Below are 72,089 nucleotides of genomic sequence, written 5' to 3'. Positions count from 1 at the left end.
TAAATGTGTGTTTTGAGTACCTTAGTCAAAAATCAAGTGGACGTAGCTATATGGATTCTTATTTGGGTCATCTTTTCTGTTCCATTGTTCTTCATGTATACTTTTGTGGTAGTATCAGGCTGTTTTTATTGCTATGTCTCTGTCATATAGTTTGAAGTCTGGTATTGTGACACCACCAGTGTTGCTCTTTTTGCTCAGTATTGTCTTCACTATTCATTGGTTTTTTGCTTCCAAGAAAACGTTAGGGGTGTTTTTTCAATCTATGATGAATGTCATTGGAATTTTGATGGGATTTGCATTGAACATGTACATTGCTTTTGGTAGTATAGCCATTTTCACAATATTGATTCTGCCGATCCATTAACTTGGGAGATCTTTCCATTTCCTGTAGTCTTCTTCCATTTCTTTCTTCAATGGTTTATAGTTTTCATTGTGGAGTTCTTTCACTTTTTTTGTTAAGTTTTTCCTAGATATTTTGTTTCTTTGGATGCTATTGTAAATGGAATTGTTTTCCTATATTCTTTGATAGTCTATTCATTGTTCGTATATAGAAAGGGTACTGATTTTTGTAAACTGATTTTGCATCCTGCTCTTTTCCTGAAGGTATTTATGATGTGTAGACGTTTTTTTGTGATGGAGTTCTCCTGGACTTTTAGTTAGGTATAGGTCATGTCATCTGCAAATAGGGATAGTTTCATTTCATCCTTTCCTATTTTAATGGGGAAGAAAAAACAGCCACTTCAACAATGTTGCAGGGAAAACTGGCTATATGCAGGCAGAAAACCGAAACTAGATCTATCATCTTAAACAAGTATCAAGTCAAAGTGGATTAAGGACCTTAATAGAAGACATGAAACTTTGAAGTTACTGAAGGAAAGGGATAGGCATACACTTGAACTAATAGGCATAAGCAATGACTTCCTAAATAGAAATCAATTGGCTCAACAACTAAAAGAAAGGTTTGATATATGGGATTACATGAAACTAAAAATTTTCTGCACAATGAAAAAAATGGTCACCAGATTGAAGAGGCAGCCCACAGAATGGGAGAAAAATCTTTGCTAGCTATTTATCTGACAAGGGATTAATAACCAGAATATACAGGGAACTCAAAAAACTAAACCTCCAAAAAAAAATAAATGACCCAATGAAGAAATGGGCAAATGAACTGAACAGAGCCTTTTCAAAGGAAGAAGTCCAAGTGATCAAAAAACACATGAAGTAATGCCCAACATCCCTGGCCATAAAGGGAAATGTAAATCAAAACCAGATTTAAGATTTCACTTCACGCCTATTTGATGACTGTCATCAAGAACACAAGCAACTAACGTTGGGGAGGACATGCAGAAAATGGAACCCTCATACACTGTTGGTGGGAATGTAAATTAGTACAATCACTACAGAAAACAGTATGGAGGCTCCTCAAAAAACTAAAAATAGGACTCCTGTAGGATAAGACAATACCATTCCTGGAGATATACCCAAAGGAATGTAAGTCAGGATAATAAAGACAGTTGTACACCAATGTTTATTGCAACACTGTTCATAATAGCCAAACTATGGAAATAACTCAGATACCCTACAACTGATAAATGGATTAAGAAAACGTGGTTCATAGATTCTAATACTTAACAGGGGTTTGAAGAACACTTAATCATGAATGAAAGAAAGACTGAATCAAGTAATGAATAACTAACATGTTTTAAAACATTTGGTACCATCCTTGACATAATTATGAGCTTATAAGAGAGATATTGGTAAAATATATACGTTGTATTAAATTTTATTACTTTTAGCCCTATTGTTGTCCAAGAAATTACATTTGAATTTTAAGAATCTTATCATTTTATTTATTATTTATTCATTTTTATTATGTCATTATAAATGGATTAGTATTTCTAACATAAGGGTTTATGGCACTTTTATAAATGATAATATTCACGAGTATGAAAATTTTTTTTCAAAAATCATAAATTCAATGGAAATAATTTAACCTTGCTAATGAATCCTGCCTTTTGTAACTATACTTTTCTCTGACATCTCTAATAAATTTTTAAAGTGTAAAAAAAGAAAATGTGACATACATATACAATAGGGTATTATTAAGCAATAAGATAAAAATGAACCCATGTGATTTGAAGATAAATGGATGAACTTGGAGGCCATCATGTTAAGTGAAGTAAGCCAGGCTGAGACAAAGGCCAAATGCTTTCTCTCATATGTGGGATATAGACACAATACAAATACAAGCAATATTATGAAAAATAGGTTAAGCTTAGTGGAGATCACTAATGGAAGAGAGGGGTTAAAAAAAGGTGAATACGGTTGATATTCTTTCTGCACAAGAATGACTATAGAATTCTTAAACCTATTGAAATCACCAATAAGAAGGGCACTAAGGTAGAAAGAAGAAAAATAGAGGGATGACCCAATTCAAGTTATAATACATATACACATGGAAATGCCACAGTGAAACTCTATGTATATCTTAAGCAAACAAAATGTACACACATGTGAATAAATGAATAATAGAAAAATGCCTTTTTTCAAAAACAGAGAACTGTAAGGTAAAATAAGTTCAGTTTCAGGTTGGTACCAGTGGGAGGTGGGTGGATATAATCAAAATGTGTAGGGGAGTGAATGTGTGGAATATTATGTACTCATGATATAAAAAGGAAAAATGAGACCTGTTGAAATTACTCCAGGAATGGGATAAGGGTAGATAAAAGAGAATGATGGAAGAGGTGAAATCAATTATGATATATGGTAAGAACTTTTGTAAATGTCACAATGTACCCTCAGTATAACAATAATATCATAAATAAATGAATAAAATGAATATATGGTAGAGTTTAGAATCATCTTATATTTTAATAGTGCATGAATCACTTTCAGTTTTACTATGAAAGTTAAAATTGGATTAAAGTAATTATAGCTAAAAGAATCTGTCACTAAAAATATATATGCAAAATTTAATATATATATATATATATATATATATATATATATATATATATAAAACCTGAATTATTGTGGGAAGGAGAAATAAAATGTTTGAGTTTTTTATGTGATTATATGTAGTAACTAACAGCTTAATGTAGTATACTATGCAATATTTTATGTAAGCCCCATGGAAACCAATAAAAAAGTTGCAGAAAAACAAAAGATAAAAAGAAAGGAACTAAAACAGATCATCCCAAAATGCTGTCAAATAACAATAAAAATACAGCAAGTAAGAGACAAAAGAAAAACAAATTAAATATGAAATATTTACCAAAATGACCATAGTAAATTATTAACTATCAAGAATTATTTTAGGACTTGATAACCATTGTTGACATCTTATCTTTTATTGTAGTAGTGAGCAAAGGCATGGGTCTACACATTCTATAAGTCACCATTACATATGCTGTTAGGTTTTGTTTTTTTTTTGTGTGTGTGCTGGGGTTTGAACTCATGGCCTTATACTTTCTAGGCAGGCATTCTTACAGCATAAGCCACATCACCAGCCCTTGTAAATGCCACAATATACTCCCCCCCACACAGCACAAAAAATAAAAAAAATTAAAAATAAAACAAAATCAGAAAAAGAATTATTTTAAAAGAAAATATGTTAAATTCTTCAATTAAAAGATCTGTAGTGGCTGAATAAAGTAAAAAGGCAATACTGCTAGTAATAAATAAAAAACAAACTAGGGTCGGGTTAGTGCTGGTGACTAAGTGGTGGAGAACTTGCTTAGGAAGAACAAGGTTCTGACTTCAAGACACCAGTAGCATTCCTGTAAAAAAATTATAATCCAGTGGGTCTACAAAAATAAAAATCTTTTATCAAAGAAAATGAATAATAAATAAGATTTTAAAAAACCTATAAAAAGCAATAAAATTGTTGTAGATCATGGGAATTACTATCAATGTATGTATAAGGAAATCCAACAATTCAGTAATAAAACACTGCAATAATCTAATGATAAATAAAGAATCCAAATATATATTTTGCCAAAGAGGATGCAAATGGCTTATGAAAATTGTATATGAAATGCCTTAAAAAAAGATATTCAACAAAGCCAGCTGTTAGAGAAATGAAAATCAAACTCACAATAATATACCACTTTAAACTCTTTAGGACGGGCATTAACAAAGAAACAAGAGACAGGAAACTTTAGCAATGATGTGATGAAAATGGAGTACTTGGACATGGTTGGTGGGAAAGTAAGTGGGTACAAACACTTGAAGCTACTTTTTGTTCTGTTTTGATGTTACTGCTATCCAATACTGTTTTTTTCCCTGTCATTCCTCTCATAATTTTTGTTTTATTTTTAAGTTCTAGATTTTTCCATTTTCATTTTATTTGTCAAAAATCAGTCCACTCCTAACATGTCACTAAAATAACTTACTGTGTCTAATATATTTAAGGACTTTGAGATATATCAGAAACCCTATATATTATGTCATATGGCCTTTGGCCAGACAATAAATAAGGTCACTCACAAATCATTTTAAATGATATTCCATAAATATAGTCTTACAAAAGGTCACCACCTACCACATTATATGAAATTTCATATTTAATAATAAATTCTTTTTGACATCAAATTCTTTTCACTGATAACTATTCTTTATTAAAATATAAATGCTTGATCATGAATAAGATGATAACAGAGTGACATCAAAATCAATTTTATTATTACTGAAGGGTACCTATAAAAGGGTTGTGTGACAAAAAGGTTAATGATAAATTTTACATGTATTTTGCTATAAAAATAAAAAGTAATTCATCCAGAATTTAATCATATTTCCTAACAGATTTGACATATGATGAGACAGAGCATCATGGTGAAGCAGAACATCATGACGCAAGGGTGTCATTGTCCAGAACTTACCTCATGGTGGTGAAAAGGAAGGAGAGAGAGAGAGAGAGAACACTGGAGGTAAGGTAAATTTTTCCAAGGCAAGCCACCAATGACCTGTTTCCTGCAAGTAGTTCCAATACCTACTTTCCAATACTTCCTAATAATGTCATCACATTCACAATCCATGATAAGATATTAATCTATTGATTAAGTCAGAATCCTCAGGATTCAATCACTTTCCAAAGAACTCATCACCTGACAATGAAGCCTTTTAACACATAAGCCTTTTGGAGGGCACATCCATATGTAAGCCATAACAGCATGCATTCGAGAAAACCATAGCTTTAATATTAGTAATAGTATTATCAGTGTTTCTATTTTAAGAAGTTAATAAATACATAGGGAACTCTTTTTCGAATACTCTTCAGAGTCTTAGTATCAGGTCTAGAATTGACTCAAATTAATTTTACATGCATTTGCATGTTACTAAAATTAATTGTCCAAACCTCTTTTAACAGGTTATCAAATCAATTTATCAAATCTTACATTTTCCTTCTCAATATTAAGTTATATATAAAAGGTGGTTTGCATTTCAACCTTAAATATGCACTAATTAGGAATGTGACAATGTAGCTTTAATTTTTACATATATGGTATCAACCTTTTGCATACAGTGATATCTTAGTCTGCCAAATGTCTAATCTTGCTGTAAGGTAATGGGCCAAAAGAATATACTGTGCTTTCAATCACTAGGTTTATTAGTTCCTGTAAATAACTGCTGACATATGTGTCATGGTTGGCAGATTGACCCTGCATGTGGGAATTTTATTATGGATCACCCTTTTCCCATTAAGATTAGTATGAGTCTTAGTTCCTCCACTCTTCTCTTTGAAGAAAATGAACATTCTTTTTGCATTAACAAGAATATGACATCTTTAAGGATCAATATAGAAATTCAACTCACCTCATAAAAATGTCATGAATACTTTCATTTTTATTACAGAAATAAATCATAATATTTATTCTTAAAAATATTATAAGTTCAGTCACATTAACTACTTTTACATCTCTGTATAATTACTTCCAATGTCAACCTACAAGACTTTTTCATTTTCTTAAACTATTTACCCATTGAACTACAGTTTATTATTCATTTCTCCACCCCACTCTGGGAAAGAACATTCTTTCTATCTCTATGAATTTGACTACTCTACATTTCTCACAGAAGTGGAGTTATAGTCTACTTATCCTTTTGTACTTGGTTTATTTCTTTTAGAATAATGTCTTCAAACTTCATCAAAATAGTATGTGCTATAATTTCCTTTTAAGAACGAATAACAGTTCATTCTATATGTATGATATTTTTGTTAATCCATTCATCCTCCAAAGGGCATATGGATTGCTTTCACTTTATGAATACTTTAAATGATACTTCTATGAACATGAGTGTACAAATATCCATTCAAATCCCTGCTTTTAACACTTTTTGAGTAAATATTCAAGAACCCTGCCAAACTGTTCTCCATAGTAGTTGTGAAATTTTACAATCTCATTGACAATGTATAAATGTTCTAATTCAAAACATAGCCTTTTATTTAAAGACATTTTTATGAATACATATAAAATGGTTAAGTACATGACTTGATCCCATATCCCCTCTAACATTCTGTTTGGGCTATTTATCCTACAAACATAAATTTAGATTTTAATAGTGTACCTAAACAAGTAAATGTTAGCAATCCCTTTACCAATAATATTGAACAAATTCAGCCTAGTCATTTGTAACTTATATGACTCTGTGTTCTACTGACTTATGTTATCTCACTTGTGCCTTAGTTCCACTTTTGTTCAGCCACTAATTTTTTTTCTTCTTCTGATTAATAGAAGATTGAGAACCTCAATGCCTGAATACTGACCATTTATTGACCTGGTCTATCTTATTGTCAGCTAGAATCAATCCTTGTAACACATACTGTGCTGTTTTCTCTCACTTCAACATTGTTTAGAACATACAACTGGATAATAAGAATGACCTTGTTTTCCTTTATGGAACAAGTAATCAAATTATCCTTAAATAAATGGCTTTGACAGGATCCAGCATTGTTACATTGTTTCAACTCTCCTCAGATGTCTTTAATGAAATCTGATCAAGAATATTTCTTGATATGCTTGCAGAAGGGAAAGAATATTCCTCTAGCCATGTCCTTCCTTCTGCCTGGGAAGTTTATCTGTAGACTTAAGTGTTTGAGAACCATCATTATCTGGAGGAAAATGCTGTGGGAACACCAAACCTTAACATATTCTATTCCACAATTCTCCTTTATTCACTTGACAGTAGATGGAAATCATTCCCATCTCTTATCATTCTGATATCATAAAGGAGCATTGCTTGATTAAGGTGGAAACCAATAGGAAGAAAAAGTTAATTCAAAATATTGACATCTTTGTCCAAAATGTATGATTCTAGCTAGCAAAAAACTTGTTTAAAACAGTTATTGTCTTGGAATCTAATTTATTTGAAACCTAGTTTTACTCCACTATGTTTGATCCTAATAAAACTTCCCTTCCTTTTGTGGTTGTGACTTAGCCTGCTCGTTCTTCATCTTACTGAACTACAACATGTCCCACAGTTGCTGATCATGATAAAATCTAATATTAACACTGAAATGATGTAAATAAATTCTCCTCTTTCAATGTGCTTTCTTTAAACTAGCCAATCTACAACCCCTACATGAAATCATAAAGGATAACACTAATGAATCATTTAACGTATGGTTTCACAGTTCATATTTATCTGTGTATCTCTCTGTTTCCCATACTCACTGGTTGAGCCCCTTCTTGTCTCTGGACTTCCTATTACTCTTCCCTAAGTGTCATAAATTTATTCTATTTCATGCATTTTGGTTTTACATTCTCATTGTGTTACACCTGATCTACCCCACTCAGATCTAACTTTCCTCATTTTCAGAGCTCGCCTTGATAGTGGCTGTCTCAGATTGATATGGCCACTCTAAAGAGACAAGCCTAATATCAAAATATGTAGAAAGCTTATCAATAGAAATCACAACACAAATGAAGAGTTAACAAAATTTTGTAGGTCAAGTTATTTCTAATTTTTTCTTTCAACACAAGTTCTCATATATAATTTAAAGTTATTTTAATAATAGCTCAGAATAAAATTTTTTGACATTTAAGAAAAAATCTGATCAAAGACATATTGCTATAAGAAAATTTCTACTCATATATATGAACTTATTTATATCAATGAGATTTCAGAATAGAATTCATACTTAACTTCTTCTCATTCTAGCAACTAGAAATATTCATTCACAATCCAAGAACTAATTGAAATTAAGTCTATGCAACTTAATAAGATATGTATTTCCAATAGAAGTTTATTTTAATATTTAATATTATATATAAAAATGTCCACAATATATACATTGATCTAATAAACTGTTTTCTACAGCCGATAGCATTGATGATTTAATAAAAAATAAAATCCTTTAAACTTCAAAGGTTTATTATTACAGGAAAATATTTTAAAATTCAACTAATACAAATATCCTAGTTACAGAGAATACTATAAGGTCATCTATGAAAGACTGAAACATAAAATATTTTAGAACAAAATTTTGTGGTGGAAGTGAAATGGAAATGAAAGTTCAATAAAAAAGTTGAAAAATGTGAAAGACTCTTATATTTAACTTATTAAGACTAACTTATTCACATATTTTGAAATGGATATAGCTGGCCTTTACATTACATATAACAATTTTTTATAAATTAGTGTAACATTTTCTTTTACAATGTAATATTTATGATATACTCACAGTTATGGTTTTTGCAACTGTTTAAGGTAACCTCAAATATTTTGTCTCTATTTAGAAATATATAAGGGGGACAAAGTGTGCAAAACATTTGAAAGTCACTGATCTTGTCAAACTTTCAAGATTGGGCATAAAGTTTTTGAAAACATTGAAATTCATATCACAAATGCTTTTCAATCTCAGGTCTACTTTTATCTTTCCTGAGCATACAAACATATTTGATTCTGCCCCAAGAACCCCCACCCCCGTGTCTTAAAGTTATATCACTATAACTTCATTAACACTATAGTAAGTTGGGTGCAAACAGAGCCTACCTGCCAGGGATGCTGTGCATACCTACACAGAATATATTCTGATCAGATGTAAGGTTTCATTTATAAGACTACAATGTGAATAGCACTGCTCTTTGAGTTTTACAATCTGGCAATCTTACCTTATGAAAAGAGAATGAAACAAATAAACAAAAGCTTATATCCAAAAAAAAAAAAAACTCTCAAGCTGAGTTGCTGATCCTTTCCAATGCATTTCTTTAGAGTATAAGTTATACTTTCCCTTGTGACCTAAGAGTGGATACTACTAACTCATGTACTATCTATTAGTAATACCTAATGAATCATTGTGAACCACTGAGGAGGTAATTTCCTTATAATTCTGTAGTTCTACTCTTCATTTTGGGAGGTCTTTCCTTTCCCTTCAAATTTCATTATTGCTGATTAAGTCTCTCAAATTTTCAAGCCAATTGACTCAATTTCTCTTTGAATTATATTTTTGCATAGCAGCTTCTAATGGGAGGAAACACATGAAGAACAAAATTTGACAGAAACTTGACTATTTATGAGTAAGCATGTCCAGCTACAAGAACTAAACCAGGATGAGTTAACGTGATCCTTCCAACAGAGTAATAGTAGCAACAGTTATAATGCCTAAAGAAATTGGGGAGATACTGAAAATGCTTAAAGCTGAATAGAATATTATCAGTTTGCTCTACTACAGGCATTCTCAAAAAATGAAATTTTTAACCCCAAGGGGTTAAAAACTAGTTCTTGTTAGGTGAAAAAATAATCATATACATTACAATGACTTGCAGTCCCTCAGAGGCCCATGGGGCTTAAAGAAATAAATTTGAGAAATTAAAAGAAGTGTAAAATATGATTTGGTTGTGAAACTTTACCTAATATCTTTATCTGTGTATAATTCATGGTATCCTAGAGTCAACAAGACTCTATGAGTCAATAAGACTCTAAGATAAATAAATTGATGTGTGCAACTTCTGAGTAGCATATTTAAAGAGAAGGAAGATTCCCTCTGTTTCTCATTGTCTCCTTCCCACTGGCTAGTATATAAGCATGAAGCATGACACTAAAGCAGAACTCTTAAACCATGATATGTAAGCTGAATTTAAGGGTGGCAGAGTATCAAGGTAGTAGTGTTCCTGTAAAAATGGAAAAAAACTATTGTCTCTACACTGTTTACATTCAAATCATTATACAAATTTCCACATTGCTTTAAGTGGTGATTATTTTGGTATTTGTTATTATAGCAAACATTAATCTAAATACATAGTGATCTCTACATCAGAATGTGTTTTGCCACTACTTATTAAATATGCAGACTTGGAGAATATTTAATCTGCTTAAATTGTGGCATATTTTCTATGAACATGGAGATGGTAATTTTGCTTCACAGGAATATTTAGAGGACTAAAGAAGATAATCCATTTATGACAAATAACATGCTACTTTACACAGGAGTTAACAGATGTTCCTATTCTTCTTTACCTCTGACTGAATTCTCAAGTTAAAGCCCAGATATAGCATTTCTTTTTGTAGTTATTCTCTAGTGAATATATATAATCTAGCTTTGGACACCCGCTTCTACTGAAAAGTTCTGAAGGCCAGAAACTCATTTAGGACAATTTTATTTCTGCACTCCGAAAACTACCTATTTTCCCACAGTCCTATGCCTCTCCCTTTTGCTTACTACTGATATCATCCTTTATTTTCTGCCCTACCCATGTAGGTCAGACAGTTATCTTCTCATCTGGATATTTGTTAACTTTAGTACACAATATATATGTGTACGTATATATATGTTTGTGTACATATATGTATGTATATATACATGTACAAATATATCATATATATTTATCTATATACATATATGATTATGTATATATATTAGAATTGATTATACAAACCAACCATCAATTTTAATTTAAAATGACATTTGAATGAATTATAATCTCCTTCCGCAGTTTACTCACCAATAAACTAGGAAAATAAACCTAATAGTGGGGAACCAGCTTTTTGACACAATGAACATCAGGGCTTATAATAACATCAGATCTATTAATGCCTAATAGAAATAAGGGAATCCCATTACCCATGCAATAGTGAATTGTTTTTTGTCTTAACTTAGAAGAAAAAGTAGATTCTCATAGTAAAATTGAATATAATTAGAATTCTACAGGAATTGTACTCCCACTATTATGGTGGCTATTTTTTAAGCCTATCATAATTTTTCCATATGTACATATGTCATCTCCAAAAATTTTGGAAATCAGTTTTTAACAAAATCCTCCCAATTCATTTAAACAATTAATAGTGGTATTGATTCATTCTCTGAACATAATGCTCAATTGACAGATGTACACTATAATCAAGTAAACTTAACTTTAATTTATTTCTACAAATTAATTATAAGAAATAATAGCTACAGCAAGGTAGCAGGATATAAAATCAACATAGAAAATCATTAGCAATTCTATACACTAATAATGAATAAACTGAAAAAGAATATATGGAAACAATTCCACTTACAATAGCCTCAAAAAAAATCAAATACCTAGGTGTAAACCTAACAAAACAAGTGAATGACCTCTACAAGGAAAACTATGAACTTCTGAAGAAAGAGATTGAGGAAGACTATAGAAAGTAGAGATCTCCCATGCTCATGGATTGGTAGAATCAACATAGTAAAAATGTCTATACTCACAAAATTAATCTACATGTTTAATGCAATTCCCATCAAAATTCTAATGACATTCATTAAAGTGATTGAAAAATCTACCTTTAAATTTATATGGAAAAACAGGAGGCCATGAATAGCCAAGGCAATACTCAGTCAAAAGAACAATGCTGGAGGTATCATGATACCTGACTTCAAACTACATTAAAAAACAATAACAATAAAAACAGCATGGTACAGGCACAAAAACAGACATGAAGACCAGTGGAAAAGAATAGAGGACCCAAATATGAAGCCACACAACTATAACCAACTTGTCTTTGACAAAGGTGCTAAAAATATACAATGGAGAAATAGCAGCCTCTTCAACAAAAACTGCTGGGAAAACTGGTTAGCAGTCTGCAAAAAACTGAAACGAGATCCATGTATATCACCCTATACTAATATTAACTCAAAATGGATCAAGGATCTTAATATGAGACCACAAGCTCTCAAGTTGATACAGGACAGAGTAGAAAATACTCTGGGGTTAGCAGGTATAGGTAAGAACTTTCTCAACGAAACCCCAGCAGCACAGCAACTAAGAGATAGCATAGATAAATGGAACTTCATAAAACTAAAAAGCTTCTGCTCATCAAAAGAAATGGTCTCTAAACTGAAGAGAACACCCACAGAGTGGGAGAAAATATTTGCCAGCCACACATCAGACAAAGGACTGATAACCAGAATATATAGAGAATGTAAAAAACTAAATTCTCCCAAAACTAATGAACCAATAAAGAAATGGGCAAGTGAACTAAACAGAACTTTCCCAAAAGAAGAAATTGTAATGGCCAAAAACACATGAAAAGATGCTCACCATCTCTAGCAATAAAGGAAATGCAAATTAAAACCACACTAAGATTCCACCTCACCCCTGTTAGAATAGCCATCATTAGCAACACCAACAACAACAGGTGTTGGTGAAGATGTGGGGAAAAAGGAACCCTCTTACACTGCTGGTGGGAATGTAAACTAGTACAACCACTCTGGAAAAAAAATTGCAGGCTACTTAAAAAGCAAGACATTGATCTACCATTTGATCCAGCAATACCATTTTTGGGGATATACCCAAAAGACTGTGACACAGGTTACTCCAGAGGCACCTGCACAGTCATGTTTATTGCAGCACTATTCACAATAGCCAAGTTATGGAAACAGCCAAGATGCCCCACTACTGACAAATGGATCAAGAAAATGTGGTATCTATACACAATGGAATTTTATGCAGCCATGAACAAGAAGGAAATGTTATCATTCGCTGGTAAATGGATGGAATTGGAGAACATCATTCTGAGTGAGGTTAGCCTGGCCCAAAAGACCAAAAATCGTATGTTCTCCCTCATATGTGGACATTAGATCAAGGGCGAACACAACAAGGGGATTGAACTTTGATCACAAGATAAAAGTGAGTGCACACAAGGGAGATATGAGGATAGGTAAGACACCTAAAAAATTAGCTAGCATTTGTTGCCCTTAATGCAGAGAAACTAAAGCAGATACCTTAAAAGGAACTGAGGCCAATAGGAGAAGGGGAGCAGGAACTTGAGAAAAGATTAGATCAAAAAGAATTAACCTAGAAGGTAACACACATGCACAGGAAATTAATGTGAATCAACTCCCTGTATAGCTATCCTTGTCTCAACTAACAAAAACCCTTGTTCCTTCCTATTATTGCTAATACTCTCTCTTCAACAAAATTAGAGATAAGGACAAAATAGTTTCTGCTGGGTGTGGAGGGGGTGGGGGGAGAGGGAGGGGGTAGAGTGGGTGGTAAGGGAGGGGTGGGGGCAGGGGGGAGAAATGACCCAAGCATTGTTTGCACATATAAATAATAAAAAAATAAAAATTAAAAAAAAGAAAGAAATCTGTGCTTGTGATGCTCAGTACTATTTTCATACTTGTTTTAGTTCCACTAACAATACCATCTGCTGTATCAAATAGAACTGTGTGAATAATGAACTGTCTATTCTACTCATATCTCTTCAGAAAAACAGACCTTTTGGAAATAAAATTAATTCCTGCAAAATATAAGCCAGATAAGCAGAAAAATAATTAAGTAATATCAAAAGGTCCTCTGTAATTCATTATCAGTTATAGAGTCTTTTGAAGTGACATTAATTCTGTAGTTTTGAATCCATATAATGTAGAAAAAATGAAATACAAGTACATTCAAAGCGGTAAATGACAGTATCAAGATAAAATGCTGTGTCATGGATAACAGCCAACAAAAGAGTATGGAAAATTTCAAACAATATTATTAATTTTGAAACAGGAAAATTTTGATTCCAGAAGTTATGATCACCAGGCACCAGTGTTTCATACCTGTAATCCTAGCTACTCATGAGGCAGAGATCCTGAGGATAGCATTTGGCAGCCAACCTGGGCAAACAATTCATGATACTCTATCTCGAAAAAGTATACCCCCCAAAAAAATCAAGGTGGTGGAGTGGCTCAATGTGCATGCCCCGAGTTCAAACCACAGACTGAAAAAAAAAAAGACTTTATGATCTCTTTCAGGAGTAGCCATTTTAGTAGTAACAACAATCGAAAACACATGAAAACCATTCACAAGCACAACACAGTCAGCAATTCTGTTTTCTGACTTCTGTATATAACACACACACAGACACAAATGGTACTTTGAATGTAATAAAAAGGATTTCAGTATTGATTCTCATAATCCATAAAATTATTGACAATCAATTTTTCTCATTTTAATGAAAAATTATTGAAAAAGAATTATTGAATTGTGACAGCCACTATATGTGTGAGTAGTATAGGTGAAATTGTGTTTCCCTTAAAAGATGAATGCTGAAATTCTGACTCCTGGTGTGTCAGAATATTATTTTATTTCTTAATAGGGTCTTTTCCTTCGTAGTCAGATTAAAAAGAAATTATTTGGATAGAACCTAATCCAATGTGGCTGGTGTCCTTAGAAAAAAGATAAATTTGAACACAGAGAAAAGCATACCTGTGAAGAGAAGCAAAGAGAAGAGGGCCATCTATAAGCCAAAAAGAAATGTGTAAAACAAATTCATTTTTCACAGCTCTGCCTGGAAAGGAATTAATCTTGCAACCATCTTAATCTTGGATTTCTAGCCCCCAGAAATAGAAGACATTTTATAGTTCATTTCTGTTAAGACACTTAGTTTGCGGTTCTTTGTTATAACATCTCTCACAACTGAACTAGTAGAGTGGGAAAGGACAATTGTAATGTTTGTGTGAGCAAGTGGTAACATACACTAAACACATGATCTTTCAAGTTCAAAAGCTACTCTTTATCCCTATTCAATAAATTAGGTTATCAACCACAAAAAATTTTCCATAGAAAGTCATTATAACTTGTTCACCTATTGAGTCATCTAAACTTTCTTGAGATTCAATTGTTCTCCTTTTCTGATAATGAACTATAGAAGTGTGTTATCCTCTTTGTAAAATAAAAATTTCATTTATGTTTGTAGAAACATTTTAAATTTTAAATTTCAGTGTCACTAAGAATTAGTATGTCTTCCAAACTTATCTTTTTCAGCTCCATTACCCTATAGGAAATGTCATACTGGAAGTGAGATATCCCCCTGCCAAAAAAAATACTGGTCACCAGGATTGTAATGTATCTCCCAGTTCCAGTAGTCAAGTTCCACAGCTACATCTATGTATGCACAGTTTCTGGCTGTTGTTGCATCTTTTCTGTAAGTTGTAATACTGCTACAACAAAGAGGAGGAAGATGGAGAATTTCTGTCTCCCCAGTTTTGACCAAAACTGCAAACAAATTTACTTTTACATTTTTATACGTTATGTTGTTTCTCTTAATGTGGATAAGTGCTTAGACCCAAAGCCAGTCTTTATGGCTGGAGACTCCAGTAAGAGAAATTGGTGACGACAAAAGAACAGTTTCTGGCAGTGGTGTCACTTGGATGCAATACTCGCAGAGGTTTTGCTCATGGTTCACCAGCCCTGAATGAAAGAGGAAAAATGAAAATTGTCCCTACAGCTACAAAACCTGGATTTATTTTGAAAATTTTCTTTCCCTTGTAGCCATCATCAATGGTCCTTTGCCATTTGTCATAAAATGGGAAGATGAATGATTTGGAACATTATATTACATATACAAAAGTTTTGTTTTGTTTGACTGAAGGTATTCTCTCTCAATCTGATTTTCCTTAGCTGCATAGGTAACCTGTTCTTCAAAGTTACTTGCAGGATTGCTATTCAGCCAGTCCTGCAGGAATGGTGACATCAGTGCTCATACTGTTTTGGACTAAAGGAATGATGACAAAAACTTTTTGATTGTAAAGGTCTTTAGCATCTTTAAGTTTGTGTGTAGGTGATCTTTTTGTTAATTGGCTTGGCTTTGAGATTTTTATAAATGGGATTGTTTTCCTATTTGCATACCACTCTCAAACATAGCTAAAGGAATATAAGTCAACATACAATAGAGATAACTGTCCCCAACATTTTTAGCAGCACTATCCACAATAGCCATGCAGTGGAATCAGTCAAGGTGCCCAAAAAACAAAGAATGAAATTATATATTACCATATTATATTATTACATTATTTAATTATTATGTTATATATAATTATATATATATATATATATATATATATATATATAAAATAAAGGAGAATGAAATTATTCACTTTGCCAAAAATGGGTGGAACTGGAGAGTGAGATAAGCCAAGCTCAGAAAGATAAATATCATGTCTTCTCTCATAGGAAGACCCAGACATAAGATAATAGGAGTAATATATCAAGATGTCAAAGGGGAACTGTTGAAGATAATAATGGATAGGTGGCAAACGAGAGCATAATGGGCTGTGAACATGATAGAAGTACATTAGATTCATGCATGAAAATAGTATAATGAAACCCACTAAAACTATAGAATAAATGGAGTATAAGGAGCAGGAATAAGACGATTAATAAAGGGGGTAACTTTGATTAAAGTATAATATATGTATGTGTGGAAGTATAATGAAATTCTTTAATGTATGCTAATAAAATTTTGAAAAGTAAGTAAAATTTAAAAATGTACAAAAAGTCAAAAAAAAGGTTGTTGAAGTCATTGCTAATTAATTTGGTTCTAGGCTTATAAGGTTTTAAAATCCTAAGGTTTAGTCAGATAACTAAGTAGTCTCAGCTTATTTCAATTTGCATCAATATACTTTGGACTTCTGTCTAAAGATCTGGCAAATTTATATTATCATGTTGCTTTGTATTTTGACTACAACTTTAACACAAGTAGACCTCTGACAATTGGGTTATTTTAAATTTGTTAATAAGATAAAATAAGAATGTTTTCAGATTTCTTACTATGTATCTTGCCTATGTGACTAGTCAAAGCGGATATTTCAGTTTTCGATGTCTCAAATATAGCAATTGAGTAGTGGAGCTTTGGCAAAGAAGTGACTTAGGATATTGACTTAGTTGTCTAGTGTCTTAAATTTCATGGGTAATCTAAAAGTAACTGTTGAAAGCAAAGTGAATAAAAATGAAATATAACAAATGTTTATAAATGAATATGATAGAGCTAAATCAGTTGAGTCACTTGTAAATCAGTTAGAATTAAAATTTTTGCTAAGTATGAGTTCAAGTAGTCTTGACCACTTAAAATGTAAAATATTATTAATTCTTAACTATAATGTATTATACTCTATGAAATAAATGTGTTTCATCAATTGTTGATATACAAACACATGTTGATGCACCATCAAGAGATTTCTAATCTTTTGATAAGTTTGATAAGAACTATTTAGAGAGACAATAAGTATCCTGAAGTCAAGATTTTTACCTAAAGTACATTTTTATATAATTTAAGCTAATACTGTGGAGGAAATATGCTTTATACAATAAACTTTTATGATAAGTAAGTTTCATATTTGTTAATGAATTTAGAATATTCTAAAATTCTATATAATTATATAATTTTATTAAGTCTACTCTTGATATTTCAGTTATAAAATAGTTGCCATTTATTTTAGGTAGCAGTCAGTTTTAGCAAAACATCTACCTGTTTGCTGCAAAGGCCCATTAATGAAGACTATTTCTTTTTTTTTATTCATTTATTTACATGTGCATACATTGCTTGGCCCATTTCTCTCCCCTACCCCCAGCCCCCTCCCTCTTCCTCCCATCCTCCCAGCTTCCAGGCAGAACCTATACTGCCCTTATCTCTAATTTTCTTGAAGAGAAAACATAAGCAATAAGAAGAAAGACAAAGCTTTTTTGCTAGTTGAGATAAGTATAGCTATACAGAGAGATTCCTAGCATTGCTTTCATGTACAAATGTTTTACAACCCAGGTTGATTCATCTCTAATTGATCTTGTCACTAGTTCCTGATCCCCTTCTCATATTGACCTCTGTCACTTTAAGGTTTCTGTATTTGCTCCTCTGCAGTGGGGACATCAAATACTTTCATGGTTTAGGTTTCTAAACTATCCCCATACCTCCTGTGTGTGCTCTCCCCTTATCATGTGACCCAAGTCCAACAACATTGCTGTATTTGCCCTAGATCTAAAGTCCAACTATGAGGGTGAACATATGATTTTTGGTCTTCTGAGCCTGGCTAATCTCACTCAGAATGATGTTCTCCAGTTCCACCCATTTTCTTGTGAATGGTAAGATTTCATTCTTCTTCATGGCTGAGTAAAATTCCATTGTGTATAAATACCACATTTTCTTATTCTGTTCGGAAGACTATTTCAAGTAGGTTTGATAACTGAATCCTACCTAGCCTGTTAATAAAAATGTTTATTTCTGTGATCTGATACCAATAGTCTTAATAAAAGATAAAAAGACTTGCCTATTCCTCTACAGTAGGTGGGCTCCTTATATTATTCATTGTATAGATTATGTTCTTAAAATTCAGTCTCTTGTAAATCATTTTGTTTTTAAATGAAAACCTTACACTATTTGGAAAAAAAATTGGGCTCTTCACACCTCAGATATATTGTTTTTAATAAATGTGGAGTCCTTAAAACTATAAATAGTATTCGTTTGCCTGCAATATAAATATGAGTATATATAAGCATTAAATTCAAGAATTATTTAGAAATCTTCAAATAAGACTACACAACTAATTTTCATCATAAATGAATCATCAAAGTATTTAATCAAGCTTTGTTTAAGACATATTATCAGAACTCTTAAACTCAAGATATCTAATTTTATTTGGTTTTCATTTTCCTTCTCTCACATCAAAAATAGGTGGAAAGAAATATCAGATAACTTAAAGAAGTACTGCAAGCATATGTTTATAAACATGTTTATCATGTTTAGGATGTCAGCACTTTATTACAATATAAGAATTTGAGTTTATTATAAGTATAGATCAAAATGAGTTACAAAATTTCTGAACAACTATATGAGGTTTATAAAAAATAAATTATGTAAAAGAAAAGTCATATGTAATTAAGTTGACTATAACCATAAAGGTCATTTATATAGTTCTCTAGAATTAAAATTCAATGCATAGGCATAAAAACAGAATCCATCTTTACATTTAAAACAAAAAAGATTTCTTTAAATGTTGATCTGCTCTTAATGAAATTTATAAAAGAACTAGCTCTAATAAAAAATATGCATATCAAGATAATTTCTTATGTTTTCTGCTATTAGATTTTTGATCGCTGAGGCAAATAAAATCTTTAGAAAATTAAACTTCATTTAAACATCTTCTTCTTTGAAGTCTTTTGAATGAAGTTTGATTTATAATTTGGGTTAAATGAGCTATCCCTTTTAAATAATGATATATGACATCTTTTGATTCAAGTTTTATAACAATTTACAAGCCCAATTGTCCTAATATGACACTGTCTATTATGATTGTTATCTTACCACACTAAAAAATTTTGCCAAATTTGTGTTGCTCCAGCTACTAAGCTCTCTCTTTATATTGTATTAGTCATTTTATATAACATGAGCCATATCTTTGTAAGTAGGTAAGGAAAAATCTTGCTTTATTATCCTTATTTTAAAACAAATTAAAAATTAAGATTTTAGTGTAAGATATGTAAATGTAGGAGGTGCTTAAACTGCTTTTGCTAAAAAGCACTGACTCCTTACTTGGGTCCATAATTTAACTAAAAACAAAGCATCTCTGTCTCCATTTTGTACCTATTGTCCTTTGCTCTGAGCCATTCTCTACTGCAGCCACCTGAATAAAAGGAGAACAGGAATGTTTGATAACATCTTATGACAAGAAATTGAAACTACCTCTAAGGAACAGTGGAGACTTGCAGGGCAATCCACCCCTACAAATGAGGATAATTACCTATAATGATGAGGCTATAGCTTAGGGCAGGAGTGATCATCTCATGGAATCCAGATTACTCCCCTCAAGTGATGACAGTGATAACAACTTCTCTCGGACCCTTGGACTAAAACTAATGGTTTTATGGTTGACTACTAATGGTCAACCATAAGACACCTGTGACTGGAACTATTTAGCTAAGAAAAACTTTTGTCCCTTGCTCTAATTCTTTGTTTATTTAAAGCAAAAGTTCATGTCTGTACCCCAAAGATAGCTAAAAATGGGTTGAATGTTTACTTTGCCTCTTCCCATGGCCTGTCCCAGGCATCTCCTTTCTCTGCACTTTACCACGCCTCTTTATTTGGCTTATAAGGATGTGGCTTAACCAGGCATGTGGAATCCCAGGAATGTGGGCCTTGGATCTAAAACTCCAGTTTTATAAATACTATTTTAAAGAAGTTTTATCAATTGTACTATTTGTAAACAGATGAATGCTAAGTTGTGTTGCAAGTACATTTAACATTTGATAATTTATACATGTGAGTCCTTATTTGATAGATAAACAGCAATTCTTACAGTCTGTATTCAAAATCTTTGTAGTTCTTTGATATGTCACTAAGAAATTCTAAAAATGTATCTGTAAACAGAACAGTTTTTGATTTTCTGTCTGAATAAAGTTTCACGGAAATTAAATTATAGGAAATAATTAACTTGGTACTTCTGAGATGAACCCTAACATACTTTTATACTTATTTTTGCAGCTCATTAAATATAAAATATTGGGCTGTATTCTTAATGGTAATTTCTCCCCTAGTTTGCATAAAATAGAATGCTGACAGAATATTCTTGAATATAATTTCTGATAGAACTAAGTTTTTTTTTTTACAGTCAAATTGGTTTTAACTTGTAACTATTTCCTGTCAAAATTTGGTATGAGTACAACTTCTGTTTTAAATATACTAGACTCCAGGTAAACCTAGCCTAAGGTACATTTTTTCTAAGTCTTTTTTATTGCTCAAGTTTGCCTAAATAGACCTGGGGGCATGGCTCAAACAGTAGATAACCTGTCTAGCAAGCAGAAAGCCCTGAGATCAAACTCCTACCACCAAATGAATAAACAAACAAATAAATAAATAAACAGCTAAATGTTTTTGTGTTCTTACCACATTCCTATTACCCACTACATGGGATCAGACAGACCACAGGAAATTCCCATCCTACCACTAGGGAGCATGGAATGATTAATCAGCAAAGCCTTCAGGGAAAAGGTTATTTAGACTCAAAGAAAAAAAAATTATCAAGGTCTAAATGCCCTACGACAAAACAACTAGAACTAAAGGGATTAAAGAAGGCAGTTCTTCTACGTGTTACAAATCCTTCTACAAGGTGGAATTATATACTTCTGACCTTGGCTTCCACTTGTACACTGGTCTACAATTTGTAATGGTTTGTTTCTACTTTCAGGAAAAGCATCTGGATCATTTGTTGTACTTATATACTTTGAGTGCCTTTAATGGAATGTGTACCAATTCAGAATATACAGCAAAACAGATGAGTGTCCTAAATTCCTTAAGATTGAGGAATCAAAAAGAAAGATATGGGGAGGTGGGCGTTGTACTAGGAAATAGGAATTAGGATCTGTTTTCAACAACTATCTTTTCCAGCTCCAACTCTCCCACATACATACAGGAAATGTCATGCTGCAAGTGAAAATGGCCTGTCATCAAAAATTCTGGCCCCTAGCACCAGGAGAAAGATGTATCTCCCAGTTACAGCAATTGGAACCCATAACTAAATCTATATATGAACATTTTCTGGCTTTGATTTTATCTTTTCTCTAAGTTGTAACACTGCTGTGAGAAAGCAGGAAATGAATTATTTCCCGCTACCCAGGAGTGACCAAAATGGTAAATAAATTTCATTTTCCATATATATATGTGTGTGTGTGTGTTTGCATAAATATATATGTATGTAAGTATGTATATCATGTAGTTTTCTCTAAATGCAAGTAAGTCTTTAGGCCCAGATCCACAATTTACATCCAGGGTCTCCAGTTGCAAATAGACTTTGGTCAACTCTACCTTCCATAATTCTTTTTAACAGACCTTTTCACTTTTTAATATATATACAAATTGAACCCCATCCACATACATTATTATTGTTAAATTATCACTTCTCAAATTTTGTTTTGGTGTTTACAACATTTTAATTTTGAAGGAACACTTCTATTTGTGCTACTGGAATCTAATTTTTTGTACTACTCAATGCTCTACCAAAACCAGGAGATAGAAATTAATGGAAAGACATGGATTTGTTGAAGTCCATTCCTAAGTAAATACAGCCTATTTTCAACCTCTTTGAGTGGACTTAGGGTGCAACGTGCTTTTGTAGGTCACAAACATATTATATAGTGTGATAATGGGCAGGAAAACCTTACTCTAAATCAATCAATTTTTTCTCCATAATACCCTTTCCTTCTCTCCTTCAAATATAGATCCAAAGCATGCATATAAAATTCCTGGGGCCAGAATCTGCATTTTCCTAAAAGACAAACACATTACTTTTGTGCAAATCAGTTTATAGAAGCTGAAGCCAAAAGGTGTTACAGAGATCGCTCTTTACAATTTAGAATATCAGGTGAAAAGAAAGGGTCACTAAAACATTGGGAAATGATTAGGAGAGAAGAAAAAAGTAAAAGTTTTAACTGTTCTATTGCATTCATAGTTCCGTTTCTATTTTGCCCAGGCATAGAGGAAAAACAAGGAGTTATCCATTTGGCCATTTCCCTTGTTGAAAATAATTTGATAAGATTTCTACTTTTATTTTTGGCTTCCTTTTTCTCTCCTTTTTCTGCCAGGTGTCTCTCTGTACTTGCCTCATCTTCTCCTCATCCTTATTATAGTTTTCTTCTTTTTCTAATCAATGTTTCTTTCCTTCCACAGTTGTTATTACTGAATCAAGTATTTGCTTGTTTTCTGGTATTGGGACTAACAATTTCCACTGTGAATATTGTCTAAGGAAAATAAAGTTAGACATCAAAGAACTGGAAATATTCTATACTGACAGTTGAAAAAGAAAAGAGGCAAATGGGCATTTTAAAGGAAGAATGAAGAATCAGGGGCTCAAGTTAAACACTATAAAGGTTTTAAAAGTATAAATATTCTTAGGCCTGCTGTGCCTACTAACTGAAAATTATCAAAATTAGGATTCTACTATGTCTCATAGATTGGAAGACAGAGGTACTTTCTACCTGATTAATTAAATGTCAAAAGAGTGACTTTCAGGTCTTAAGATGGCTACTCCTGGGATGTGGATATGCTTTAAGTGGTAGAGTGCTTGATTAGCAAAACTGAGTCCCTGAGTTCAAAACTTAATACCATCAAAAACCAAAAACAATAACAGCACAAAAAACAAACAAAATACTCAAAAAAGATTCAGAGGGACTCTCCAGACTTCTATGAAATACATATTCTGTCTCAAAGGGATAGATGAAGGATTCCCAATTGTACATTCTTTTTAATAAATACTTTAGGGAAGTGGAATCAAGGGCCTATCATCAGGTGGTGGATACAATGAACAGTAAATTTTCTTGTAGCATTGAGCTTTCAAGGGCAGGCATTTTAGTTTTTATGTGTTTTCTAATTAGCAAATGATATTTTCATATATTTGTAATGTACAGCATGATGTTTCAAAACCTTGCATACAGTGTAAAATTGTTAAATCAAGGTAATCAATATATGTGTTGCTTCACAAACTTATTAGTTACTTGTAATGGAGAAAATTAAATCTACTCTAAGTAATTTTCAAGTGTACAATACGTTGTATTTTCTATAGTGACAATGTTATACAATTCATGTCTTTTAATAATGTCTTTTAATAGTGGGCTGAGATTATCCTAGGCATATGACCTTATGCTGCTAGAAGCCATGCTAGTGTCTGTGAATCTTTGGTGCAGAAGATTGGACTTGAGTACAAAATTTCTACACCTTCCACTCTGACAACTTTCACATGTTAGCAGCATGTGTTTAATAGCTGAAAATGACCATATCATGTATATATTGTTAGCATATGTTATAGTATTTTGAAGTACATGGTTACAAATGACTGAAAGGCAAGTATGCTGATACAGGCCTGGCTATAATCCCAGCATTTGGGAGGCTGATGCATGACGATCATCATTTGGAGTTCAGCCTGTACTACTACTAAGTTCGAGACCAACATGGGCTACATAGCAAGACCTTGTTTCAAAACAAAAGAAAGACTCTGATTCTGAAGTTGTACTTAATGAATGTCAATCTAGAGAAGACATATAGAAATTTAAACACTAGTTATATATTTTTGATGGAGGTATGGCTGAAGTAGTAGTACACTTGCCTGGGAAGTTCAAAACCCTGAGTTCAAACACAAGTACTGCCAAAAATAAAAATTAGCTACATGTTTAATTTTCATGATTCATCAAGGAAATGTAAAAGTAAATATATTTATTAATCACTTATTTTCTGATTGTGGGTCATTAAATATTTACTGAGTGCCTTATATCAGAAAGTATTAATCATTTTTAGCATATCACTTTACTTAATTCTAACAATGCAGTTAGACAATTTTTATGCTTTTACTTTACAATAAAATAAATGGATTCAAGGAAAGGTTACACAGTTTTTTGACATTATTCAACTAATAAGAAGCAGAGACTAGTTTGGCAGGGTTTAAAAAGCTGAGACTGAAGTTTAGGATGGTTTCTTTTGCTCCAATGTGAGTACCAAAATTACTAAAAATATAAAAATTGGTCTTCATCTCAAATTAAATGTAGTATTATACAAGTGATTCAAATTAAGGTAATATACCTTATTTTAATTAAGGTAATAGTATAAGTTTTCATGTTAATCTTTTTTTTTTTTTGGTGGTACTGGTGTTTAAACAGGGCCTCATTCTTGCTAAGTAGGCACTCTGAAACTTGAGCCATGCGCATTTCCTTTTTTAGCTTTAGTTATTTTTTGGATAGAGTTGCACATCTTGCTTGTAGCCATCCTCAGCCTGCAATTCTCCTATGTAAACGTCTTATGTAGATGGGATTACAGGTATGAACCACCACACAAGGCATATTTTTTGAAACAGGCAATTTTAAAATTTTTGACTGGGCTGAACTTGAAATATGATCCTCCCAATATTTTCACCATGAGTAGCTGGGAGTATGGGCATAAATTACCATACTCCATCCCTCATTTTAATTTTCAGTAACATTTGATATAGTTCATTATCTCATTCTTCATGAAAACAGGAACAAGTAAATTGTAGACAAGTATATGAAATACATACTTAGAGTTTACTAAGCTCCTTTTTTAGGTAGATAGATGTAACAGATGTAAAGACAATCCATTTCCCAGGGATTATACTTCTTTTACCCTTATTACTGACTTTTGTTATACTTTTCCTTACTTGTCTTTATAGTTATCCCAAATATATTTGAATTCCAAGTGTTATAGTTTTGGTTTTGCCTGTTAATGAACTTGATGTACATAGAAATAAATAGGACACATTGTTTTATGTTTTGATCTTTCATTTAATATTGTGTTGGCAAGATTTATCCATGTTTTTGTTCATAGCTTTAGTACATCCATTTTCACTATTTCATATTTTTTCAGTTCAGTTTACCAAAATTTAATATGCCATTATCAATAAATATTTATCTTATTTGCAGTTTTTGATAATTACAGGTATCATTTACACATCATTTTGAGACTATCATAAGCATATTCAAATCAAGAATTAACACTTTCTTGATGAGTTGAATATACCAGTGTTATCAATAGATACACTTTATTCCTAGAAATATCTTTTGTCTTAAAAATATCTGCTTGATATTAATACAGTTATGAAAACTTTCTTTTCACTAATATTTTCATGGAATTAAAATGTTACTTTAAAAAATTTAGTATCCCATGCTATAATTGTTTAATTATGCCTCACAATTTGTTGGTCCATTTTATTTAATTGATACTATATTTGAAAGTTAAGATCTTACATGTGATGGAAATTGTCTCTTCTGCAGCCTAAGCCGCAGCTGGTTTCACTCCTTGCAAACAAAACCCACCCACCGTTCCTTATCTCTCACCCCTCCTTCCTTCACCCACCCTAGACCTTGCTTCAGCAGCCAGTCTCATCCTTTGCTGATCAAGGCTTACTGTTCCTTTTCTCCTGCCACCTCCCTTTGCCTGAGACCTTGCTCCTGCAGCTGGTCCCTTCCTTTGTAAATCAAAGACCATCCTTTGTCCTTGCTTTCTCCCAAATGCTACCTAAGACAAGACCGGCCAAGAGAAGCTGCTGTGCCTTTTCTCTCGGCCAGCCACCCTGCTTATTAAACTTTGGACAAAAGATAACTCTCATGAGCCTCCTTTGTGTGCAGCGTGTTTTCTTAACATTTGGTGTGTTGGTCAGGAACAGGTGAGCTTCCGGCATTGATCTTGCTCTCCTAGTCTGTGATTCCAGATCCTCCCAAAATATACTGCACTCCCAAGCCTACTTTGGCCACAAGGCAGACATCCCCTGTATAGGGGTGCCGGGTTGAGGGTTTATATCAGCCTGTCAATGCTACGTAGCTGGGTGCTGCCTTCCTTAAGCCTGGATAAACTTACTGGGATCTGAGCTGCTTTGCTGGGACCCCTGTTCCTGGACTAATGCTGTCATTACCACTCTTGCTCACAGGGAACCTCCTCAAGGTCAGTGTGCTTCCTGTAACTCAGCTACTACCAGCTGATTTACTCACTCCTCCCTTGGTGAGTTCCCTTGCGCTGCCACGCCGTGAGTCATGGTTCTTTCTCTCTCTCAGTTGGTGGAAATCCTACTACTAGGTCCCTACTCACTCAGCTCAGGAACCGGGTTCCTGAGGTGTGGGCGATCTCTTGGTGAAGACGTTCCCTTGAGGTCTCTCCACTTCTCTATTTCATCCAGGAAAGGAATATCTTGGGGATGCCCACCTTATTCTTCCTTGGACTGAGTCTCACCATGGGCACTGGACCTTCCAAAATTCCCTCAGACACCCCTTTAGGCTGTCTGCTGGCCAACCTCGAGCCCCATGGCTCTTGCCTGATCTAAAGGCAAAAACCTCATTTTTCTTTGCAATCAGGTTTGGCCACAATACCAATTGGACAATGACTCCAAATGACCAATAGATGGCACACTTAACCCTAACATTCTCAGGGATCTGTATAACTTCTGTGAAAGCACTGGGAGATTACAGGAAATTCCCTATGTCCTAGCATTTTCTTATCTCCTCTCTAAACCTTCTCTCTGCACCTCTTGCTCCCCTGCCTAAGTCCTTCTGGCTACAAAAACCCCAATTACCCTCCCTGACCCTGATTCTCTCCCTTCCTTCAATCCTGCTAATGAGCCTCCACCTTATCAGAAATGAGCCTCCATTGCTCAGCAGCTGGCCCCCGCCACTTCCCTCACTGCTTCCCCCAACTCTCCTTTCACTCCTCCCTCCACTCCTCCTTCTACTCCCCCTTCCACTTGCCCTTCCGTCAACCCAAAGCCACAGGATCCCCTGAGTCCCCCACATACCCACTCTCATGACCTCCCCAGCCAGCTGGCTTCCCCCTACCCTCTCCAGGAGGTGGCTGGCACAGAGGGTATCCTGCGAGTTCATGTTCCCTTTTCTCTCACAGACCTATCTCAAATTGAAAAATGCCTCGGTTCCTACACCACTGACCCTGACTGTTATATTAAAGAATTCTTATATTAAAGAATTTGGCTCAATCTTATAGTCTCATCTGGCATGATATTTATACCATACTCTCCTCAACCCTCCTCCAGAAAGAGAGATGAAAGGTCTGGGATGCAGCTAAGACACATGCAGATGAGATTCACTGCACCACCCTTGCCCACCCCGTGGGAATGCTGGCAGTTCCAGAGGCAGAACTCCATTGGGACTATTAAACTAATGACCTAACTTCCAGGGACCAGATGGTCACCTGCCTAATGGCAGGGTTAAAGAGGGCTTGGCTGCCCAAAAGGTTGTTAATTTTGACAAACTCAGAGAAGTTCAACAAGAGGAAAAAGAAAACCCAGCCAGTTTCTCATTCCAACTTACAGAGGCATTATGACACCACACAAAGTTCGACCCTGAAACTAAGGATGGGAAAATTGTCCTTATGACCCACTTTATCTCCCAGTCAACCCCAGATATAAGAAAAAAACTTAAAAGGCTGGAAAATGGCCTTCAGACTCCACAGTCTGAAATTTTAAATGTGGCTTTTAAGGTTTATAATTACCATGAGGAACAGCAACAGTCTGATAAGGAGAGGAGAGATAAGACCAAATTGCAGATGTTGGCACAAGCCCTCCGACAAAATCCCCTGGCTCCCAACTCACAATGCCAGGGACAATCCCGAATGCCTCCTGGCCCATGGTTTTGGTGTGGCCTTGAGGGACACTGGGCCCGTGTCTGTCTTAATATATGTCACCCACCAAGAACATGTCCTTAGTGCAAACAGGAGGGCCACTGGGCAAGGGACTGTCCCTCCACTTCTCAAGGTGAGGGGGGTCTAGACCCCCTCAATGTTCCTCCTCCCTAACTGATTTTCTAGGACTGACAACTGTGGCAGAAGACTGACAAAGCACAGGACTCCCAGGCCAGATGACCATAATGGCACAGGAGCCCAGGATAATGGCCATAATTGATGGTAAGCATATCTCTCTCCTCCTAGATACTGGTGCCACCTTTTCAGCCTTGCTGGAGTTCTGGGAACCTACCAAGCCTTCTTCAGCCTCCATATTCAGGGTGGAGGGAATCCCCAGCCAGCCCTTAATAACCTTTCCCTTAACTTGCATACTGGGAGATACTCTCTTTACCCATTCCGTCCTAGTGCTCCCTAATTGTCCCACTCTACTCTTAGGTAGAGACATTTTAACAGAATTTCAGGCCACTCTCACCTTACATCCACCCCAACAAGAGCCACGGCCCACTAACCCCTCTTCTCCATTCTCATGGTCCCTCCTCACCATCATAGGTGCTTTGCTTCCACAAACTTTTCCCAACTCCTTCCCCTTATCGACAACTTTAGTGGACCCCATTGTATAGGATCTCAAAAACCCCTCCATTGCCTCATATCATGAGCCAGTTTCATCACTCTCAAAGATCCTTTTACTTTCCCAAATCAGTCTCAATATCACATCTCTCTAACTCACCTACAGGGGCTAAAGCCTATTATCTCGGAGCTTCTTGCTCCAGTAGCACACCTCTCAAAACATTTAGACCCCACAACCAGGGGATAGGCCCCATGCCTCAGAGCCCTAGCAGCTGCTTCTCTCCTAATTCAAGAAAGTACAAACTCACCTTTGGGTCCCCCCTTACTGTTTACTCCTCTCATAGCCTCTCGGAGCACCTTACATATAAGGGACCTCACTCCATGCCTCCCTCTTCTATCCTGTCCCTCCAAGTGGCCTTGGTTGAGGACCCCACACTAACTTTCATCTCATGTCCCCCACTTAATCCAGCCACCCTTCTTCCTCTCTCTTCAACACCCCTCATTCACTCTTGCCCTGAAGTCCTTGAGGAGCTCCTCCCCTGCCCAGACCACATTCAGGAGGGCACACTTTCTCAGGCTGACTACACTTGGTTTATTGATGGCAGCTCCTTTATTCACAATGGACGATAGGCAGGATATGCTACTGTCTTTGTTTCCACTGTCATTGAGGCATGCCCTCTCCCTTTAGGTACAACTTCCAAGAAGGCTGAACTAACTGCCCTTGCCAGAGCCCTAACTCTGGCTAAAAGCAAAACTATTAGTATTTACACTGACTCTAAATATGCCTTTCACACTTTGTTGTCTCACTCTGCAATCTGGAAGGGAAGATGACTCCTAACTACAAAAGGAACCCCATCATTAATGCTGCCTTAATAACCCAGGTCCTAGAAGCCTTGTGCCTCCCTTCCCAAATAGGCATCACCCATTGTAAAGCTCATCAGACTAATTCCTCTATTGTTACCAAAGAGAACAACCGAAAAGATACAGAGGCAAAATGAGCAGCCCTCCAATCTGCACCCCAGACCATGTACCCCTTACCCCGGCCTCCCTTCCCCCTCTCACTAAGCTCTCACTCCTTTGTTCTGAGGTTAAACTCTTCTCTCTTATTTACTTATACTTTTCCATCTTAATCTTCATGCTATATGCACCTTTCTCCATCAGTCTCTTTCCCTAACAACAGAAGACTAACAATTCCTTAGACAGATCACCCAGTCTTGCTCTATCTGGCAGCGTACAAATACTAACTCCAATGTTAGTCCCCCTCCCTTTCCCATGCACCAAGCCAGAAGATGCTTCCCTTCTACAGACTGGCAGGTGGACTTTACCCATATGCCCTCAGTAAATAAAATCAAATACCTCCTTGTGCTGGTAGATATCTTCACAGGATGGGTGGAAGCCTTCCCTACAACTAATAAAAGGGCCTCCACAGTACCAACAATCCTGATCACAGATATCATCACACAGTTTGGCCTCCTGGCCTCCATTCAGTCAGACAATGGGCCTGGTTTGTTTCCTCTATTTCTCAAAATCTGGCACAAACCTTAAACATCCACTGGAGATTTCACATCCCTTATCACCCCTAATCCTCAGGCAAGGTTGAGCGTGCCAATCGCACACTCAAAAACAGTCTCACCAAACTCTCTCTCGAACTCCACCTAGATTGGGCAAAGCTCCTGCCTTTAGCACTTCTCTGCCTCCGGGCTCTCCCAAAGAGACCACTTATGCTCAGCCCCTTTAAATTCCTCTATGGCCATCCACTGCTCCCTATCACAGTTCAGCCAAAGCCCCCCGATAGTCCCCCCTCTCTCCTGAGCCCTCTTCTTAACTTTCTTCGCTCTCTCCTTTGGTCTTATGCTCATGACCAACTGCCACAACCCTCTGATGCTACTAAAGTGCCTCCAGTTCTCCAGGTGGGAGATCTTGTCTAATTGAAAGACACAGTCACCCCTGGCCACCTAACATAAAAATGGAAAGGTCCATTTAAGGTCATCCTTACCACACCTATGGCTGCAAAGCTAGCAGGATTCTCCTCCTGAGTACATGTTCAAAACCTAAAACTGGCGACCCCTCAAAAAACCTATCAACCTCTTCTTACAGGACCAGCTAAAATAAAGATCTCCTGCCTTCCTAGGATCCCAGAAGATGGAGACACACATTCGGAGATTCCCAGAACATAAATAGGAGCCCTATGCCTGGGGACCTGGCATCTGGCCTACTCACTCTTTATACCTCTCCTCTCCCATTCTTTCCTGTCAGTGCCTGCCCACTTTTTTACCTTTTCATATATACACTCTACTCTGAGGTCTTAGACTTCCCACCTCCCAACATGATCAATTTCCCTCCTCTCTCATACCTCTTTTCCCCTTGCTTTATAAATTGAATATCTGACCTTCATCTCCAAGGTACTCTCTCAAACTTAACCCCTGAAGAAATCTACTCATTTTCCAACCTACTCTTTGAATTACTGTAAGCCACTCCACCCATGCTTCCACTCCATCCTTTTCTGTGGGTAGTTCTTATCTTATCCTTGTCCCCCTTCTCCTGAGTGTTGGCCTGTGGACAACCTCTTCCCCTGAGTGGAGATGGCCTCATCACACAGCACTCTGCCTCGGGTATCTTGCCCTCTGTGGCCTATTTCTTGTACCTTCCTTATTCTTATAACTTGTATATTCATTGCCTTCCTGGCCAGCTCTTTATCCCCATCATATCTCTGGAGGTTTAAGATCCGAGAAACCTATAAGCCAGGCTCAGCCACCATCACACATCATATGGGTTCTGGGGACTGCCCCCCTACAGGGTATAGTCGGGCTCTCACCATCCTGTTTACACTTAAGTCCATTGTGCCACATCCTATGGGGATAGACATCAACCTCCTTTATATCTGCTTCCTCTTTGATCAAATCCAACCATATTGTAAAAAGGGTGCTAAATGGTCAGAGGAATATGGGGGCTGCCCATATTGGAGCTGCAAAAAACATTGGATCTTAGAATGTTTGGCATCCAACAGGTAATACAGTAGATGACTATTATAATGACTCAGGTTTCTTCCTTTACATCCCCAATCCCTGGCACCAGCATTGTCAGGACGCAGTCAAAGGCTCTATTTACTACTGAGGTGCTAGTTCAGAACCCTCAGGAACACTCTTTATATCTAGGGAATGGGTTATGGCTCCCCAATCACAGGTAGAACTCTCCTCAAATATCTTAAAGGCTGAGCAGACATTCCAGGACCAACTCCCCAATGGTTCTGCACACACGACCCTATCATTCTGGATCCAAATTATAGAGATCTGTATGCACTTTCTTAACTCCACCAGCTCTATAAACACTACCCATTGTTTGTTGTGTGCCTCCCTCCAGCGCCCCCCGCTGGCGGCAGTGCCCATCAACCTCTCTATCCCTGCCTCATCTCTATGTCCCAAAGCTCTAAGTGCCACCCCCCTTTGACTTCTATACCTCTGTGGGAAATTGACCCAGACCAATACTCACTTCCCCCTACACCTCCTATTACACCTCTGTCTAATCCTCTTCTGGAGCTAGTTTCCTCAAATTCTGTTGCTCTAATGTGTCTATAACTACTCAAATCTTCCCACCCTCTGGACTATACCTCTGGTGCAATGGCTCCTTACACACCTGTATAAATGCCTCTACTCTAGGCCCCTGCTTTTCAGTAATAATAGTTCCCCAACTTACTCTCTATGGGAAAGCTGAATTCTTCTGGCTATACTGGCCCCAACAACCACGAGCTGCCTTCCTACCCATTATGGCTGAGATTAGCCTGGCCTCCTCCATCGCTGCCACTGGGCTTGCAGGTAGAGCCCTGGGCCATAGTGTCATCTCTGCAAAAGATTTTGGGGAGCACCTGCAAGTCAACCTTGACTCAACCTCAGTTTCTCTGGCCTCCTTTCAGTGACAATTCACCTCATTAGCTCAGGTTGCCTTACAAAACTGCAGGGCCCTAGATCTCTTAACCGCTGAAAAAGGAGGAACTAGCCTTTTCCTCTGAGAAGAATGCTGTCACTATATTAATGAGTCAGGCCTAGTAGAATGAAATATTGACATCTTGTCTTGCTTAAGTGAAGAAGTTCAACTTCTCAGGACTAAAAACTCCTCTTTCCTAGACTGGACTCAATCTCCTCTGCTTTCTTGGTTCTTGCCTTTTCTAGTGCCCCATATTGTCGTCTTTATCCTCCTGAGTTTTCCCCCTTGCATTATAAAAACTTTACAAAATTTTTTACTAGATCACATATCTACAGCCACCAACCAAACATTCAATCAACTCCTCCTCCAAGGATATCAACCCCTCTAGGACCATCTAGGGGATCCCCACATTTGCCTCTATGAAGACACCACTCCCTAAAGGACCCCATTTGAGAACATGCACCACCTCCCCACCAGCCGGAAGCAGCCAGAGGATCAAACTGTGCCTCAATACCCAACCCCCCTCTTCTCTCTCTCTCTCTATTAAACAAAAACTGGGGGAATGATGGGAACTGTCTCTTCTGCAGCCTAAGCCACAGCTGGTTTCACTCCTTGCAAACAAAACCCACCATTCCTTATCTCCCATCCCCCCTTCCTTCACCCACCCCTAGACCTTGCTTCAGCAGCTGGTCTCGTCCTCTGCTGATCAAGGCTCACTGTTCCTTATCTCCTGCCACTTCCTGTTGCCTGAGACCTTGCTCCTGCAGCTGGTCTCTTCCTTTGTGAATCAAAGACCATCCTTTGTCATTGCTTTCTCCCAAATGCTACTTAAGACCAGACTGGCCAAGAGAAGCTGCTGTGCCTTTTCTCTCTGCCAGCCACCCTGATTATTAAACTCTGGACATGAGATAACTCTCGTGAGCCTCCTTTGTGTGCAGTGTGTGGTGTTTTCCTAACAACATGAAGATCTTTGATCCATTTTGAATTGATTTTTGAGCAGCATGAGACACATGGATCTACTTTCATTCTTCCACATGTGAATATTGTGTTTTCCCAACACTATTTGTTGAAGAGGCTATATTTTCTCCCACATAAGTTTTTGAGACCTTTGTGAAAAATCATATTGCTCTGGCTGATTGGATTAATTTCTGTGTCAGGGAAGCATAGGGAAAACAGTTAAAGATATAGGCATAAACAAGAACTTTCTAAATAGTACTCAAATTGCCCAGGAAATAAGAGCATGAATTAACAAATGAAATTACATCAAGTTAAAAAGCTCCAACACATCATAGGAAAAAAAGGAATCAGAGTGATGAGACAGCCTAAACAATAGGAAAACAATCTCAGGCAGTCATTTATCTGGATTAATATTTCTGGATTAATATCCAGAAAACAGAGTACTCAAAAAATTAAACACCAAAAGAAAATTAATTCAATTAATAAATGGTCAAATGTATTGAGCAGACACTTATCAAAGGGAGAGTAAAAATGGCAAAAAAATATGAAGAAATTTTCAACAACTGCAGGCATAGAAAATGCTAATTAAAATGACACTGGGATTCCATCTCACCCTAGTCAGAATGGCTACCATTAAAGAAAAAAAATGCTGGCAAGTATGTGGGGGTGGGGAGAAAGGAACACTGCTGAGAGTATAAGTGAAGCCACTATTTAAATTGGTGTGGAAGTTCCTCAGAAAAACTAAAAATAGGAATTCCATATGAGCTGTCTATTCCACTTCTGGACATATGTCCAAAAGAATGTATGTCAGCACATAGTAGAGATTCCGGCACACCCATGTTAAGAACAGTACTCTTCAAAACAGGTAAAATATGCAATCAGTTTAGGTATGCATACAAATGAATGGTTAAATACAATATTATTCACACATGTACACATATATACACAATGAGAGTATTATTCAGTCAAAAAGATGAATGAAATTATGTTGCTTGCAGAAAAATGGATGGAACTGGAGACCATCATGTTAAGCAAAATAAGCCAGATTCAGAAGGTTAAATATCACACTTTTTTCTCTTTTGTAAAATATAGCTCAAATATATATAACTGGCATGAATTTGAAGGGAAATATTTTGGGAGCCAGCAAGGTAGAGGCGGGTAAAAAGTAAAGTGTGATATGGGATTTAGTGTACTTTCTATGCATGTATGAAAACAGAATAATGAAAAACATTCAATACTGTAAATATAAAAGAGGGTAGGTGATTATGAAAAGTAACATAGAGGGCAAATAGAAGTGGACTTCTTTTTGTATTGTATTTTTCTAATTCATTTTCAGCTATTGGATCACTCCTAGTGGTAACAGCTAGAAAAGGTGTTTGAGCCTTAAGGTCAGGCAAAGGGGCTTAGTTGACACAGTCTTTGACCCCTAACTCAGAAAATCAGGAGTTTGCATAGCTTTTCTGTAGCAAGAGATTGCATAGCCTTCTTGCAAAATTCCTGAATGCCTGCTGACCTTTTAGGTCAAGAAAATAGTTAACCACATCTGCATACTTGTTCCCCAGTGCTTAGAAGAAAACCAACTTTTGACTTCCTTGTGAAACTCCCTCATTCTGCTCCTCTGATGACCCATAGATAACCCCAAGTACAGATGTGGCTTGGCCCAAATTTCACTGACACTTGCTTCCTTTTACTTACATATAAAATAAACACACTGGAATAGTTTGGGGTGCATGTCTCCCATCAGGAGCATGTAGTCCATCCAATTCCAGCTTTTTCTCTACCTATGTCTTTGTCTTTCTCATTCCCCATTGCTCCCAATCATGTCTATAACCCATTTGCATGAGATGCAAGAGGTTGCACCTGAACACTGACCTGATTATGGGGGAACTCAGTGGATCAGGCAAGGGACTGTTCTCCAGGGGACATATCCAAATGGAAAATAAGGTAAGGAGGGGAGGGCAATATTTAAAATAATCAGATTTAATAAATATGGGACAAACAGTATCTAAAGAAAGAAATCTTTATGTTCAGATGCTCAAAGATATGCTTAAAACTAGGGGTAGAAAGGTCAAGTTGCTTCAGCTTATACAGTTTTTAGATTATGTGCAGGGTACTTGTCCTTGGTTCCCGGAGGAAGGAACAGCAAATTTAGAAAACTGGCTCACTAATGAACCTGTCTTGGTGGGTCACTGGCCCTTAACAGGGGAGAAATTTGAGGTAGCACAGGCCTTAGTACAGAAGCAATTACAAGTGGGATGTGGAGAGACATCTCATAGCCCATGGAATATACCTATTTCTGTTATTAAATGCTCATCATCTCTGGCCATAAATGAAATGCAAATCAAAACCACACTAAGATTCCACCTCACCCCTGTTAGAACAGCCATCATCAAAAACACCACCACCAACAATTGTTGGCAAGGATGTCTGAAAAAAGGAACCCTAATCCACTGCTGGTGGGAATTCAAGCTGGTGCAAACATTCTGGAAAAAAATTTTGGAGACTTCTTAAAAATGTAAACACAGACCTGCCATATGCTCCAGCAACCCCACTCCTGGTTATATACCCAATGGAATGCAGCACAGGTTACTTTAGAAGCACCTGCACACCCATGTTTATTGCAGCACTATTCACAAAAGACAAGTTATAGAAACAACAAAGATGCCCCACTACTGGTGAATGGATCAAGAAAATATGGTACTTGTACACAATGGAATTTTACTCAGCCATGAAGAAAAGTTAAATCTTATCATTTGCAGGTAAATGGATGGAACTGGAGAACATCATTCTGAGCGCAGTGAGCTAGGCTTAGAAGACCAAAAATCATATATTCTCCCTCATATGTGGACTTTAGATCTAGGGAAAAAGCAGCAATGTGGTTAGACTTGGATCACAAGACAAGGGGAGAGCACATATGTGAGATATAGGGTCATAACACATGGGTACATGAGAGCAATAGTAGGAATCTTTCTTTATAGCTATCCTTAACTCAACTAGCAAAAACACTTTGTATTTCTTATTATGCTTATGTCTTTTCTTCAACAAAATCAGTGATAGGGGCAGAACGGGACTTGCCTGGAACTGAGGGAGGGAGGGGAGGAAGGATGGGGGAGGGGGGCAGGGGGGAGAAATGACCCAAACATTTTATGCTCATGTGAATAAATGAACAACAATAAAAATAAATAAATTGTTCATAAAAAACAAAGTCATGCAGATGGCATTTGCTACAGGATTTAAGGGCTGTTCATAAGGTAATGCAACCAAAGGAACTTTTACAACCCGGGCTTCCCTTACAACATTATCTTTATATTACTGATTTTAAAAAATGTCTTTTTAAAAAAACATTCTATTAAATAAAGATGATAGAGAGAAATTTGTCTTTTCTCTACCTATACCTGATCATCAGGCTCCTCATGATTGTTATCATTGGAAAGTTTTGCCCCAGGGGATGGCAAACAGCCCCACCATGTGACAAGAGTTTGTTCCCATGGCCCTACTACCCTTAAGGCAAAAAATTGATCAAGCTTATACTATTCATTATATGGATAATATTTTACTTAGCCACACCCTGATTTGGATATTCTTTAACATTTTTTGGTCCATGTGCTTGAACAATTGCCCAAATGGGGTCTTATTATAGCCCCAGAAAAGTTACAGCAACAATCTCCCTTTTCATATTTGGGCCAGATTATTGAGAGATGTACTATCTGTTTGCCAAAAATAGAAATCTGTAAAGATAGCCTAAAAACTTTAAATGTTTTCAAAAATTGTTAGGGAACATAAATTGGCTGTGTCCTACCTTGAAACTTACTACATGTGAGTTGTCTCCTCTCTTTAAGATTTTGCAGGGAGACTCAACCATCATCCCCAAGATATCTTACACCAGAGGATCATATGGCTCTGGCTCAGGTTGAAAAGGCTGTCCATGACTCTCAGAGAACTCGTGTTAATAATTTCAACCAATACAACTTTTTATTTTACACATTTTGGGTTTGCTCATGGGAGTTCTTTGGTAGTCTCAGGGAATGCTAAAATGGCTACTTTTACCGCATTCCCCTGCTAAACTCATCACCCGTTACCATAACATATTGTCTAAACTAATAGCCACAGGATGCTTTTGCATTGTACAGCTGCTAAGGCTAGAATCGTCCCTTATTGTTGTTCCATTTTCCAAGGAACAACAGGCTTGGTTTTGGCGCACTGACACCATGTGGTAAAATACATTAGCCAATTTTACAGGACAACATGGAGAATATATGCCTTCCTCTAAACTTCTTAATTTTGCTTCTCAACATGACTTTATATTTCCTCATAATATTCAAGAGGATCCCATACCTCAGGCCCTTGTGATTTTTACTAATGCTTCAGGCTCTGAAAACACTGCTTATTTTTTCTCTCAAGGAGAAAAGGTTGTATAAACAGGTTTTTCCACTGCTCAGCATGCTGGGCTTCTGACAGTTATATTGGCTTGTCGGGATTTTGCTCAAGTTCCTTTCAATTTGTACACAGACAGTGCCAATGTATGTGGGGTGATCAAAGCCATTGAAACCTCTTATATAGGACATACCAGCGATGAACAGTTTTTTTATCTTTTTCATGAATTACAGGCATTATTTCAAAAACATCAACACTTTTATTTCATGGGCTATCTTGGTCCCATTCTGGCCTTTCTGGTCCATTGGCAGAGGGCAACCTCCAGGCCAATGCCTTGGTTTCTCCATTAATTTTACAGATGGATATCTTATTGTAAGTACAGGTCATACAAAGTCATTCTCAGTTCCACCAAAACTCCAGGGCTCCTTGTAAGCACTTTCATGTCACCCAGGAACAAGCCTATCAGATTGTTAAATTATGTTCAAAGTGCGTGCCTTTTTTGCCTATGCCCACTAAGGGAGTGAACCCTCATGGTCTTCACCCTCTAACATTGTGACAGATGCATGTTACTCACATTCCATCTTTTGGACAGCAGCATTATGTCCATGTCATCATTGCTACATGCTCTGGTTTTATTTTTTCCTCCCAAAGATCAGGGGAAAAAATGTACCATGTCATAGACCACTGTTTGGCCGCCTTTGGAGCCAGCCTCTCGATATTAAAATAGATACTGGCACAGGCTACATTTCTACTGCCTTTAAGGCATTTTGCTCCCCTTATCAAATTCTTCATGTCACAGGCATCCCCTATAATCACCAAGGCCAAGCTATAGTAAAACAGGCTTACTATACTTTTAAACTTCAATTACAACAAAAATGGAGAGATAGCTCCCTGGCCACTCAAATTAAAGCTCTTTTCACTTTAAATTTTTTTAATTGTTCAGAATCTGGCCTTACTCCTGCTGAAAAGCATTGGGACAATTTTCAAAAGAAGCAGTTATCACAAGTATTGTGGAAGGATATGATGACAGGGGGCTGGCACAGTCCCAACCCAGTCTTGATGTGGGGCCGAGGCCATGCTTGTGTTTTTCCTGAAGATGTGGAAAACACAATTTGGATGCCTTCACGATTTGTGAAGACTCTTGGAGCCTGTGGACCAACAGACGAAAAAGCTTCATCTGATGAATAAGAAGGCGGGCCAGCCAGTCAACACCATGCTTGCTGTAGTGATGCAGAAGGGAACTCCACCACTGAAAAAGCTGTGGGCCCTTCACTGGCCACATGCAAAACGCCACCTTTGCTGTCTTGACAAGTGCAGTGGAACGACTTGTGGATCAACTCCTCTGACATGGGGACAAATAAAATATTTGATGGATATAGCAAGAGAGGTTCCTAGAGGGCAGGGTCAGGATGAGATTACTGATGTTCTCTTATTGGCTATGATTGCCATCATTAGCCAACAGATAAGCCCTACAGGAGCCCCAAAATTAGTACATTGGGCTTTTGTGCTTCATACACCTCTGCTTCATGCAGTTACCTGGAAAAATCCACTTATATCAGTTTTAAAAAATGATTCTGAACTTGTTGGGGCCACTCTTGTGGTCATCTTACCCCTACCTCTACAATTTATAATTTTACAGGGCAGCCTGTTGCTTTACCCATGTACATGGCCGATTAATCCTATTGTCTCCCCCTTGTGCCGACTTGGAAAAGAGCCCTGTTGTTGAATGGCACTCAATTTACACATTAAAAACTAGAATTTTTTGTTTTAATACCACTGAGCCATACAATGCCACACATTAGCCCTCATTGCCATGATGAGCCCAACCCTTAGCACTCTGGCAACGGGGCCCCTTGGGAACAGTGCATATTGCCTCATCCACTGGACATAAATCTCACCAATGATATGATTGTGTATTGGTCCTATAATGGAACCTTTGAAACCAATATAACAGGCAACTGTACCACCCCTCTGCTTGGACCTGATGGGAGCACCATACAGCAAGATTTGTGTAAACTAGGGGATGCAACCACCAAGCTCACTTTGACAAGCTGGTCATTAGTGAAGACAGGAGGCATTGGAGCCAATAGCAGGGGGCTTCAGGAGTCGGTTCATATTCTTTTGCTCTATTAAGTGGGATAATTAATATTACTAAAAATAGGAGCATTTTTGATATTTCCTGTCCAAATTGTAATTTAACATTTTGTGTTGATAGTGGTTAAACAAAGTCCATATATATTACTACCCACAAACTTTACAGGCCCATGGTATCACAACAGAGGGCTACAAGTTGTTAAGGAAGTAAAGGCTTTATTGGTAAGAGAAAAAAATTTGTAGGCCTTATTTTGGCTGGCATCATAGCAGCCATTACTGCCATTGCCACTATAGCTACTGCCACAGTGGCTTTCTTTCTCAATCCATTTAAAATGCTCAGTATGTAAATACTTTGACACAAAATGTCAGCTATGCTTTTCAATAAGGGGCACTAGATGAAAAAACTGATACTCATCTAAATACTTTGGAAACCTCCTTATTGGTAACGGGTGATGAAGTACAGACCTTAAAGTTTAGACAAGACTTGTGTCATGCAAGTTTTCAACACATCTGCATGACTACTGCAACATACAATGTGACTGATTTTCCCTGGGTTGACATTAAAGCCCATGTTATGGTAGCCTGGGAAAATTACAATGAATCCTTAAACCTGCAACTATTGAGACAACAGATTTTGGCCATGCAAAGAGCACGCAATCAAGTAATTTCCCCTGTAAATATGGCAAAAACAATTTTAGAGGAATTGCAGTGTTTTAAGCCCTTAAATTCCCTCAAGCATTCCTTTTAGTATCTTACTGTTCTAATAGCACTAATAATCCTCTGCTTTTGCTTGCTTTCAGTTGTAGGTCAAGCAATCCAGAGACATTTCCTTGGACTGAACATCATGGTGCATTGGGAACATTTAGGAAATAAAACAAGGGGAGATGTTGGAGCCTAAAGGTCAGGCAAAGGAGCCTAGTTGACACAGTACTTGGCCCTCAACTCAGAAAATCAGGAGTTTGCATAGCCTGCCTGTAGCAAGAGTTCGCACAGCCCTCTTGCAAAATTCCTGAGTGCCTGCTGACCTTTTAGCCCAAGAAAATAGTTAACCACATCTGCATACTTGCTCCCCAGTGCTTAGAAGAAAACCAGCTTTGACTTCCTTGTGAAACTCCCTGATTCTGCTCCTCTGGTGACCCATAGAAAACCTCAAGTGCAGATGTGGCTTGGACCAAATTTCGCTGACACTTGTTTCTTTGCATTTACATATAAAATAAACATGGTGGAATAGTTTGGGGCTCACATCTCTCATCCAATCCCAGATTTTTCCTCTATTTGTGTCTTTGTCTTTCTCATTCCCTGTCATTCCCTATCTGGTTTCATAACCCACTTGTGTGGGACATAAGAGAAAGGTAAAGACTTCTGTTGACTAACTTGGGCTCTATTGGCTAATCCAGAATAATCTGTCTCAAAGACCTAAGTGTTGGATGTTTTGTCATGTAAATTAATATATTAGCAGATTCCATTGATGAAATTGCACATATTTGAGAGGTAGAATTATTCAGTTTACTGAAGTTTTTCCGCTGGATCACAAAGATTCATGTCTGTCCCACATGCAAAATTCCAATGTTAAAAAAATTTCCCTCCCAAAACTTATGTTGAAATTTTTTATTGCAATTTTGACAGTATTAAGCAGAAGTTCCCTTAAAAAGTAAGAGGTCAAAGGGTTCTGTCTTCATGAATTTATGCCATTAATGCAAGAGTGAATAAATTAGTATGTGACTTTGTTTCTGATTTAAAAGAAGCTATTCATCTGGATTCCCCTCTCTATGTCATATGCATGCTCACTTCCACCTTCGATCATGGGTAGATGAAACCAAAAGTCCCACAATGGATGCCAGTACTTTAATATTAGACTTCCTACCTTCTAGAATTAAAAGCCAAATAAATTCATATTTCTTAGAAATTACTCAGTCTGTATAATTTTGCTACAGTAGCAAAAAAAGGATTAATGCAAAAAACTGGAACTGAGAATTTAGGCTGTTGTTACCATAAATACCAGAAAATGTTGAAGCAGACTTGGAACTAGAGCAGTTTCAAGGGGAGTACTAGAAACGTGGATTACCATGAACAAAACATTAAGGGAGTTTGTGGTGAGGGCTCAGAAGAAAGAGCTGTAAGGAAAAGTCTGAATATTCTTAGTGATAATTTAAGTAACTGCTACTAGAATGTTGCTAGAAACACGTAGAATAAAAGCCATTTTTGTGAGATCTCAGATGAAAATGAGGGAGAAAAAAAGGTATTGGAAAGTGGAATAAAAGCAATTTTTATTCCAAATTCACTTCCCACAAAGTTGCCAAGAACTTGTTGGAATTTTCTCTATGTCCTAAGACTTTGTAGATTGTAGCACTTAAGAGTTATCTGATGGAAGATATGTTTAAGAAACTGAACACTCAGAATCTGGGTGGAGACTTTTAAATACATCATAAAGTCTGAGAGGAAATATATACAAAGATGAAATTTTTATAAAGATAATGAGAATATAAAGATTTTCTATATCACAGCCTGGTAATGTAAAGAGCTAGAAAACATGTTTCAGAGAAAATACTCTGGGTTTGCCAAGTACTGATTTGCTAGAAAGATTGATAAGGAAGTCATATTCAATTCGTTAATGGTATAGAAGAATGATTCTGAAAGCATTTCAGAAAGCTTTGAGGCTCTTTCTCCCTTTATAAGACGAGAACTCTAGGAAGAAAGAATGGTTTCAGAGAACAGATTTAGTCTTCTTGACTACAGCCTCCTTTGGTCTCTGCTCCCCACATTCTGCTATAGTACTCCCCTAATTATACCCAAATTTGCTGTAAGTGTGGCTTGACTTGATCAAGCAGTAAGCCTTTAATGTGTCCAAATGTTGTCTGCAGGGCTGCAGAATGCAAGTGTTGTTAGTCTGACTCCCTCCACCTATATTTTAAAGGATGTTTCAGATAACCTGGAGGCCACAGAAAACAGTTCTTATGGGGATAAAGCCACTCCAGAGAGCCCTTATTTTAGTAATGTCAAGTGTGTAAGTGTGGTCATAGTTGGAACTGCCACAGAGACTCCACAATAGGATAATGCCTCTTGGAGTCAAGTGATCACTCTCTAGTTTAAGACTCAATTTTCTTTCTTTTGTTGGGTTATAGTTAGAAAATATTTTCCATTTCTTCTTTCTAGTTCTTCCCTTTTGGAATGGAAGAATCTGTCCTCTGCCTATCCTATGATTGCATTGTAGAAGAGGACAAAATGGTTAGATTCATAGTATCACAGCTGGGGGAGTTTGCCTCACATTGAATTGCCTTGAGTCTCACTTATATTTATTTATTTTTTATTATTCATTTATTCACATGTGCATACATTGTTTGGGTCATTTCTCCCCCTGCCACTTATATTTAATTTAGATAATACTTTTGAGTTGATTCTAGAATAATTTAAGATTTTGGGGACATTCAATGTGACGGCATACATATTTCAAGAGCCAGGAGTAAAATGCTATGATTTAAAAGGCCCCTCTAAAACTTATACTGAAATATAATTGCCTTTGTAATCTTATTAAGAAGTAAGACCTTTTAAGAACTGCTTAGGTTGTGAGATCTCTGCCTAATTAATTCAGTCCGCCTTTCCTTATTCTGTCTCACATGTTCTTATTTCCACAATCAATCTTCGATGTTGCATCACAAAGGACCTCACTAGATTCTGCCATCTTTAGGTCTGACTTCCCAGCCTCCAAAACTATGAGCCAAATAAACTTTCATTTTTTTTATAAATTAGCTAGTCTGTCTTACTGTTATAGAAGCAAAAACTAAGACATTCAACAATAGCAGCTATTAAAAGTCTCAAATTTCATTAAATACAAAGTCTGAAATAATTAAAATAGTCTCAATTTTGGGTAAAAGAAATTCTGGTTATGATTTAGTACATTGTAAAAATCTTCATTTATAGAGAATGAATCTGAAGAAACATTTTATGTGCTCCCCGAAATACATTGGCGACTCAGACATAGAATAAGCTATAAACACTCTTGTTCAAAAAGAGAAAGAGAAACTTGAAGGAAAAACAAGGCACTTACCCTGAGCAATTTCAATATCCAGGTCATTAAACTCCTTTACATTTCAAACCCTGGAAATAATCTCTTCTGGTTTGCAGTTGTACCCTCTGGACTCATGACTTTCACCTCAGGTTAGTCCTTTCTTTGCCATGAAAGACAACATGAATGTGTTTTTTGGTAAATATATTTTTTTTCATTTTTCTTTTATTATTCATATGTGCATACAAGGCTTGGTTCATTTCTTCCCCCTGCCCCCACCCCCTCCCTTACCACCCACTCCGCCCCCTCCCTCTCCTCCCCCAAAACCCAGCAGAAACTATTTTGCCCTTATTTCTAATTTTGTTGTAGAGAGAGTATAAGCAATAATAGGAAGGAACAAGAGTTTTTGCTGCTTGAGATAAGGATAGCTATACAGGGCATTGACTCACATTGATTTCCTGTGTGGGGGTGTTACCTTCTAGGTTAATTCTTTTTGATCTAACCTTTTCTCTAGTACCTGTTCCCCTTTTTCTATTGTCCTCAGTTGCTTTTGAGGTATCTGCTTTAGTTTCTCTGCATTAACGGCAACAAATGCTAGCTAATTTTTAGGTGTCTTAACTATCCTCACCCCTTCCTTGTGTGCTCTCGCTTTTATCATGTGCTCATAGTCCAATCCCCTTGTTGTGTTTGCCCTTGATCTAATGTCCACATATGAGGGAGAACATACGATTTTTGGTCTTTTGGGCCAGGCTAACCTCACTCAGAATGATGTTCTCCAATTCCATCCATTTTGGTAAATATTTTTATCAGCTTATTTCCTGTCTTTAGAATTTTATCAAGTTAAATAGAAAATCTTCATGGTTTAAGGATTAGGATACGAACATACAAAAAGCATGTTATTATTCTGCCTATTATAATAATTAAATTATCAAGGCACAAAGTTAATAAAAATCTATCAAATTATTGGATATTAAAGGGTTTCAACTCTATTAACTCTGTTATTAAATTTCTGTAATATTTCTTTTTTTTTTCATTTTTCTTTTATTATTCATATGTGCATACAAGGCTTGGGTCATTTCTCCCCCTGCCCCCACCCCCTCCCTTACCACCCACTCCCCCCCTCCCTCTTCCCCCCCTCAATACCAAGCAGGAACTATTTTGCCCTTATTTCTAATTTTGTTGTAGAGAGAGTATAATCAATAATAGGAAGGAACAAGGGTTTTTGCTGGTTGAGATAAGGATAGCTATACAGGGCATTGACTCACATTGATTTCCTGTGTGTGGGTGTTACCTTCTAGGTTACTTCTTTTTGATCTAACCTTTTCTCTAGTTCCTGGTCCCCTTTTCCTATTGGCCTCAGTTGCTTTAAGGTATCTGCTTTAGTTTCTCTGCGTTAAGGGCAACAAATGCTAGCTAGTTTTTTAGGTGTCTTACCTATCCTCACCCCTCCCTTGTGTACTTTCGCTTTTATCATGTGCTCATAGTCCAATCCCCTTGTTGTGTTTGCCCTTGATCTAATGTCCACATATGAAGGAGAACATACGATTTTTGGTCTTTTGGGCCAGGCTAACCTCACTCAGAATGATGTTCTCCAATTCCATCCATTTACCAGCGAATGATAACATTTCATTCTTCTTCATGGCTGCATAAAATTCCATTGTGTATAGATACCACATTTTCTTAATCCATTCGTCAGTGCTGGGGCATCTTGGCTGTTTCCATAACTTGGCTATTGTGAATAGTGCTGCAATAAATATGGATGTGCAGGTGCCTCTGGAGTAACAGTCTTCTGGGTTCATCCCCAAGAGTGGTATTGCTGGATCAAATGGTAGATCAATGTCCAGCTTTTTAAGTAGCCTCCAAATTTTTTTCCAGAGTGGTTGTACTAGTCTACATTCCCACCAACAGTGTAAGATGGTTCCTTTTTCCCCACATCCTCGCCAACGCCTGTTGTTGGTGGTGTTGCTGATGGTGGCTATTCTAACAGGGGTGAGGTGGAATCTTAGTGTGGTTTTAATTTGCATTTCATTCATTGCTAGAGATGGTAGGCATTTTTTCATGTGTTTTCTGGCCATTTAAATTTCTTCTTTTGAGAAAGTTTTGTTTAGTTCACGTGCCCATTTCTTTATTGGTTCATTAGTTTTGGGAGAATTTAGTTTTTTAAGTTCCCTGTATATTCTGGTTATCAGTCCTTTGTCTGATGTATAGTTGGCAAATATTTTCTCCCACTCTGTGGGTATTCTCTTCAGTTTAGAGACCATTTCTTTTGATGAACAGAAGCTTTTTAGTTTTATGAGGTCCCATTTATCTATGCTATCTCTTAGTTGCTGTGCTGCTGGGGTTTCATTGAGAAAGTTCTTACCTATACCTACTATCTCCAGAGTATTTCCTACTCATTCTTGTATCAACTACAGAGTTTGAGGTCTGATATTAAGATCCTTGATCCATTTTGAGTTAATCTTGGTGTAGCGTGATATACATGGATCTAGTTTCAGTTTTTTGCAGACTGCTAACCAGTTTTCCCAGCAGTTTTTGTTGAAGAGGCTGCTATTTCTCCATCATATATTTTTACCTCCTTTGTCAAAGATAAGTTGCTTATAGTTGTGTGGCTTCATATCTGGGTCCTCTATTCTGTTCCACTGGTCTTCATGTCTGTTTTTGTGCCAGTACCATGCTGTTTTTATTGTTATTGCTTTGTAATATAGTTTGAAGACAGGTATTGTGATACCTCCTGCATTGTTCTTTTGACTGAGTATTGCCTTGGCTATTCGTGGCCTCTTGTGTTTCCATATAAATTTAACAGTAGATTTTTCAATCTCTTTAATGAATGTCATTGGAATTTTGATGGGAATTGCATTAAACATGTAGATTACTTTTGAGAGTATCAACATTTTTACTATGTTGATTCTACCAATCCATGAGCATGGGAGATCTCTCCACTTTCTATAGTCTTCCTCAATCTCTTTCTTCAGAAGTGTATAGTTTTCCTTGTAGAGTTCTTTCACATCTTTTGTTAGGTTTACACCTAGGTATTTGATTTTTTTTGAGGCTATTGTAAATGGAATTGTTTTCATGCATTCTATTTCAGTTTGCTCATTGTTAGTGTATAGAAATGCTAATGATTTTTCTATGTTGATTTTATATCCTGCTACCTTGCTATAGCTATTGATGATATCTAGAAGCTTCTGAGTAGAGTTTTTTGGGTCTTTAAGGTATAGGATCATGTCGTCTGTAATTAGGGATATTTTGACAGTTTCTTTACCTATTTGTATTCCTTTTATTCCTTCTTCTTGCCTAATTGCTCTGGATAGGAATTCCAGTACTATGTTGAATAGGAGTGGAGATAGTGGGCATCCTTGTCTGGTTCCTGATTTTAGAGAAAATGGTTTTAGTTTTTCTCCATTAAGTATAATGCTGGCTGTAGGTTTGTCATATGTAGCTTTTATAATGTTGAGGAACTTTCCTTCTATTCCTAGTTTTCTTAGAGCTTTTATCATGAAATGATGTTGGATCTTATCAAAGGCTTTTTCTGCATCTATGGAGATGATCAAGTGGTTTTTGTCTTTGCTTCTGTTAATGTGGCTTATTACATTTATTGATTTTCGTATGTTGAACCACCCCTGCATCCCTGGGATGAAGACTACTTGGTCGTGGTGAATAATCTTTTTGATGTGTTGCTGTTGAGAAGCCTGCTGTGATTTTGATGGGTTTACCTTTGTATGTTACTTGTTTTTTCTCTCTTACAGCCTTCAATATTCTTTCCTTAGTTTCTGAACTTGTTTTAATGATGATATGTCATGGGGTAGTTCTATTTTGATCTGGTCTCTTTGGTGTCCTGGAGGCCTCTTGCATCTGTATGGGACCATATTTCTTTAGATTTGGGAAATTTTCCGTGATTATTTTTTTGAATATATTATGCATTCCCTTCGCTTGCACCTCTTCTCCTTCTTTGATGCCCATGATTCTCAAGTTTGTTCTTTTGATGTAGTCGGTGATTTCTTGCATTTTCTTTTCACAGGTCTTGAGTTGTTTAATTAATAGTTCTTTGGTTTTTCCTTTAATTACCATTTCATCTTCAAGTTCTGAGATTCTGTCTTCTGTTTGTTCTATTCTGCTGGATTGGCCTTCCGTTTTCTTTTTTAGTTCTGTTTTGCTCTTTTTGCTGAGGTTTTCCATATCCTGGGTGGTTTCCTCTTTAATGTTGTCTATTTTTGTCCTGAGTTCATTTATCCATTTATTCATTGTGTTCTCTGTTTCACATTGGTGTTTATACAGTGCTTCTATGGTTTCCTTTATTTCTTCTTTTGCTTGTTCAAATTCTCTGTTTTTGTTGTCTTGGAATTTCTTGAGTGTCTCCTGTATATTTTGGTTGACCCTATCCAGTATCATCTCTATAAAATTCTCATTGAGAACCTGTAGTATGTCTTCTTTTAAATTATTCTTGTGAGCTTCTTTGGGTCCTTTGGCATAGTTTATCTTCATTTTGTTGGAGTCTAGATCTGAGTTTCTGTTTTCTTCATTCCCCTCTGGTTCCTGTGCTCATTTGTTGCTGTGGGGAAACTGGTTTCCCTGTTTTTTCTGTCTTCTCATCATTGTCTTTGGTGTTGTTACTGTCCCTGTACTGTGTGCAATTAAGTATTTTCTAGCTTGTAATAATAACAATGGTAATATTTAGAATGGAAGGGTGAGCTGAGATGGAAAACAAGAAGTTAAAGAAAAGGGGAAAACAAATACACAGACAAGAGGGAGAAAGCAGAACAAGGTTTCAGACAAGAAAGTTTCAAAGGTATAAACAGGGAGTGTTAGTGTACTAATTGATAGTAAGCTGAACAGACATTAGAGAGACAGAGAGAGGATTGAAAATCAAAAATAAAAAAAGATAAGAATAAAAATAAAAAATAAGTAAATGAAAGAAATATGAATTAAAATAAAATGGAATATAGAAAATTAAAAAAAAAAAAACAAAAAAACCTCCAAGTTCAAATGCAATTAAGTTTCAGTCTTAATAATTTGGGTGTCTGTCTCAGTCTCCAATCCTGGAAATGGTGCCTCAGATATTGTTCTCTAGTTGTCTCATCAAAGGGTATGCATAAAGTAGAACAAAACTACACACACACAAAAAAAGAAAACCCCACCAAGTGTCCCAAGTTCAAATGCAATACAGTTTTAGTAAGTTTTTCCACTTGCAGGTGTAATTCGGTTGTTCTCTCATCAAAGGTAGGGAGAAAAAGAAAAAAAAAGAGTCTGGAGACAATTCTGAGAATGGCATCTGCAGCTGTGGCTTGCCTGCCCGCTGCTGTCAGCCTGCTGTTTTTGGAGGCATTGTTTATGCAGGTCTCTGGGGTGAGCTTAGCACTCACCTGGCCCCACAGGCTTTGTTTGTTCAGTGTTCTCCTGTGCAGGAGCCTCTGCTACAGGCTTTCCCCTTTCCAAGCACTGGGAAAGGTGACACTGCCCACGCATTGTCAGGCCTGAGTGTTTGTTTACAGTTCACATGGGAAGTGGGTCTTCCCTTCTCTCCTGTGGAGTTTTCCTCCCTCCACCACTCTCACCAGCTTTCCCACTCCTGATTTTTGGGCGCGCACCCTGCCCCCACTCCCACCAGAGCCCCTCCAGCCTGCCCAGCTTGTTTATTTACAGTCCCGCGAAGGATTCCCCTCCCTCAATCTTCGGTGCTCAGTGCACCCCAACCTCTTTCCCGTGTGTCTTTATTGTTCTTATTGCTTATTACTCAGTTTCTCTTTTTTCCCCAGGTGGAGGTCATTCTGTCCAGTTAGCTATGCTTCTCTGGCCCAGGCTTGTCTGTGGGAGTACCACGGTATTGCGAAGCTCACCTGGTCTGCGTCTTCCCAAGCCATATGGGCACGGGTGACTGGCAGCCCGGGGGCCCTCCTGGTTTCTCCATTTAACGTGAAGTGGAGATTCTCTGCACTGGCTGGAGGTGTGGAGGGGTCATAGTTATGCCTCTTCTCAGTGATTATGCCTGCAACGTGTGTCTCCAGCGTCTCTCCAAGATTTCACTATAGGAGACTCACTTTCTGTTTCCTCCCTCTAGCTGCCATCTTGGAAATCCCCTAAATGTAATATTAATGTTTAATATTCATTTATATTTTTGAGTTTATATAAATGTATATTATGAATTAGTACATTAAATTTTTTAAACTGTCTTATAAATATCATTATTATTTTATTTTATAGATGATAAAACTACAGTTTATAGTGATTTGTTTATTGTTATAGTATCTAATGGATGTTGAAATACTTTTTTTTTCTTCTCATGGTCCTAATACACTTGTTAACAATGAGATTCTTTGGCCTGGGGTAAATAGAAGAGTGGAGCATTGTAGAAGAATTTATGATCTTAAAAATGAAATAGAAAGATAGGAGGTGTGTTATGGCTTTGTCTCACTTGCATTTAGAGTCCAGGCCTAAAAATGACTCTCCATTTTTGGTTTCTCAATTATGAGGAAAATAGACAGGAGAATCAATCAGGGTTTTTTTAAGAGTAGTGAAGGCAAATGTATTTCCTCTGATTAACTAAATCACATGTAAGATACATGCCAGTTTTAATATTTTGTAGTTTACATTTTAGAAATGGCCTAAGTGTGAGAGTTGTTTTAACTTTTTTTTAAGCAAGAGAGCAAACAAGCACTCCTATGAAAATGTTAAATTTAATATTTTAGAAGTTTTTTTTTGTAGTGAAAAAATGATACACTAAATGGTAAAATAGTTTTAGGGTTGAGTCTTTTATGCTGCCTCAACCTCAAGACTTATGAGTATACACATGTTGATTAATAAATGCTTTTGTTAGGGAATTTGTAGCTGTAATATGGACTTGGAATACACCCATAAGGCAATGGTATGAAATAAGACTGTTGAAAAATAGATTGTCATTTTTTTTAATAGAGTAAGTCCTTAATATCACAGAGTGCTGGGATCCAGATTCTGTAAAATCCTGTAACTCCCAAGAAAACTCTAAGCTGCTTTATGGTATGGGGAAATGGGAAATGGAGGATTGCGTAGATTTTTTTATGACTCAGAGAGTTGAGACTGTCCCTTTAAGATTACACCTAGGTAGGTGACACAGGGAGTGAGCCTGTCTCTAAACCCTTAAGGTAAAACTGTTTAAGTTAGTTGTTATGAAGGGTTTGTGGGATCTTTAAAGGCAAACAGGGGTTTACTGTCAGGATTCAGGTTAAATGTAACACTTTTGGATAAAAGAGAGCTTTAGCACATCATTTTACATATATTGACATTTTTAACTTTGTAAATATTTGTATCATATTTAAATAAAGTATAGCCACAGAACACAGTTATAAGTTGGTCATTTAGGAGAACTTTGCATGAGCAAATAAATGAACTCTGATTTAGTAGTACTTAAAGCTTGACAAGATCAACAGAAAACAGAAGCAATTTCTTTTATAAAATCTTTTTTTATAACAGTTTTTTGTAGATGTTACTCGGAGAAGAACAATATTAAGATAGCCTTGTTATTTTATGGAGCTAGAGAATTAGGTTTTAGTTTGATATGACCCCAAAAAATCTTTTAGGCAACTTTTAGATTATAATTAACTTTAACTTTATCACTTTGTAACTTGTATTTTAAAATATCTTTTATAAGAATTTTAAATTTAAGTTTAAATAATTTTTTTAAATTAGCCTTATTTTTCCTATATAGACCCATATAGAAAGGCAATTTTAAATTGTTTTTATGCAATAAAATAGCCCTCTATTAACACCATTTGTTAATAGATATAATAAATATAATGTCATATTTATTATATATTATATATACATTATATATATTTATAATTAAATATATTTAGATATACTAATAAAGGAATTGAGTGTAAATTACTTATGACAAAATGAAACAGACTAAGGTTACTGTCCATAAAATATTGCCTATAATTTACTTAGACCTGATTGATATAAATTTCAAAACATTGTTTTTTCTTAAAAGTATCAGTAGAAGAGGTGGAGGGGAGAAGAGAATAGAAGCCTTGTATTTCTTTACATTAATTTTATAATAAGAAAAATCTTAAACATGTTTAAATATATGTATATGTAAAAATATTTTAAATTAAGCATGCCATAAATGTCAATTTAAGTGCACATGGATTCAAGAACTCAAGAACATGTAAGAATTAACTAAGTGGTCAAAAGTACATTGAGAAGTTATTATTTTTAACTTCTAGGAGTAGATTGAGAAATGTCCCATTCTGGTTTTTTAGGACTCATTTTGGATGTATTGATAGCTGAAGTAATAGTCAATTTTAGTAATAGTGTTTTGAGTCAAACCCAGTTTTTAATAAGACTGTTATAGCTATTAGATTTTTGTCTCTAATAAGTTAATCATATCATAGACATACACAAAACTTACACAATGAAACCAAAACAATTATAACAATTTCGATTGCACTCTTGGACATAAGACAAAAAACACTTAAGCTGGCTATAAGACACTTTATAACCTCTATTACACAACACTGAACATAAAATTTCTGTAAAGCGAACCTGCTCCTTACTTACTTATTGGCTTATTTCTCTCTCGATGTTGCTCTGTATCATGTTTGTGTGTACCTCAAGAGCCTTCCTTACGTTAAGCCTTTGTTTGGGTCCCTGTTAGGGGTCACCACCTGCCAGGATCACAGAGGTCCTTGACCTGAAAGGGCTCAGGGCAGGAATGAACAAGACAGGACAAACAAAGGGTCTCACTCAGGAAAGGAAAGGAAAGGAAAGACAAAACACATATTGAGAGGGCTAGAAGGCTGATGACCAACTGGCAAAATTTTATTTTTCTCAGCAAGCTTTATACAAAAGAGGAAGAGAAACATCAAAATTCTCTGACCTAGTTGCAACTTTTCTGTTTTTAACATCTTGCATTTTTTACCACCAGTGGCCTTCACTAAGTATAAACTTCTTTTCAATCAAGGGAAACCATTTAGCATTCTTTCCCACTGTGATAGAGACATGGTGCACCTGCAGATTCTGACCTTGTAGGAATGCTGCTAAGCCACAGTGACATTGTCAGACTGTGGCTTTTGGTTCCCAACAGGCTGGAGAAGGCCAAAAAGAAGGATGAAGAAGCAAGGTTAAGTTAAAAAAAGTTAAAATAGATCAGAATATGAGGAAGACAAACGAGTAAGAGTAAAAAAATCTGTCAAATAAAGAAAAAAATATGATAATAAAGATAGATAATGGTAAGAAGAGCAACAAAAATAAAAATGAAATAGTTAAAAAATAAAATATGCTTAAGTATTATGGAAATATAGTAAAAATTGGTGGCACTTCAATCTGGGTCTTCAAATATTGGAATGTGGTACTTCAAGGTAGTGGAGTCTATTTTGCTTCTCTCTCATCCTATTGTACAAGTTCATGCTGTGTGTTTGCATCAGGGCTGAATTTGTTTTAGACTCTTTCCTTCTGAGCTCTATGTGCTGGAGAGTTTCTCCCTTGCTCCATGGATACATGGGTTATCACAGAGGCAGGCATTTTACAAGCCAAAGAGTATCCACCAGTGTTTGAAAGAATGAGAATAGTAAACAGCACTGAATTATGCACTAGTGTGGGCTACATAAGGAAACTAAGCATTCTGCCTGTGGGTCTAATCACTTTAAGACCATGCTCAGCAGTAAACCATCTTGTAATAAAGGATGTTACTCCATTCCTACGTTTTGTTTGGTATTTTAGGACTATAGATGAAATATTTGCCCTCTTATCTATGGAGGATACATTCCAACACACCAAATGTATGCCTCAAACCACATGCAAAACCAAATACTGCATACAGTGATTTTCCTATACATTTATACCAATGAAAGTTTAATTTGTAAATTAGGCATACTAAGATTAATAATAACTAATCATGAAATAACAAATATAACAATAAAGCAAAAGAAAATAAAAAACAATCATAAAGGAGCAAGAATTACTACATACCATTCAATAATAAATCTGCATGGCATCAGTTCTCCAACTAAAAGAAATAAAGGACACAGACTTATGTATTGCATTAAAAACAAGACCTGGAGTTTTGAAGATGGTAGATTGCTGACAATCATCACATCCTTTGACTCCCTGGGAACCTGAAATAAAACTTCAGTTTCATGGCATGAGAGGGTAGTTAGTCAGGTTAGTTCACTAAAAAACAAGGTCCCAGCATAAGGACAAAATAAAGCTAGGGAATCCAACCACTAATTAACTCTCTAAAAGCACAAATCCTCCACAGGCACATGGGCACCAAATTAAACCTGACCCATCTCTTCCAATTGCTTGAGATTTGTTGGTGTTTTTGGTCTTTCTTCCTTGCCCAGACTTGAGTTACTTCCTGCTCACTCGGATGGCCTGCTATGTTAAACATTGACATGCAGGGCTAAGAGTACCATCTGAGCCATGGGACAAATGCAGAATGCCTACCTGTGTTTCCTCTGATACCAGAAAGACAAGCAGGCAAAACAATAAGGTGAGCCAACTGCTCACAGGAAATAACCGGTCAGACTGAAAACCTTGAGGCTAAGTGGGCTGAATCTGCCCTTTTCCAAGAAAAGCTTTGGCTAAGTGGAAATATTGAAAGCTTACAGACTGGCCCAGGAGGAGGAGTGATAGTGCTCAGCCCAGAGGTCTCTATCCAAACGGGAGCAGGAATCAAGCAAGTTAGATGGCTAGAGCTCAGCATCTGGATCTCTATTCAAAAACGAGGAGAGCACATGCCTAAGTGAGCTGGGAAGCTACTTAGCACCCTTAACATATTGCCTGACATGAGAACATATGCATTTACACACATGACAGAACATTTTTAATGCTCATGCTGTAAATGAAACATTAAACTAGACGACAAAGTGGAAAATTATTTGATTTTAGTTTTTCCTCACTTAGTATGATGCTGATTATATGTTTATTGTATAAGGCCTCCAATATGTTGAGGTGCACAAAGTCCAATGGAACAGAAAAGAAGACTGAAGCATAAATCCATGCAAATACAGCCATCTGATTTTTTACAAAGCAGCCCAGAAGATATAGAAAAGAAAGCCCCTTCAACAAATGGTGCTGGGAAAACTGGATATCTGCACATAGAAGACAGAAACTAGATTCCTGTCTTTTACCCTGTATTAATAGCAATTCAAAATGGATCAAAGTTCTTAATGTAAGCCATGAATCTTTGAGACAGGAAAGAATAGGAAAACACTGTAACATATAGGCATAACCAATAATTCCCTGAATAGAACTCTAATTCTTCAGCAATTAAGAGAAAGGATCAACAAATGGGACTACATGAAACTGAAAATCTCCTGCAGAGCATAGGAAACAGTCATCAAACTGAAGAGAGAGCTTACAGAATGTGAGAAAATGTTTGCTTACTATAAAACTGACAAGATAACCAGAACTTACAGGGAGCTCAGAAAACTAAGCTCCCAAAGAATGAACAACCAAAGAAATAATGGGCGAATGAACTGAACAGATAATTTTCAAAGATGAAATTCAAATGGCCAAAATCACATGAAGAAATGCTCAACATCCCTGGCAATAAAGGAAATGCAAATCAAGATAACCTTAAGATTTCACCTCACTTCAGTTAGAATGGCTATCATCATGAACATGAACCCCAAAAAATGTTGGTGAGGATGTGCAAAAAAAAATCCTTATACATTGTTGGTGGGAAGGTAAATTAGTGTACAACTACTGTGGAAGATAGTATGGAGGAGTTCCTCAGAAAATTAAAAACAGAACCATCAGTCCTAGGCATATATCCAAAGGAATATAAGTGAGGATACAATAAAAACACTTGCACACCCATGATTATTGCAGCACTACTCACAATAGGCAAACTATGGAAACAGCTCAAATGCCCCACAACTTCTAAATAGATTAAGAAAATGTGATGTTTACATACAATGGTATTTTACTCAGTAACAAAAAAGAATGAAATTTTGTCATTTGCAGGTAAATGGATGGAACTGGAGAGCATCATCTTAACTGAATTTAGCCAGTCTCAGAAGGCCAAAAGCAGCATGTTCTCTCTCATATGTGGAATATAGACCTAAAACAAATGCAGCAATAATAGGAAACACTGATCACACTAAGGGGAGGTCACACATGGAAAGGGTAGGATAAAAGAAGGAAACTAAGAAGTTCAATATGGTTGATATACTTTCTCTACACAAATGAATATAGAAATCTTAAACTGGCTGAAACCACCATAAGAAAGAGACTAAGATAGAATGAAAAAACTTAGGGGAAATAAAACAAGTGGTGTTATAGTATATATGTACATGGAAATATCACAAGGAAACTCCTTGTGTAACAGTTATCTTTATCTCAAACAAGTAAAAATGTCATCTTTTTCTTTCATCTTTTCTCTTCTACAACATCAGAGAACAAGAAAGTGGAACAGGTCTTGCAAGGGGAAGTGGGGGTTGGCACCAGTGTGAGGTAAGTGGAGGGAGAAGGGTGAATATGGTACAACAAATGTGTACACATGTACATAAAATGCAAAAATCATACGTGCAGAAACTACTCCAGGGATTTGGGGAGGGAAAGATAAAGGAGAGTGGTGGAGAGGGTGAACTCAGGTACAACATATATAATGCATTGTAAGAGACCTTGTAACTGCCACAGTATACCCCCATCCAGTACAAGAATATAAAGGGAAAAAAAGCCCACATATTCACAGATTTAGTATTGATATCAGTGAAAGAAGTTTCCACAAATTCCTTTGGGTACTATAATAGAGCAATTGCTTTTTTAAAAACAATTTAGGATACAAAACATTGTAATCCTAGCTACTCAGCAAGCACAGAGCAGAAACATCACTGTTTGAGGCCAACTTGGGCAAAATGAAAGCAAGACTTATCTCAGAAATTACCCAACAGAAAAAGAGGCTTGCAGAGTTGCTCAAGTGGTAGAGTGCTTGCCTGGCAAGCATGAAGTCCTGAGTTCAAATCTCATGACCACAAATTTCTTTTTAAATGTGATAGGTCACAGTAACAAAAGTAGCATGGTACCAGCACAAAACCAGACATTTTTACCAAGGAAACAGAATAGAGCATCCCAAAATTACCTCACATACCTCTAGTCATTTGATTTTTGACACAGGCATAAAAAAAACATATATTGGATAAAAGACAGTATCTTCAAGAAATGATTTTGGACACTCTGAATATTCCCATGTAGAAGACTGAAATAAGAATCCTATCTCTCATCCTATTCAAAAATTAGTTCAAAATGCATCAAAGATCTTAATTTAAGATATTTAACTTTGAAACTGCTAAAGGAAAACCTAGGTGAATCCCTTAAAAATGTAGGGATAGGTAACAGTTTTCTGAATAGGACTTCATTTGTTCAGGAAACAAGAGCAAGAATTAACAAGTGAGACTGCATGAAACTAAAAAACTGCAGCAAAAGAAACAATTACTAGAATCAAGAAATAAGTTATAAAATAGGATAAGGTGTTTGTCAACTATTCATAAGATAAAGGATATTTTCAGGATATGTAAAGTACTCCTAAAATTAAACACCAAAGGAACAAACAATACAATTTAAAAATTGCAAATGGATCAAATAGACACTTCTCAAAATAATACATATAAATGGGTAATACGTACATAAAGAAATGTTCAACATCTGTAGCCATAAAGAGATTCCCTCTCTTCCCAGTCAGAATGGCTGTCAAGAAAAGAAACCACAAATAATAGCAAGGATGTCATGGCAGAAAGGAATCCTCATATGCCATTGGTACAAATCTAAATTAGTACGGCCATTAGGAAAATAGATATGGAGGTTTCTCAAACAACTAAGAATAAAACTACATTATGATCTTGTTATACTACTCCTGGACATATATCTGCAGGAATGTCAGTCAAGATAAGTTGAGATGATGAAGGAAAAAGGGGAAATAGCTATATAATATATAGTGATATGATTAAAGGCATACCTAAGCTGAATTCCAGACAGAATGAGAGAAAATATGAATGAGGTTGAAATAATAAAAGAGACAAAATGCAAGAATAGTCTCCTTTTTTTATGAACCATAAAGTAAGCAAAGTAGTAACTCTAGATACATAGAGTATATCAAGCAGAATAAAACTAATAATAAGTTCAAATGTAACAAATCTTAATAAAAGATGTTTAAAAACTCACTGAAGCATAAAAAAAATACTCAGACCAAGGGTGTGTGGGAGAATTCAAAAATAACAGCTATACAGCAACTGATTTTGTAACCATTATTGACAGCTATGATACACATAACTGACTGTGAGAAAGTAAATGACCACCTAAGATTATCAAATGAGTACATTATAGACAACCTTTAGTACTGAGTGTCGCGAGCAGGCAACAGTGCAAAGTTGAAAATCAGTCAAACAGTAAATGAATTAACTTAGGCAGAAACTAAGTTGCTCATACACACACTTTATTGTAGGGGGTTACAACCTATACCCGATAGCGCCTCAACCTTCCCCAAGCTGTGCTCACCTTGCCACATGAATCTTAGTCTGCTGGTGGCTGGCTCTGAACTGGTCCTGGCTAGTTCTCAGTTTTGATACACCTCCAGAACACCTAGGTAATCCGATGAGCTTTGCAGTGTGTCCAGTCTACTTTGTCCAGGGGCTGCTCTTGACCAGCGTGATGTGTGTTGCCGGTCAGGAGGAAGTGGCGTTGGTCTCCTGAATGGGGTTTAAATGTCTATAGCAAGCCAGCTTTTCAGCACCAGTTTAGGGTTAGCTGATTTGCATATCAGGCACCATATGGTGTTTGTTTACATCATAGGGTTTACAAGTGCCTTTAGAAAAAACATTGTTTTCCTATAGGTTTTACAATGTATATTTTTATACATTTTTCCAATATGTTTAATGCACAGCAAAACTGAGAAAGAATTAAAGATATTTTCATGCAAAATAGAAAATAAGAGAGTTTTCCATTAGGAAAAGCCCACTAAAGATATTTTATTTGTATATTTTAGCCAGAAGGAAAGTGGTCTCAGATCAAGAATTAAATAATCACAAATAAATAGGTAAAAATGCAGACAAATGTAAATAATTATTAATTGCATAAAATAGTAGTGATTATGCCTATCAGGATTAAATGTAAAACAAAATAATCAGCATAGAAATATTACAGAAATTTGAGAGGGATTCCCAGATGGCGGCTAGAGGTAGGAAGCAGAAAGCGACCCTCCTATAGTGAAATCTTGGAGAGACGCTGGAGACACACTTTGCAGGCATAATCACTGAGAAAAGGCATAATTTGACCCCTCCACATCTCCAGCCGGTGCAGAGAATCTCCACTTCACGTTAAACGGAGAACAGAGGAGGGCCCCCGGGGCCGCCAGTGGCCGGCACCCATATGGCTTGGGAAGACGCAGACCAGGTGAGCTTCGCAGTACCGCGGTACTCCCACAGACAAGCCTGGGCCAGAGCAGCATAGCCCCCTGGACAGACTGACCACCCGGGAAAAAAAGAGAAACTGAGTAATAAGCAATAAGAACAGTTAAGACACGCTGGAAAGAGGGTGGGGTGCCCTGAGCACTGAAGATTGGGGGAAGGGAATCCTTCCTGGGACTGTAAGTAAACAAGCCGGGCGGGCCGGAGAGCCTCTGGCGGGAGTGGGGCGTGCACCCAGCAACCAGGAGCAGGGAAGCTTGTGAGAGTGGAGGAGGGAGGAAAACTCCACGGGAGAGGAGGAAAGACCCACTTCCCACGTGAACTGTAAATAAACATGGCAGACGGCAGGAGCAGCAGCACCGCCCAGTAAGCAGGAGCAGGAAAGCTTCTGACAGTGGCAGTGGGAGGAAAACTTCAGAGGAGAGGGGGGAAGACCCACCTCCCACATGAACTGTAAATAAACATGCAGGCCTGACAACGCAGGGGCAGTGTCACCTTTCCCAGTGCTTGGAAAGGGGAAAGCCTGTAGCAGAGGCTCCCGCACAGGAGAACTCTGAGCAAACAAAGCCTGTGCGACCAGGTGAGTGCTAGCTCACCCCAGAGATCTGCATAAATAACGCCACCAGCTACAGGCTGAGAGCAGCAGGCAGGCGAGCCACAGTTGCAGATACCACTCTCAGAACTGTCTCCAGACACTTTTTTTTCTTTTTCTCCCTACCTTTGATGAGAGAACAACCGAATTACACCTGCAAGCCGAAAAACTTACTGAAACTGTATTGCATTTGAACTTGGGACACTTGCTGGGGCTTTGTGTGTGTGTGTGTGTGTGTGTGTGCGTGTATGTGTGTGTGAGTGTGTAGTTTTGTTCTACTTTATGCATCCCCTTTGATGAGACAACTACAGAACAACATCTGAGGCACCAACTCCAGGACTGGAGATTGAGACGGACACCCAAATTATTAAGAATGAAACTGCATTGCATATAAACTTGGAATATTTTGTCTTTTTTTTAATTTTCTATTTTCCATTTTATTTTAATTCATTTTTATATATAGATATTACTTTCATTTACTTATTTTTTATTTTTTTATCTTTGATTTTCAATCCTCTCTCTGTCTCTCTAATGTCTGTTCAGCTTACTGTCGATTAGTCCACTAACACTCCCTGTTTATACCTTTGAAACTCTCTTGTCTGATACCTTGTTCTGCTTTCTCCCTCTTGTCTGTATATTTGTTTTCCCCTTTTCTTTAACTTCTTGCTTTCCATCTCAGCTCACTCTTCCATTCTAAATATTACCATTGTTAATATTACAAGCTAGAAAATACTTAATTGCACACAGTACAGGAACAGTAACAACACCAAGGACAATGAAGGGAACACAGAAAAAACAGGGAAACCAGTTTCCCCACAGCAACAAATTAGTACAGGAACCAGAGGGGAATGAAGAAAACAGAAACTCAGATCTAGACTCCAACAAAATGAAGATAAACTATGCCAAAGGACCCAATGAAGCCCACAAGAATAATTTAAAAGAAATACTACAAGTACTCAATGAGAATTTGATAGAGATGATACTGGATAGGGACAACCAAAGTGTACAGGAGACACTCAAGAAATTCCAAGGCAACAAAATTAGAGAATTTGAAAAAGTAGAAGAAGAAATAAAGGAAACCACAGAAGCACTGTATAAACACCAAAGTGAAAGAGAGAACACAATGAATAAATGGATAAATGAACTCAGGACAAAAATAGACAACATTAAAGAAGAAAACTGCCAGGATATGGAAAACCTCAGAAAAAAGAACAAAACAGAACTGCAAAACAAAATGGAGGGCCAATCCAGCAGAATAGAACAAACAGAAGACAGAATCTCAGAACTTGAAGATGAAATGGTAATTAAAGGAAAAACCGAAGAACTATTAATTAAACAAGTCAAGACCTGTGAAAAGAAAATGCATGAAATCACCGACTCCATCAAAAGACCAAACTTGAGAATCATGGGCATCGAAGAAGAAGAAGAGGTGCAAGCGAAGGGAATGTGTAATATATTCAACAAAATAATAACGGAAAATTTCCCAAATCTAAAGAAAGATATTCCCATACAAATGCAAGAGGCCTCCAGGACACCAAACAGACCAGATCAAAATAGAACTACTCCACAACATATCATCATTAAAACAACAAGTTCAGAAACTAAGGAAAGAATATTGAAGGCTCTAAGAGAGAAAAAACAAGTAACATACAAAGGTAAACCCATCAAAATCACAGCAGACTTCTCAACAGAAACATTAAAAGCAAGAAGAGCGTGGGGTGAGATCTTCCGTGCACTGAATGAAAATAACTTCAACCCCAGGATACTCTACCCAGCAAAACTATCATTCTAAATAGATGGAGCAATAAAAGTCTTCCATGATAAGCAGAAACTAAAACAATATGTGACCACAAAGCCACCATTACAAAAGATTCTGCAAGGGATCCTGCACACAGAAAGTGACACCCAACTTAACCATGAAAAGGCAGGCAGCACCAAACCACAGGAAAAGACAAAGCAAGACAGTAGAGAGTAACCTCAACTTAGGTACACACAATCAAACCTTTAAACAACTAAGACAACTAAATGGCAGGAATCACCACATACATATCAGTACTAACGCTTAATGTTAATGGACTTAATTCACCCATCAAAGACACCGTTTGACAAAATGGATTAAAAAAGAAGATCCAACAATTTGTTGCTTACAGGAGACTCATCTCACCAACAGAAATAAGCATATGCTTAGGATGAAAGGCTGGAAGAAGATTTACCAAGCCAATGGCCCCCAAAAACATGCAGGAGTAGCAATACTTATCTCTGACAAAGTAGACTTCAAACCTACATTGATCAAACGAGATAAAGAAGGACATTCCATACTAATAAAAGGGGAAATAGACCAAAAGGAAATAATAATCATCAATCTGTATGCACCCAATGTCAACGCACCCAATTTCATCAAACATACCCTGAAAGACCTAAAAGCATATATAAACAACAACACAGTGTTTGTGGGAGACTTTAACACCCCATTATCATCAATAGATAGGTCATCCAAACAAAAACTCAATAAAGAAATCCAAGATCTAAAATATACAATAGATGAAATGGACCTAGTAGATGTCTACAGAACATTTCATCCAACCTCTACACAATATACATTCTTCTTAGCAGCCCATGGAACCTTCTCCAAAATAGATCATATCCTAGGGCACAAAGCAAGCCTCAGCAAATATAAGAAAATAGAAATAATACCGTGCATACTATCTGACCACAATGCAGTAAAAGTAGAACTGAACAACAAAGTAAAGACAAAAAACATGCAAACACCTGGAAACTAAATAACTCATTACTTAATGAAGAATGGATCATCGATGCAATAAAAGAGGAAATTAAAAAATTCCTGGAAGTCAATGAAAATGAAAACACAACCTACCAGAACCTATGGGACACAGCTAAGGCAGTCTTGAGAGGAAAGTTTATAGCCATGAGTGCATATATTAAAAAGCCTGAAAGATCCCAAATCAATGACCTAATGATACATCTCAAACTCCTAGAAAAACAAGAACAAGCAAATCCCAAAACAAATAGAAGGAGAGAAATAATAAAAATAAGAGCTGAAATCAACGAAATAGAAACCAAAAAAACCATACAAAGAATTAATGAAACAAAAAGTTGGTTCTCTGAAAAAATAAACAAGATCGATAGACCCCTGGCAAACCTGACTAAAATGAGGAGAGAAAAAACCCAAATTAGTAGAATTAGGAATGCAAAAGGGGAAATAACAACAAACACCATGGAAGTCCAGGAAATCATCAGAGACTACTTTGGGAACCTATATTCAAATAAATTTGAAAATCTAAAAGAAATGGACAGATTTCTAGATACATATGATCATCCAAGACTGAACCAAGAGGAAATTAATCACCTGAATAGACCTATAACACAAAATGAAATTGAAGCAGCAATCAAGAGTCTCCCCAAAAAGAAAAGTCCAGGACCTGATGGATTCTCTGCTGAATTCTATCAGACCTTTAAAGTAGAAAGAATACCAACCCTCCTTAAACTGTTCCACAAAATAGAAAGGGAAGGAAAACTGACAAACACATTTTATGAAGCCAGTAGTACACTTATCCCAAAACCAGGCAAAGACACCTCCAAAAAGGAGAACTATAGGCCAATCTCCTTAATGAACACTGATGCAAAAATCCTCAACAAAATAATGGCAAACCGAATTCAGCAACACATCAAAAAGATTATTCATCACGACCAAGTAGGCTTCATCCCAGGGATGCAGGGGTGGTTCAACATATGAAAATCAATAAATGTAATAAGCCACATTAACAGAAGCAAAGACAAAAACCACTTGATCATCTCCATAGGTGCAGAAAAAGCCTTTAATAAGATCCAACATCATTTCATGATAAAAGCTCTAAGAAAACTAGGAATAGAAGGAAAGTTCCTCAACATTATAAAAGCTATATATGACAAACCTACAGCCAGCATTATACTTAATGGAGAAAAACTGAAACCATTCCCTCTAAAATCAGGAACCAGACAAGGATGCCCACTATCTCCACTCCTATTCATAGTACTGGAATTCCTATCCAGAGCAATTAGGCAAGAAGAAGGAATAAAAGGAAGACAAATAGGTAAAGAAACTGTCAAAATATCCCTATTTACAGACGACATGATCCTATCCTTAAAGACTCAAAAAATTCTACTCAGAAGCTTCTAGACACCATCAATAGCTATAGCAAGGTAGCAGGATATAAAATCAACATAGAAAAATCATACACTAACAATGAGCAAACTGAAAAATAATATATGAAAACAATTCCATTTACAATAGCCTCAAAAAAAAATCAAATACCTAGGTGTAAACCTAACAAAAGATGTGAAAGACCTCTACAAAGAAAACTATACACTTCTGAAGAAAGAGATTGAGGAAGACTATAGAAAGTGGAGAGATCTCCCATGCTCATGGATTGGTAGAATCAACAGAGTAAAAATGTTAATACTCCCAAAAATAATCTACATGTTTAATGCAATTTCCATCAAAATTCCAATGACAGTCATTAAAGAGATTGAAAAATCTAACATTAAATTTATGTGGAAACACAAGAGGCCACGAATAGCCAAGGCAATACTCAGTCAAAAGAACAATGCAGGAGGTATCACAATACCTGACTTCAAACTATATTACAAATCAATAACAATAAAAACAGCATGGTACTGGCACAAAAAAAGACATGAAAACCAGTGGAACAGAATAGAGGACCCAGATGTGAATCCATATAACTATAACCAACTTGTCTTTGACAAAGGAGCTAAAAGTATACGATGGAGAAACAGCAGCCTCTTCAACAAAAACTGCTGGGAAAACTGGTTAGCAGTCTGCAAAAAACTGAAACTAGATCCATGTATATCACCCTATACCAATATTAACTCAAAATGGATCAAGGATCTTCATATCAGACACAAACTCTAATGTTCATATAGGAATGAGTAGGAAATTCTCTGGAGTTAGTAGGTATAGGTAAGAACTTTCTCAACGAGACCCCAGCAGCACAGCAACTAAGAGATAGCATAGATAAATGGGACCTCATAAACCTAAAAAGCTTCTGCTCATCAAAAGAAATGATCTCTAAACTGAAGAGAACACCCACAGAGTGGGAGAAAATATTTGCCAACTATACATCAGACAAAGGACTGATAACCAGAATATACAGGGAACTTAAAAAACTAAATTCTCCCAAAACTAATGAACCAATAAAGAAATGGGCAAGTGAACTAAACAGAACTTTCTCAAAAGAAGAAATTCAAATGGCCAAAAAACACATGAAAAAATGCTCACCATCTCTAGCAATAAAGGAAATGCAAATTAAAACCACACTAAGATTCCACCTCACCCCTGTTAGAATAGCCAGCATCAGCAACACTACCAACAACAGGTGTTGGCAAGGCTGCGGGGGAAAAAGGAACCCTCTTACACTGTTGATGGGAATGTAAACTAGTACAACCACTCTGGAAAAAAACTTGGAGGCTACTTTAAAAGCTAGACATTGATCTACCATTTGATCCAGCAATACCACTCTTGGGGATACCCAAAAGACTGTGACACGGGTTACTCCAGAGGTACCTGCACACCCATGTTTAGTGCCGCACTATTCACAATAGCCAAGATATGGAAACAGCCAAGATGCCCCAGCACTGATGAATGGATTAAGAAAATGTGGTATCTAGACACAATGGAATTCTATGCAGCCATGAAGAAGAATGAGATGTTATCATTCACTGGTAAATGGATGGAATTGGAGAACATCATTCTGAGTGAGGTTAGCCTGGCCCAAAAGACAAAAAATCGTATGTTCTCCCTCATATGTGGACATTAGATCAAGGGCAAACACAACAAGGGGATTGGACCATGAGCACATGATAAAAGCAAGAGCACACAAGGAAGGGGTGAGGATAGGTAAGACACCTAAAAAACTAGCTAGCATTTGTTGCCCTTAACACAGAGAAACTAAAGCAGATACCTTAAAGCAACTGAGGCCAATAGGAAAAGGGGACCAGGTACTAGAGAAAAGGTTAGATCAAAAAGAATTAACCTAGAAGGTAACACACATGCACAGGAAATCAATGTGAGTCAATGCCCTGTATAGCTATCCTTATCTCAACCAGCAAAAACCCTTGTTCCTTCCTATTATAGCTTATACTCTCTCTACAAGAAAATTAGAAACAAGGGCAAAATAGTTTCTGCTGGGTATTGAGGGGGTGGGGGAAGGGGGAGGAGATGGAGTGGGTGGTAAGGGAGGGAGTGGGGGCAGGGGGGAGAAATGACCAAAGCCTTGTATGCACATATGAATAATAAAAGAAAAAATATATAAATAAAATAAAATAAATACAAAAAAATAATGCTTGCCTTGAAGCATGCAATAGATAGATAGATAGAGACAGATGACAGATAGGTAGATAGATGAACAGTTAGATAGATAGATAAATTAATTGAATTTAACTTTCAAATAACACCATCGTACTTCACTTGCAAATCTGGTACCTTATAACTGAACATTATTAGGTCTTCCTTCTTGTCCCTGTGATATTATTGTCAGTCTTTTACTGGTAATTGAAAACATTGTCATCATGATTGCATTAAGAAATAACTATCTTTTAGAATATGTAAGGAAAAATATCTTAAAAGATAAATATCTTAAAATGAAATATTCTGTATTATCTATTCACATTCCTCCTGATTTTCTTTATTTGGATGAAAGTTCCTGATTTTTATCATTTCCCTCTGATGGAATGGCTCTTTTAAACACTTTGTGTAGGGCAGATGAGTTGGTGATAATTTTTTTAAGGTTTTGTTTGTCTGAGATTCTCTATTTCTCTGTCACTTTAGAAGGTTAATTTCACAGAATATAGGATTTTAATTTGGTAGGGTTTTTCATCTACCACTTAGAATTTGTTCCACTCTCTTCTTCCTTATATACTTTCTGATGAAAATTGCTGTAATTTTTACTTTTACTCCTTTACAAAAGGGTACTAAATTTATTCATTGTTTTTTCAAACCTATTTCCTTTTCTTTACTGGTAGTTTCATCCTGCTTGAAGTCATTTGTACTTATTGAAACTGTGATGTGTTCTCACTAATTTTGAAAGTTGTCAGGCATTATACTTCAAAGTTTTCTTCTGTTCTTTTCTCTCTCCTTTTGTATGAATTTAGCATATATCACATCTTTTGAACATGTTTCTCAGTTCTCTTTCTTTACCATTTGTTTAGTCTTTTTCTCTTTATATTCTAGTTTGAGAAGTTTTTATTGGCTTATACATAAGTTTATTATTTGTGTATTCACTAATGAGTTTATAAAGTACTTTCTTTTCTGTTGTAATATTGTTGATTTCTACCATTTTCTTTTGATATTTTCTTAGCATTTCTTACAATATTATTATGTCATGTTGCTTCTTTTCTTTCCTTGTGGTGTCCTTAATAGATTAGTTATAACTAATGTATATTTTCTGTGTCTATGTCATATCTCAGTCTGTTACTGATGTTTATTTTGTTTCTTCAGACAATGGTTTTCTTATCTTTTGGCCTGCTTTATAATATTTTTGAAACACAGACCCTCTATTGGGCAAAATGAATGGGGGGTTTGTAGATTTTTAGGATTTGTGTTGTGTTTATTGCTGCTGTATTTGTAGATGTGCTATGACTTAAATGTGTCCTCCAAAGTTCATGAGTTGGAATCCCCAATACAGCAGTGTTGAGGTACGGTATCATTATGAGGTGATTATTCATGAAGAATCAATCTTTATTAATATATTAATGCTGATATTTGACTGGGTTTATTTTCATGGGAGCAGGTTTCTGATAAAAAGATGAGCTTGATTCTTACAATGATTAATTTTAGTTGTCTACTGAGATGAAGTATATCTATATTGCTGGAAAAGCCTTATTAAATGAATCTTTGAGGGATTTTCTGGAGGAGATTGACATGTGAGTCAATTGACTGAGGGGAGACTGCACTTAATGTTATGGGTGTGTCCAGTCGAGTGGAAGCACAAATAGAAAACAGATAAAAGACAATTTTCTCCCTTCACTGGCTCATAGACCATTGTCTTACTCTGTCTTAGTACATCAGAACTCTGGGGTCTTTGGCTTTTGTATTCTAGGACTTACACCATTATCTCCTTGCAATCTCATACCTTTGACCTGAAACTGACATTTCTCTGGTCCTATGTTTTTGCCATTCCAGTGTCTTGGTTTGCAGACAAAGTTGTGGGGCTCTGAGTCTCCATAACCCTGTGACCAACTCTAACACATCTATATATCTATATCTACATCTATATCTATATCTATATCTATCTATATATATGGATTTAGAGATATAATTTTTAACTAAAGGGAAAAATGTACATGATTGTTTGAACAATTGCAGCTTGATTGCTTAAAGACTGAAAACGTCTTTATTGGAGAAAAGAAAAGTCATAGGTAAGATATTAACATGATTAAAGACATTCATACAATTAGAAGGAAACCAGGTTTTTCCCATCAAGACAATTGGAGAATAACCCTGAAGACATTTCACGGAGAGATCTATGATGCAAGCTAGGAATTTCAGGGCAAGGTTTTCAGACCAATGCTCTTGTGACTTCAGCATTCACTGCACTGTGTTCCCTCTGAATACTGCTTCCTCTATCACAATTCAGTCCTTGTCTATAACAGTCATGGCTCATGTAAGTCAAAGTGTGGCTATGATTCTGCTCCAGAGGGTGAAATCAGTAAGCCCAAATGGCTTCCATGTAGTGACAACAGCGGATGCATAGACTTAGTTATGCAGCCATGGTGAACTTAAAAACTAGACTTCAAAGGATAATGAATAGGATTTCCTTGAGGCATAGGGCAGAGAGTGTAGCAGGGGAAGAGAATCAAAAAAGCTCCTTCTAGGACAATGGATAATAGGGCCATAACAATGTGTTTTTCATAGAATAAGCCAACCTACTCAGACAATGTCTTGTGGAGCTGTCTGAGTGGGACAGTTCCTGCAACCTCATAACTATAAGGCCATAAGTGTGAAACTCCAGTCTGGAAAAGTTTCAAACAAGATATTACAACCAGAAAGAGCTGCTGAGTTGATTCAGTCCATTAAATTCATAGGGTCAGGGATGACTAAGACCTTGGAGATCCAACATCTGACTGAGGACATGCAATCAGAGGAGATAATCCCACAGATTTAAAACTTAATATGGTTTTCCATTTTGGATAATGGACTCAACTTGAGTTAAACTACCTCTTTTTTTGCCTGTTTCTTGTTTTCTGTATAGGATTGTCTATTTTATTCCTATCCCACCATTGTATTTTGGAAGAACATAACTTGATTTGATTTCATAGGCTCACACCTGGGTGATAATTTTCCTCAATATTACTTATATTTTAAGTTTCAATGGCCTGTTGCTGAAATTAGACTTTGAGTTTTTGAGTTGATTCTGAAACAAGTTGAGTCCTTTGGGCATATTGGGTGGAATGTGTAAGAAAGAAAATATTTCCATGTGAAAGACATTAATTTAGAATACCAGGGTAAGAGTGTCTTTGAATGTGCACCTTAGAGTTAGTACATTAGAATATTTAATACACAGTGCAATAATGCTGAGAGGTAAGAACTTTAAGGGGTGATTAAATCATAAATTCTCTGTCATCATGAATTGAAGCCATTGTAATGATAGTGCTTTCTTGATTAAAGGATGAGTTTGGTCTCCTTGCATTTGTCTACGTCTCTCTTCTCTCTTTCCTCTCCTCTTCTCCTCTTTTTATCCTCCTCCTCCTCCTCATTCTCCTTCTTGTTCTTCTTGTTTTTCTTCTCTCTCTCTCTCTCTCTCTCTCTCTCTCTCTCTCTCTCTCTCTCTCTCTTTCTCTCCCCCACTCTCTCTCCAATGTGATACCTTGCAACATTTTATGACATACCAAGAAGGCCTTCAAAAGATGCAGCCCTTCATTCTTGGAGGGTTCATGATCCATGAACTAAAAATTTTCTGCTCAGTATAAATTACCCCATCTGTGGTATTCTTTGTTGAAATGTATAAAGACAACATGGCAAAGGCTTTAATTTCCTCTTTCCTTTTTCTATCTCAATAACTATCTTTTGCTTCCCTAAGTACTCCTCAGGGAAAGCCTGTATTGGGCAGCTCTTTAAACTTAAATGTACTATTTTTACACTGGAAACCTTCTTTAACTCTGGCAGTATGTTAAGAGAAAGCTAATTATTCTATAATAATTTGTTTTAACCCTAGCAATTTAGTGGGCTTGTGGTCTCAAGGTAGTGATTTCAAAAATATTTCTCCTATAGTATAGCTTCATCTTCGTGCACCCTACTACCATCTGTGACAGAAGCATTCTGCATTTATTTCCAGGAAGCTCTTGTACTGATAAGTACCAGGCCTCCATAAAATATAGTATGTCTGGAAAGTACTGAATTGGGAACAAAACACTTACCTCAGCTGGAATAAAGTCCTGGATGTGTATTTTTACCTTGAAGAGTAGACACTTCTTATGTTGAAGGCTTTACTCTTCTCCAAGTTATTTAATCCTTCCCTGTTCCTGCCAAAGCCCTGAAGGAATGTTTCTCAGATTTTCAACTTGTTTACCTGTTGCAGTTATTATAAGTAAAGACCCTGATAGTGCAGGGGTTGTGTCAATCAGGTTTCTAACACTGTAAGAATACAGCTGAGACACTAAACTTACATTTAGGATGACATTACACTTCTGACTAGGCCCCACCTCAATGTTTCCACCACCTCCCAATAGTTCAAGGTTGGGACAATGCCTTTTTACCAATGACCTTTTGAGAAATCACTCAAGATTCAAACTATGCCATGTGCTTAAATAATTTGGTCCTCTTGCATTTCTGATTCGTCTGCAAATCTTCCATCTATTCCTAAGTTATATAAAAGTCCGTAATAGCTAATCACTCTACAAGTTTTTTTTCCAAGTAAGGCTATCATAAGTTTTTTTCGAGGGTCATCACTTTTTGAAATTATCTTATTAGTAGCTTTCCCTGGGGCATGAGATTGCTTATGACCAAGAAAAGTAATTGATTTTTAGTTTATGTAGTATTATATTGTAAAGACTGAAGTGATAACTTTTATAAATTGGAGATGAAATCAAAAGTCTCTCAAGACCCCAAATGTATTTTTATTTCTAAAATATTTGAAATGACATGGAGTTACTTTAAGTACATTTGAATCACTGACATATAAACTAACATGCTTGTTTTTAATACTTTATTTTAAACAAGCCAATAAATTGAGCAACTAAATATGAAAAATTTTCATTTGTGTCTTGAAAGAAACAAATGGGTTTCTGGAGATGCTTGACTCACTGAAGTCGAATAGAAATGAAGGGGAAAAGGTGAAAGAAACTGGAGAAAAAAGTGCACAAATTTAAAGTAATTTAAACACGCATTTGGATTTTTATCCATTTAAGATGTCACTTTGTAGTATGATGAAATTAACTTCTTTAATTTACATTTTTTTAACTATCAGAGGTATCACTTCTAAGACTGTTGCCATTATTTATATAAAAAAAAATCTGACTTCAGCTAAATGCTTGGAAAATAGTAAGGTGAAATAAGGTATTATTTTTGTTATTTTGCTCTAGAAAATTTTACCAGTCATAGACAAAGCTTTAGATCCATAATCACAAGGAATTAAGCAGACAAACAAAACACCTCCTCATTTGCCATGAGTCAAATGTTCTTTTCTCAACTTTTAGTGGCAAAGTTACTGATTTTTCACTGTGCATTTCTGCTTTCCTTCTCTTACCTATTTCAAATTGATAGGATTTGTAGGTTACTACCTCAGGT

The sequence above is a fragment of the Castor canadensis genome, chromosome X, assembly GCF_047511655.1.
Source record: "Castor canadensis chromosome X, mCasCan1.hap1v2, whole genome shotgun sequence".
Taxonomy (NCBI): Eukaryota; Metazoa; Chordata; class Mammalia; order Rodentia; family Castoridae; genus Castor; species Castor canadensis.
Note: the sequence above shows the minus strand (reverse complement) of the source record.